Genomic DNA, 72,089 nt, shown 5'->3' with positions numbered 1-72,089 from the left:
TTGACTTTTGAAGAAGTTTCAAATATTTGGAAAGAGAAAGCCTATGGAAAAGATAAAAACATAGAGAGCATGGTTGAGACAGCAAGTACATGATCAACAACTTTTTCCAATACATTTAAGACTTGTGAAAGCACGAAAAGTCATAAAGTTAGGGTTTGAACATGAAATGAAGAAGAACAAAAAATAAAAGGAGAAGAAATGAAAGATGCAATATATATGTGCATGCGCATGTGTCTGTGTCCTTATTGATAGCTTTGGCCAAAGAGTTCAAAACACCATCCATGTGGTTGGCTATATAGTTGATCAGGATCATGTCTTCTTCCATGGTCCATGGCCCTTTTCTCACTTCCAAATCTTGAGACATGTTGAGAGAGTGAGAGAGATTTCGGAGGGGGTGTTAAGGGAGAAGACTCTAGTGACGTGTGTGACAAGCAATGTAGAGTTAGTTTGCATTACAGAGTTAGTTAGATGAAGTGATAATTTGTTATAGGATCAGTTGAGTGTTAGTTATTGATGTGTTTCTCTATCTTTCACTCTTAGTGTGTAAATAAGTGAGGAAGCTTCATATGTAAATTAATACATTCTTCCAACATCAATTCAATTTAATATTTAGTTCATTCTCTTAGCTTTCTTTCTAGTTTTCATACTCTCAACTTGGCAACATAGTGTTCATCAACTTGCTTAATGTGCTTCTAGATCCTAGTCCTCAAGTAGTTCTTGATCTCGTTTCTAGTTCCTCCCAGTATATACTTGGCTATTTTCGACCATGTACAGTCATTATGATTTGATTAATTTATTATGGACAAAAAATGTCATTTTATTACATTAGAATGAAGTCAAATCTTATCCAAAAATATTTGATTGATAAATTTTACAAAGATATAAAATAAATAGTTTAATTTTGATGTACTGATATTATATAACATTTAATTTTATATAGTCATATAATCAAATCTGTTAATTTGGATAACTATTCACATCCTCAATGTAAAAAGTAAGTATTTTTACTAACGTCGTATTATGTTACTGTACACATATGTAAAACTACTTTATTAAGAACGAAGGCTATGATAGTTATACAATGTTAACAATATTTAAAAATTGGTGTTAAAATTAAAATAATATTTTTAATATTAATAAATATTTTTAATTTGAAAAAATATTATATTGCAAAAATATAAAAATGTGTTACTTTAAATACTATATATTTATATATACCAACCTTGCTATATATAAAAAATGAAAAATTATATTTTTTTAAATTATCTTCCATATTTTTGTAATCAATCTCTAAATTAAAAATATTAAGTTTATATATTTATGATACTAAAATTGTTTAACACCACTGATATATATATATATATATATATATATGATTAAAAAATATTAAGTTTATATATTTATGATACTAAAATTGTTTATCACCACTGATATATATATTTGTTAAAGACAATTATACCCTTGAAATTTCTAAAAACGCAACAAATCTGCCCAACCGTGAAGTAAGCCCTTCTCCATTAAATGGAGGTTGGTGATGTGGCAGACAGGATTCCAACGTGGCATCCTCATAAGGCCTTCCGTCCCGTTTCAGGTTTACCCTTAATTCATGAAACCCTAATTGTCCATTTCCTAGTAAATGACCAGGCTAACCTTAAATGAAACACTCCATTTAACTATGACCATTTTGGATGCGGGAAACTGAAGAGTTTCTTAGTGTTGGTCTATGTTTCTCTTCATCTCGTGTGTCTCTGCGTCTTGAAATTATTAACATCATTTGCAATCTCACGTTTGGCATTGATACTAGGTGAAGAAATCTCTATTGAACAACGAAGGTTTTGGTAAGCATTCATTGTTTTCGTTCTTCTTGTTATCAGTTCGTTGGGGTTTGCATATTGTTGGTGATGAAGTGAAAATTTTTTCTGATGGATGTCTTGATGTGTTGATTTATCTGATTGTTACTTATTTGATGTTTTTTGTTAGATGGCAACTCATATCACGTTTGTATATCACCATCGGAGTTGGTTAGAGAAGGATGCAGATGGTGTGGTGAGGTGTAACGATGGTTTAGTGAGTGTCATTGACAGGGTGCATGTTGATACATGTAATCTGTTCCTTGTTGAGGGTTTGTTTCTGGATTTAGGTTATACTAGGTATAATGAAGTGTATTGGTTGGAGCTGGGGATGGATTTAGCTAACGGGCTACGGGTGCTGAGAAGGGATGCCGATGTGGTTAAGTTGTGTGATTCCGCACTGAAGAATAAAAACAGGGTCCACTTGTATTTTGAGCATCCTGTTGACGTTGATCCAGAGTTAGTTGGAATGATGTTGTATTCATAGGTTGGGCACAACTCCAGAACCTGTCCTGATAAGAAGTCTCATGTGGCATCTGAGGAAGATGCAAACGCACAGCAAGCACCTCAAGCAGGTCAGCCAGATGGAGGACATGTTCAGCCAGCAACTCAACAAAATTTGCCACATATGGATTTAGAGGACATGTCAGACTCCGAGCAAGAGAGGTTTTGGGAGGAGACCATGGATGCAGTTGAACAAGAGCTCACACAAGGCCATCCACATTCTGAAGCTAATGAAGAGGTAGTACATATATCAATCAATACTGAGGCAGTAACTTGACAAGTGGAACTTAGAGTTTTTTTTTGTAGGCCAATCTCAACATATCCGATTCAACAAGTTAGTCTGCTGGAAGGAGAGCTCCTAGGACCAACCTTGGGAGGAGAGCAACCAGATCTAGCAAAGGTCCTGCATTAACTCCTAAAACTCCCTCCAATACTGCTGCTGCCGCTGTTGCTTCTTCTAGCAGGGAAGGAATCAGGGTAAAGATGCCTATTATGAGGCCCCCATCAGCTCCAAGTCCAGCAGCCACTACAAGGCCCACAACTCCAAGTCCAACAGCCACTCCAAGGCCCAACCCACCATTTAGGCCCCCACAAATACGGCCCGTTGGACCTACTTCAACTGTTGTCCTTGGTTTAGGAGTTGCAAACACCACAAGGATTCTCGTAGTGTCAAATGAAACCATGAATGGAGCTAGTAAAGCAACAACTTATAGGTTCTCTAAGTTCATGCCAAATTTGTCTGGTTGAAGGAGACTTGGATTTGTGATTAGTTCTTCTTTTGGGTTATAAGTTGAAGTTTAGTTGCAATACTGTTTCTACTTTTTGAGTTATAAAAATAATGACACCCAGTGTTCTTCGTCTGCCCAGCACAAAAGCCATTCATCAAGCTCAACTCTCAATAGGGAATGGGGACAGATTCACCAGAAAATTCATACATACCTTCCACATAGGACACCTGAAAAACCATCTCCCTGGGTTTCTTCTCGTCTTCGACTTCAACGCCACCACCTGAAGACGGCAAAAGCATGTCCCGTCATATGGCTTGCTCCCGTGTTCGTCGAGCCCTTCAGAGTTACTATTTTCCACTGACTGTGTCCTTCGATTGTTATTGGATATGCCTCTGCTTCCACCATGCATGATAGTAATTAGGGTTTATGTCTATGATGAATTGGGAAAAACATTCTCTCACATTCCATATAAAGGAGAAACGGGACAGAACGCCTTATTTTTTATATGATGTCATATTGTACAAGGATAGTTGAAATCAATGTTAGAATAAATACATAAATGATCTCTTCTACTAAGACTAATTTTTTAATTACATGACACAAATATAAAAGATGAGATCCACCTCTTCATCTCTCACTTTTTAGACAAATCAGATACAATTATACAAATTCTTTAAGAACCAAATAAATTTTCTACATAAATATGTGTCAAGAGAGTGTCTACTACTAGTGTGTGGGGTTGAGAGAAAACTAGTTAGTTAACACATGTGCAATGATTTCTTGAAAAAGAAGGTATGAATTGAATTTAAAATGTACTAATTTAATCCTACTCTCTGCTTCATGTCATGTTAGAGGACATGGCAACCCGAGTTTAGTTTATGGATGGCTTGCTGTTGCGGGTTTGGCTTTGTATATTATATTCTTTGCACCTGAAATGGGTCTTGTTCCTTGGGTTGTGAACACTGAGATATACCTTGAAGAGTTTCGAGGAATATGTGGTGGCATGTCTACAACAATTGTCATCATGTCTATTAACTTCCTTTCTTTTGTGGATGCGATTGGGCTTGGTGAGTTTTATGATTCTTTTGGCTGTTGCTTGTGTTGCAATAGTTTTTGTGATTTTCTGCATGCCAAAGACAAAAGGGTTGACTTTTGAAGAAGTTTCAAATATTTGGAAGGAGAAAGCTTATGAAAAAAATAACATAGAGAGAATAGTTGAGCAAGCAAGTACATGATCAACAACTTTTTCCAATACGCCTAAAACTTGTGAAAGCACGAAAAGTCATAAAGCTAGGGTTTGAACATGAAATGAAGAAGAATAAAAAATAAAAGGAGAAGAAATGAAAAATGCAATATATATGTACGTGCACATGTGTCAGCGTGCTTACTGGCAGCTTTGGCCAAAGAAAAGGGGGAAACGTTAATGGAGAAGACAGTGATGAGTGGTGACATGTGTGATATGCAATAGAGTTAGTTAGATGAAGTGAGAATATGTTATAGGATCAATTGAGTGTTAGCTATTGATGTGTTATCCTTCATTCTTAGTGTGTAGATAAGTGAGCTAGCTTCAAGTGTAAACTAATTCATTCCACTATCAATTCAATTTCATATTCTAAGTTCATTCTATTAACTTTCTCTTTGGTTTTAATCTCTTTCAATACCTTTACATGATATCAGAGTTGGTCATGATCAATCATGGCCTTAACTCTCATCATCATCATTATCGTTGCTAAGAACACCTTGGTTCCTCTACTGATAAGCAATAGTATTTTTTAACGATAAAATAAAAGGTTATGCCACAATGATGAAATTGAATATTTTCAGCACATGAAGAATGCATGTAAATAGACTTGTATTTAGACGTGTGTTATCAGGGACGGATTGAGGTTCAAAGGAGGAGGACACTTGCCCTCACTAAGTTTAAAAAAAAAAGTAATAGTTTTATACAAATATATATTATTGTCCCCAGTATAATTATATTTTTACCTCCACAAAAAATTATAAAATTTTATTTTGAGATTTATATTAATTTTTTATTAAATTTAACATGTAACAATATTTATTTTGTTAAATTTGATTTAATATCAAAATTAAAATTAATTAAATAAATTAGCTCAATAAAAATTAATGAATAATGATAATATAATTTTTGAAATTAATAAACTAATTAATTATCAAACTAAATATTAGTTTTCTAAATATAAGTAAAACTACTAGTATTTTTTGTCTTCAAAAGTTAGTTGAGATAAAAATAAATATCTATTTTTAATTAATAATTTTATTTTAAAATTATATAATATTTTTTTAATCTTAACTCTGAAATAAGTTTGCTTGTAACAACTATTTTGGGTGAAACAGTGTTTTATGTCATAAATATTGTAACAAATAAATTTTTTAATTGAATGGGTGGTAATTAATATTTTAAAATTGTAATGAATAATAGAACAATTGTTTACAAATATGAAAGTTAATTTTGATATATTAAAATATGTATATTTTTTACATAGTCATTTCATCACATTTTTTCTTTTAGATAAATATTTATATGATGAATGTAAAAGGTAGTTTTTTTACATTATAATACATAATTGAATGGATTCATAAAATCTTTAATTTGACAATATATTAAAATTAAATTAAAAATATATAAAAATATTTAATTATTTTAAAAAGAAAGAGAGAAAATTTATTGTAAATTAAGTTTTTATTATTTTATAGCAACATATCTGAAGGTTGTAGAAGGCTTAGAGAAGGGGAGTTGAATCTATGCCTTTCTTTTTGTTACTGAAATAACCTCTTTTTAAATGAACTTGCAATTTTGATTCTGTTTGAACTCAGCAGCGAAAATTTATGAGACAATTTCGTTTTGTCTCATGAATATCAGAAAACAGAACAGAGCAGAGAAGAGAAAAGCTAACACCACCATGTATCCTGGTTCGGTTGCCTTGTGCTATGCAACCTACGTCTAGTCTCCACCACAACAGTGGTGGAATTTCCACTATAGTTAAAGTATTACATACACCAATTCCACAGGATTGACACAATCCTTTCACACTCAAGTTCTAACCTAACTTGACATTGGCTATGCTAATACCCAGGGGCGGAGCTAGACCAACTATTTAAGGGGGGTGGTGTTTAATAATTTACTAAAAATATTTTATATTACTATTTCTATTGATAAAATAAAAAAAAAATATATAATCTCAATCAAAGTAAGACAATAATATATAAAAGTTACCATTTACAGTTTTGTATCATGAAAATGCTATTCGACGTTTTTTTCTATTTTCAAAATCATCTATAATTAAATTTGTGTCGAAAATAGTTGCTAATTCTTTTTCTATATAGATGACCAAATTGTCTGCAAGAAATTCATCAGCCATCTTGCTTCTGAGTCTTGTCTTAACAATTTTCATTGCTGAAAAAGCTCTTTCTGTTGTTGCTGTAGACATTGGTAAAGTCAAAACAAGACGTATTAATCTATCAAACATGTGATAAGTTCTTGATTTTCCCGTTTCTTGCAACTTCTTGCATAATTCAGAAAGTGTACCAATGCCTTTCAAATGATTTGGTATATCATGCTGATAATGTTGCAACTGAGATTTCAAAATATTAAACTCATTAGAAGAAAAGTCAAGGGGATAAAACTTTTCTGCTAACTTGCTAATTTCTTCAATATTAAATGATTTGAAATTGTCTTTAGGATTCATAGCACAACTCAAAGTCAAAAGCTCTATTGTTTGCTCATTAAATCTACTATTCAACTATTGTATTGGAGTAGTAATAGTAGAAGCATCTTCATTCTCTTGATCTTTTCTTTTAAAAAATGTACCAATGGTTTTGAACTTACTCATAATTCAAATGGCCAAATAAGTTCCTATAATTAAAAATATATTTAGCAAAAAGTGTAAATTACAATCTAGATCTTTATAAAATATAAAAATTATATTTCAATTCAAAATAAGATATTAAAATTCAGAACAATAATACTAATATTGTAGTATAAATAATATAACCTTGTAATTAAATAGTTAACTAATAAAAAACTAAATATACAAACTAACATATAATAACAAAAACTTAATTAACAAATAATAATAAATTAAGTAAATAACTAAATATATTAAAAAATATAAAAAAATTAGATAAGACTAACAAAAAAATAATAATAGAAAAGTCAATAGTTCAATAATTTTTTTAAAATAAAAAAGAATAAAAATAGAACATTTTTTGAGAAACAGTAGTGAAGAATCACTTGTTGAATTAATATCTTTTTTCTTAATCTACAAAAAAAAGAGAGTCAAAGAGGTAACAGATAAGAAGATTAAAGAGATAAAGAAAAAGAAGAATAAGAAAAGTAAAAAATTGTTACCTGCAAAGTGAAAGTAAAAAGTGTAGGAACAAAAAGAGGGATTGGAAAAATATGCGAACAAAGAGGAAGGGGGGCTGGGAGGCTGGCAAATAAAAAAAAGGGGTGGAAATTGGGAATTGGGAAATGGGCTATTAGGAAGGGGGCTAGGTGGCTGGCAAATAAAAAAAAGAGTGGGAATTGGGAAATGGGCTATTGGGCTATTTTTTTATGAATTAAAGGGGGGGGGGGGCTGGGAAAGTAATACGAAAAAAAAGGGAGGCGGACTGGGAAATAAAAACAGGAGGGGGCTAGACTTTTTTTTAAATGAAAATTAAAATTTTGGGGGGGGGGGCATTGCCCCCTTTAATAGTATGTACCTCCGCCCCTGGTAGGCAAGTTGAGTTGAATTGGTGCTTACCTGGTCTATATCTTGCTAACAGAGTTTAGCTCATGATGGTTGGAGGTAACTAAAAATCTTCTAATGCAATCGAATGCAGATGTGAAGACCCAATTCTTCACAATTTCTTCTCTAGTCCGTGTGAAAAGAGAGAAATAGCTAGATTTTTTAGCACTCTAGCATTTAAGAGAGCTACATCAAGAATTGATACGGATGTCTTGCGGTTTTCCATCATGAGTTTTTTGCATCTAATGTTGCTTTTCTCTTTTTGTTATCTCTATTTCTTTCATCTATTGATAAGTCTCTTGGGAGTCCTTCAATTTTTTTTTCAATCCCTCTAATGTGAACATATGTTTCTAAATTTTTTTAAAATAAATATTTTCATTAGGAATATACATTAATTTGAGGGTATTTACAGATTTTCATCAAGTGCCTTATCTCATTTACAGTGTAAACAAGATAAGTTTGCTATATCTCGTTTACACTGTAAACGAGATAAGGCACGAACACATGGTAATGTATCACGTTTACAAACGTGATATGATACGAGCCTTATCTCGTTTACACTGTAAACGAGATAAGTCCAGAGAGCGACTATAAATGGAAGTCGTTCACAGTGTTTCAGACTCTATATTTCTCTCACATTTTCCTCTTTCTTGCACTATTTTCTTGATATTTATTAGTTCCTCGGACATTATGGCATGCCCGGATGCACGGGACTTTGACATCAACTGCCTCAACGCTAGTTAGCACATTGCGGGAGCCATCGACTTTGAGGTTAGTGTTATCTTTATTGTTTAAATTAATAAGTCTATGCGATTTTATTTCGAAAACTTTTATAGAGTTAGTGTTTTAACAAATGAGTAGGCTGGATGATATTGAGGTAACACAGCTTAGGTTAGTTGGCAAGTTAGTAACATGAGTTAGGTGTATAATTTACTCATAGTGAAAGTTAGATAAGTAATTACTTTGATTTGATTAGTTAATTAAATTTTTTCACATACCGTGTTAGGGAGACAACTCTGCAATGCTTGGAGCAATCACGACACCTCATTGTACAACTCCTCCCAATCACCATATATTTAGGCAATTGCCTTTTGTTTTACCATCCAAACCTTCTAGTATGACGGCTTGAAGTGATAGCTCTGTCTCACTATTCTCTATAGAACAGGAATGGTCACTGATGGATTGGACTGTATGAGTGGCAGGTTGATTTTGCATATGAGATTGCCGTCCAACTGTCGGTGATCCTGTGACATGGTGGGGCCAGACACGTGTGTGGTCCGCCGAATTTATGCACCTTCCTAACCATTTTAAAAACAGTCGAATTAAAATCTAAACAAAATAAGAACGATGAAGAACACAATGAATTAAAATATAATAACACTCACCAATATATGAAATTCTGTCGGAGGGCGACATGGAGACTCCAAGGACAACCATCTGTAAATTGCCGGCAATGTATCTGATACTTGAATTGATCCGACTCGACTATTCGATACTCGGCACTTCTTCGGATGCTGTAATTCATCACGCCTTGCAGCACTGCCTCTTGGCTTCTGAATCTATGACCAACCTGAAACTCCACACCACCATCGGTGTTGTAATCGTCGGCCCCCATATTCAAAAACAAAGTTTCCTCGTGCATTGCATCCAAATCTAATGTATGGTAGTAGCTGGGTACAGATGATAACTCTGGAATTGGACGTGGAACAGGCAAAAGGTATTGAACTGATCCATCAACAGGAGTCTCAGGTATGAACTCATTGTCGTCGTCGTCGTCGTCAGAGGAACCACTTTCGTGGCTATCGGCAATGTACTCTTCGTCGGATTCCCCATCCTCAACGTCCATGTCCTGCACTGGACTAGCACAGTGCAACGGTCGTGGTGTGAGCGGAGGGTCATCCAGTACGAAATTTGAGCCGCCAGCACCACCACCACCAGCATCACGAACTTACGCAGAAAGCTCCATCACTTGTTCAACTATAATTCTGCCAAGCACGTCAAACAAGCCGCACATGCTTGCTCATCACCATCGAGCCAGAATAGACGAAACTGAAATACACCATTCCCCATTGGTGCTAGCATCATAAACCCAACTCTACCAACCTCTTTTCTCTCACCACCACCGACGTGCGTTAATATCATACTCTTTAACTCAAACAACGAATTTGCTCTTCGAGTTCAGAACAATGCAGGATTCTCATACTCAAATATAACCCTGCTGTCATTGTTTCTCATCTGACAGTTGGGATACACCATCACAACAAAGAAACCACTGTCACTAGATATTTTTGCTAAATTTTTCGAAGAAAAACAGTAGAAAAAGAAGAATTGAGATATTTTTGAGGAATACTAGCAGTTTCCTAATCCTTTTAGGAGTTATTTTTGTCCTATTCTATCTTGTTTACTGTGTAAACGTTTTTTACTCCCATGTATCTCGTTTACACTATAAAAGAGATAAGTTTTGTCATATCTCGTTTACATGACTAAACAACTATTTCTCACGTATCATGTTTGTAAACGTGATACATTATCACATGTTCATGTTTTATCTCGTTTACAAATAGTTAAACTTATCTCGTCTACAGTATAAACGAGATAAGACACTTTATGAAAATTGGTAAATATCCTCAAATTAACGTATATTCGTAATTTAAATATTTATTTTATTTATTTAAAAAAATCCTATGTTTCTACCTTATTCAATTAATAAAGTATTAATATCTTTTAAAAAAAAATACATTTATGCTATATCTATTTATAGTAAATTAATAATTAATAAAATTATTTTAATTGAGCTTTAGACGCACTTTTTATTTATTGTAGACTATTGACCAATATGTATTTCTGAGTTAATACTAATTTTTTTTTCTTTTTTACGTTAAAAATATTCGCCATATTCATTTGCGTTCTGTATATATTTGGTTCAGTGCTCCTCACTTAGCTTTTCTTTATCTTAGTTTAGCGTATTTTTCCTCTTTATAAATAATCTTTTTATGTTGATATTCTTGTTCAACATAATTTATATATCATTTTAGAGTTTGAATATACTCCTCTATTTCAAAATATATTTTTTTTATACTCAACGGAACTTACACTCATATTTTAAAATATTTGTCACCTTAGAGTAGTTTTGTAAACCTCAAGAAAATAATAAATAGTTAGCGAATAAATTAATTATTAACCAAAGTGATTAGAAAATGGGATTTGATAGTTTAATGTGATAGAGAAAATTAAAACGAGAATTTCGATACTAATTTTAAAGAATTTCGATACTAGTTTTGTAACTCCAGATTTCTATTTTCATTTCTTTAGTCTAAATATTGTTAGTAGGCCTAGTCATAGAATGAAGTTAGGAAATTGTGGTAACTTGAAGGTAAAGAAAGATTTGTTTAAAAGGTAATAAGTGATTAGAGGAGATGGTATTTGATCGATAAAGATGAGAAAAATGGTATAAGAGGTAATTGAGAGAGTAAAGTGACATTAATAATGATGAGATGAGACATGAATCTTAATGATGTTGAATAATTGAGAATGATGAGATGAGACGTGAATCACTATGAGATTGGAAATGATAAATTGTAAGAAACGATTGAATAACTTGAGTTTGGGGCGTTGCCCTCCCCATGTCAGTCGGGATTTTTTCCGTGGTTATTATTGAGCTTGGGGTGTTGTTTCTCCATGTCAGCCTGGGATTCAACCCATGGATAACATTCAGCTTGGGGTATTGTCTTCCCCATATCAACTTGGAGTATTGTTTTCCCCATGTCAGCTTGGGATTCGTCCCATGGATATTATTAAGCTTGTGGGCGTTCTTTTCCCCATGTCAGCTTGGAGATTCTCCCCATGGTCTATTTTTGAGCTTGAGAACATGTCGAGATGGCTACGTAACCGACAGTTGATACCAACGGCCGTAGGATAGGCATGCATCATATGCATTTGTATGTATGGCTTGTTTGTGCATTAATTGAGATTGCCTAATTGATTATAATATGCTAATTGTCATAATTGATATCTGTATTCTACCTGTGCTTGCTTTGTCTGCTTGTCTGTCTTTGTAATTACCGGAGATGGGGGAACAGAGGAAAGGCAGAGAGATTGAGGATTCTATTTAAGTTCCAGCTAGATTTAAGGAGGTGATTTAGTTGAGAAAGCCTTAGAGAACCACCCTGATTTATGGTTTCTGTTTAGTTCTTTAAGTTTTATAATCTGAGTGTCGGCATTGTAGGATTGCCTCTGGCATTCCCAGGACCTTATATATTATGTGCATGGCACCTTTATCATGCTGAGAACCTCTGGTTCTCACCCCATACTGTGTTGTGTTTTTCAGATGCAGGTCGAGAGGCTGCTCGCTAGGCGTCTGGACTTCTGAAGCAGAGTAGTTCCTGGGTTTATTTTAATATATAGCTTATGTATATACATATACTTAACTCTCTCCGATTGACTTGTTATTTTGTTCCTTTTAGAGGCTAATGGAGAGCTAGGATTTTATTTATGTATTTTGGGCTTTGGGATATGTATATATGTATGTAAATATTCTCCGGCCAGCCTTGGCTTCGCAGGCTGAGTTAGGAGCTTGTTATTTTGTATCTTTTTGGCTCTCTACCCCTAGTTTCTATTATATTATGTTCGTTGACTGTCGGTTTCTTCGCACGCAAGTAACCACGTTCCTGAGCGTTGCGCTGTTTATTTTCACAAATTTTGTTTGACCAATCCTTCAAGGCTCCTAGTATACTACATTCTTTCGACTATTATATATATTTATATCCTATCTTAGAGGTCGTAGCACCTCGCCACCTCTGTTTTACATCCTAGGTGTAAAACTCTATGTGGTAGGGTGTTACAAGTTTCGGTTCATTGAAATTTAATATATTTAAATATAAATTATATCCTAATACAATAATGAAGTTTCAATGCATAAAATTTTTAAAGTAAAAGTATCTTCGAATGCAAGTATTATTTAACCGTGTTTTTCAATTTTATGATTTTATTATTTTTATCCTTATTTTAAATATTAATTTTTAATCATTATTTACAATTTTTGAAACAGAATTTTCTGTCAAAATAATATATTTCTTTCCTAGAATTGTAAAATCTAATAATTTTTCATATCCATATTAAATACTAATTTGGGAACTAATTCTTATATACACCATGAAAGAAGAGTGATTTTTTCTCTAATTAGTTATCACAAATATTTAAGAAAAGAGAGAAAAAATATAATAAAAAAGGATAAAAAAAATTGGTGAATGGTTATAAACTATAACATGGGGCTTAAAATTTTTTATTCGAAGAGGAAAATATCTCTAGTTTCGGAAGGATAGAATTAAATATCTCATGTTTATCATTAATTTAAACTAATTAATATAGAACACAACATGATTAATATATGTGCATGTCGTAATTTATTGACTAATGATATATAAATAATAAATATACCACAATTTCAATGGTTAATGATAGCATTTTCGTTGACCGTCAAATAAAAAGATGACAAATAACTCTAAAATCATACACTTGCATTAAAAAAAATTATTCTCTTGTTGAGCGAGAGAGAGAGAAAGCGAGAATGAGAGCGAGCGAGAGAGAGCGAACGAGAGCGAGTGTGTGGGCGGGAAACATAGGGAGGGGTAGATCTAAGGAACTTGATAAGGATCCTAGGGTTTGGAATCGAGAAGAGTATCAGCGGTTAGAGAATGAATCCTTCTCCATTTTCGTGAGTAACCTCCCAGAAGACATATCAAAGAGGGAGTTATTCTGCCTATTCAACTGGATGGGACGTATAAATGATATATATCTATTCCGGAAACAGAAAAATGGATTCATGCATATGTTTGCTTTTATTCGGTACACAACAAAAGGAGGAACTTTGAAAGTAATAGTGGAAATGAATCGGTTGTGGCTGAGAGGTAAAGTTGTATCTGTGGGAGAAGCTAAATATAGAAGAATGTTGGGAACATGGAACATAACCAATGGGAATAGAGGTGATGTCACAATTTCGATGGTAGTGGAGCATGATCCTTTGATATCTGGACGGGACCCAAGGACGAAGGAGGTTGAAAAAGACCCAAATGGAAATGGCTGGACTAAGAAGGTAGAAGTAGAAGCTGTGACAGAAAATTTGGAATGGCTGCAGAGAAGCCTTGTAAGGGGGCACGACGAAGCCTATTGATTTTGATTCTTTGAAGGAAATGATTGCGAAAAACATCCCAAATATAGTCCAAGTTCGGGAAATGGGAGCTTACAAAGCGCTCTTAACCTTTGATAGTGTCTTGCATACTAAGGAGACATACACATTCAACATGAACATGCACCTACAATTGTTTCACAGTGTATGGAAGTGGGAGGAGTCGGAACATAGTGAAACTCGAAGAGTATGGTTGGAATGTTTTGGGATTCCGTTGCATGCATGGTCGTCAACACTTCTAGAACGATAGGAGGTCAATGGGGAGAAGTGGTTGGATGTGACAAAGAGACGGAATTGTGTAACTCGTTCACTGTAGGATGGGTCCAGATTGATACTTGTGTAATGGATGTGATTCAAGAATGGATCCATATAACAATTGGCGCGGGGGGTTTTGATGTTCTAGTGAAGGAGATAGGACATGAGGCGTGTAATTTGCACTGTACGGCGAACATGAGGAATGAAGGGGCAGGTATAGAGTGGAATCATGTTAAAAAAAGCAGGAACTCAGGAATGGTTACAAGGCAGAGACAGGGAACAGAAGCTTTGCATGGAGGAACCCCAGACGAAGAGTTGTCGATGATGGTAAACCGGAGCGAGGAAGAAGATAAGGGCAGAATCGTAATCGTAGACTTAATTTTAAATGAATGGATTAATAGCAGTAATGGCAGTAGAAATCATGATCGTGAGAATAGTGCAACGGTTCAATTTGTAACTGGCAATAATCAACGAAGGTGCGTTAATTTTGGGGGAAGATGCAGTTCAAGTTACGTGGCTGACTCTGATAGAACAATAACATGTAAGTTAAATGGGCTGCGAAGGAAGTCCAATAATAAGCAAAAAAAATTCCTTCTCTAAGTGATTCGTGGGCCAGATGCAATAACATATTAGAGGAGAGAAAAATGGCCTTGGCAGGCCCAAAGTCGTCAAAAGCTGCGAATCCATCAGTTGGGCCAAGGTTGAAGGAGCCAGGTGGGGTAGCCAGAGTGAGGCATGGGTTTGGGTCCTCCTTTCCAGAACGAGCAGCAGAAGGTAGCGGCGCTCAGTTCTTCTTCGAGGGGGAGGGCGATGCGACTGATAGCAAAAGAAATGGCGAGACGCGGTTGGCGGGGGACATCCGAAGCCGGTTGCTCTGCACGGTGGGAGAGGGTGTCCGAACTGATGCAGATGCGGCTGTTGAGGATAATGAGAGTGCGACTACGGGCGGGACAGGGGTACCAGCAACTATGGATGGTCATGCAGGTCATGGCGAGGTGGTGCAACATGGAGTAGATGACGACGAAGGTGGAGGATATAAGGGGGGTGCTGCGGAGGGAGGATTAATATTGGGGAGTGGTTGTGACGGTAGAAGGATGGTTGCTGAACATGAAGATGATGGCCATGGAAGGAATTATCCTGGGAACGAGGATATCACTAATGAAGCAGAGGACAGTGATAGTCAGAGCTCAGAATTGCGGGAACAGTTGCTGGAAAACGGAAGGACTTGGGAGCTGGCCAAAGAGTCAGGTGCTATATTGTATAATGAAGAGGATGACATTATGGCAATCCTTCAGGCACAAAATGAAGAAATAGCTCGCAAAAGGAAAGTGGCAAAGCAGAAGGAAAAGATGAGACTGTGCAGACCCAAAAAAAAAAAAACAAGTGTGTACAAAAAATTTTAAATGAATTTTAGTGCATGGAATGTTAGGGGTTTATGGGATGACGGGAAGTTGAGAATGGTGAAGGACTTAAAGAAAAAATATAGTTTAAATTTGTTAGGCCTGATTGAGACTAAAAGACAGGTTGTGACGAATTTTGATGTTGCCAGAATATGGGGGAGAGATGATTTAGGCTGGGAGTATGTAAGCTCTGATGGTGCATCTGTTGGGCTGCTGTTAATATGGGATGAATCAGTGTTTAAAATGAATAACTACTATAAGGGGGAGAGGTGGCTATATGTCGAAGGAGTAATGTTTAAAGAGTAGTTTCCATTGCGCTTTTGTATTGGTCTATGGTCCTCATAATAGAGATGAGAAGTGTCATGTTTGGGAGGAGCTAAGCTATATAGCTGGGTTATGTCAGGTCCCTTGTTGTTTTATGGGAGATTTTAATGAGATAGTACATGTGGAGGAAAGAAAAGGTGCAACTACTGTACCTCGGTCAGGGGAAGAATTTAGGAACTGGATACAAGATATGCAATTAGTAGATTTGGCACTCACTGATCGCGAGTTTACATGGTTTCGAGGTCGCTCTTGCAGTCATATAGATAGAGCTCTGGTTAATGTGGAGTGGCTAGAAGCGTTTCCAGAAACTTGGTTACGAGGGGGCCAAGGGAATTGTCAGATCATTGCCCTATAATACTGGAGGACAAAAAGCTGAGGGGAGGTCCAAGGCCGTTCCAAAGTCTGGATTCGTGGTTTACACATGATTGATTTCTCAGTATGGTTAAAGAGGAATGGAGAGGTTTGGGGGAGATACAGTTCACAGATAAGTTGAAGGCACTGACAATACCGCTAGGGAGATGTGATGAACGGATTTTTGCTAGTAAAGAATTCACAATAAATTCCCGTTGCAAGTATAGTTTCTAAACCAACAATAATCCTTTCATACAAAAAATTGGTTGTCACTAAAACAAACTCAAAAAAATTAAATCGAAGTATTTAAACCTCGGGTCGTCTCTCAAGGAATTGCAGGGAAGTGTACTTATAATTGGTTATGGAAAAGTATCTTTTTGGATTTTTGAAATAGGAAACAAGAAAAGTAAATTGGAAGAAATTAAATTAATAACTAAGAAAACTCTTGGCAAGGTATGAAAATTAGACGTCCTATCCTAGTTATCCTTATCAATTGTGATGAGAATTGTCCATTGCTACCACTTAGTTAACCTCTAACTATGAAGGAAGGTCAAGTGGATGAATCAATTTGATTCCTCAAGTCCTAGTCAATTCCTAAGGAAAGACTAGCTTTAGAGGGATCTAAATCAACTAGCAACTTTCAATTATCAATCAACAAAGGAGTTTGATAACTTAAGAGTCTCCAATTACTCAACCAAAGCCAAAAGGAGAGAAATCTACTCTAAAGCCCAACCAAGCATTTTATCAAACACTTGGAAGGCATAACATAAAGACATAGAAATTAATAAGAGATAATAAAACCTAAACAACCAATTGAAAGTATCAATAACATAAATTGAAGAAAGCAATCATAAATATAAAATACCTCAAATTGTATTAAATAGAGAATCAAATCTAACATGAGAATCCATAAACTAAAATAGCAACATAAAGATATCAACAAGAAAAATAGATAACTAAAGTGATAGAGCTAATAAGAGTAGAAGAAAACTAAATTAAAGTAAAATAGAAATATGAAATTGAGAAGAATTAAAGCTAAGAATCCTAAAACCTAGAGAGAGGAGAGAGCTTCTCTCTCTAGAAACTACTTCTAAAACCTAAAATTATGTGAATGAAAGTTGTGTGAATGAATGAATGATTCCCCCACTCTGCAGCCGCTAATCTGTGTTTTCTGGGCCGAGAACTGGGTCAAAAACAGCCCAGAAATCGCTGGGGGCGAATTCTGATACGCTGAATTTTTGCAGATGCGCGCATGCGCCACTTATCTGCTGAGCAACCAAGGCAAATTATATATCATTTCGAAGCCCCGGATGTTTGCTTTCCAACGCAATTGGAACCGCCTCATTTGGACCTCTGTAGCTCAAGTTATGATAGATTTAGTACGAAGAGGTTAGGCTGGACAGCTTAGTGATGGATTATTTTGGAAAACGAAATGAATTCCAAAACACCTTAAAACTAACCGGCAAGTATAACAGATCGCATCAAGTAGTAAAACTCACTTAGAGTGAGGTCGATCCCACAGGGATTGATGGATCAAGCAACTTTAGTGGGTGATTAGTTTAGTCAAGCTAACATTGAGTGAATTGTGTGAAATTGTAGCCAACAGAAAGTAAATGACAAGGAATTTAAAATGCAAAAAGTAAATTGGACAGAAACTTAAAGAGCAAGAAATGTAAATTGCAAAAACTTAAATGACAAGAAATGTAAATTGCAGTAAATTGTAAAGGGGGTTGGGGTGCTGGAAATTAAATAGAGCAGTAAAGCAAGCAATTGAAGAGATCTTGAGAACAAGTAACAGGAAATTTAAGGTGCAGGAAAAGTAAATTCAAATCACAGCATCTCAAATGTAAAGTGTAGATGAACAAAAGTGCAGGAAAAGTAAATTCAAATCACAGCATCTCAAATGTAAAAATTGCAGAAAAGGAAATTGTAGCAGAAAAGTAAACCAGCAAGAAAACTCAATTCAATTATGAAATCTAAAAAGACAAGTGAAGATCTCAGGGGATCAATGAGACTAGAAAACAAGTCTAGATCTCAACCCCTTCCTTGATCCAGCAGAAGACAATATTGCAGAAGAAAGAAAGAGGAAGCAGCAAATGAAATTTGAATTATCTAGAAGAAGAACAAAGAGATTTCAGAGTGAGAATTGAAACAGAATTCCTTCAATTCTCCAATTTAAGTTAAGATGTAAAAGTGAGCTCTCTACTACTACTCTCTCTTGGAGCCCCCCTCAATGAAATGGAATTGATGCCTTTATATAGGCTTTACAAAGTGAAAATAAAAATGAAATTAAAATTCTAAACAAATTACCATTAAAATAAATTCCTAAGCTAACTAATCCTTGTGCCTTTGAGTGATGATAATGGGCTTAGCTTGCTTTGGATTTGAGGAGAAATGGGTTTGGTTGGCCTTGATTCAATTTGGTGAGAAATTGAATTTAAATGGAATTTTGGTTGAATTTTGGCCCATGAGTGTTTGCTCCCAATAGAGTGCTCTGCTCTTGTGGGGAGCGAAGCATCATGGTTTGCTTGTGTTGCCTTGTGTGCACCAAGCCCCTTGACCGTGCCAAATTGTGCGTGACATGCTTCCCTGGGCCGTGTCAAACTCGTGCAAGGAATAAGGAGAGTAGCGTTCTGCTCTTGGCAAGAGCGTAGCACTCCTTTTGCTTAGGTGAGGTCCCAAGTTCAAATCCTTGTGGCTTCACTAGCAAACATTTTCCTTTGAATTTTTCTTGGAGAGAGCACGACAATGCTCTCCAAGAGAGCGGAGCACAATAATTATGTAGAGCGCTACTTTGCTTTGGAGTGAGGTTCCAGCTTCGAACCTTGGTGGTTGCACTTTGGTATATTTTTGTTTGTTTTCGGTCCTTAAAGATGTCTTTCACTCGTACCTCAATTTTGTGCCAAATATGGATTGCCATATATTGTTGGAAAGCTCTAAATGTCAGCTTTCCAACGCAACTAAAAGTACATTAATCGGACATCTGTAGCTCAAGTTATAGCTCTTGGAAGGAGGCATGGTCATGCTGTGGGCGCCCAGATTTTAACTTAGCGAAAATTTTGCTTCCAAGCTCATTTTGAACTCTTATAGCGCTCTGCTCTTGGCAAGAGCGGAGCTTTGTGTGCTGATTGTAAATATCCTTTAATTTGGTCATGGGTCATGCTTTTAAAAGCGTGGTCTAAGGCTCCAAAGTGTTCTCCAACTTCAAAGTGTGTCCCAAAGCTCTTTTTTCTCCTTTTTAGCTTATTTTGTGCTTTTTGCTTCTTTTTCTTCTTATTTCCTACAAAATTTATAAAATCAAAAGATCAAGGAAATATACCATTTAAGTACCAAAGCATTCATTATTCAAGCACAAATTATCAATTTCTTGTATGAATAAGCATAGAAAAATATGACATGGTGACATGTCATCACTTAGCAATTCCTTCAATTTCTTGTATTCCTTCCACTTTTGCATGCTTCCTTTCTGTTCTCTAAGGCATTCCTGCCCTATAAACCCTGAAAACACTTAACACACATATCACGATATCGAATGATAATAAGAGAGGATTAATAATTAGCAATTTTAAGGCCAAAGAAGCATGTTTTTAATCAAAGCACATAATTAGGAAGGAAAATGTAAAACATGCAAATTATATGAATAAGTGAGTAAAGAATTGATAAAAACCACTCAAATTAGCACAAGATAAACCATAAAATAGTGGTTTATCAAGATGACACAAGGCTAATTTTGGGGAGATGGACAGTAAGATCACAAAGTTTGAGGAAGAAATCAAGAGAGTTGATGATATGGTTAGCAATGGAGTATATGATACCACGATGGAGGCTAGAAGAAAGGTGCTGGTTACTTGTTGTGAGAGATGGTATGTAAGGAAGGAAATGCATTGGAAACAGATGTCTCGGTCTCGGCACGCGAAGAAGATGGACAAAAATACAAGATACTTTCACAATATGGCTTCAGCAAGAAGATGGAACAATAAGATTGATACACTAGTGATAAACGGTAGAACGGTCAGAAATCAAGCGAGAATCAAGATAGCCATCAGAGAGTTTTACAAGGAATTATATCATCAGGAAGCTACTCCAATGATGGGGTTTAGAGATGGTCTGATGGGAAAGATAGATGAGGATGATGCTGTGACCTTAGAGAGGATGCCGTCGGCTGAGGAGATCAGAGAGGCTGTGTGGGAGTGCAAGTCCTCTAAGGTGCCTGATGACAAGTCATCTTAGCCTAGTTTCACTAGCCTTTTTCTTTTGTTTTCAATTGATTTATGCACTTTCTTGAGCCATAAGCAAGCCAATTGGGTAGATTTTCATGCTTCCTTTGATTTAATCAACCATAGATGAATTAATGCAATTTCATGAGGTTTTATGCTATAATTGTCACATATTATGAAAGAATGAATATCTCATGATTTTGAGCATAGCTTTGATGTGTTTGGTTGATTAATGATAGGTGAAGAAAGTTTGGAGAAAGGTTGAAGCAAGAAGGAATGGCTAGGAGGAAGAGAGGACAAAAAGTTTAAGAAAAAGTTTGCCTCAAACTTTAGCTCAAACTTTTGGAATAAGTGAAAACGAACCAGGGAGCAAAAAGCTTGACCAAAAGTTTGCCTCAAACTTTTGCACAAACTTTTGGGCAAAAAGCTTGAGCAAAAGTTTGCCTCAAACTTTTTGGCAAACTTTTGGGAGAAAAGCTTGAGCCAACGTTTGCCTCAAAATTTTTGGCAAACGTTGGCATCACAAATCAACACCCTAGAGAGCAAAAGTTTGCGCCAACGTTTGCCTCAAACTTTTTGGCAAACGTTGGCGCCATGAACAACACACCCTGGAGAGCAAAAGTTTGCGCCAACGTTTGCCTCAAACTTTTTGGCAAACGTTGGCGCCATGAGTGTGCAAGGGGGAGCCAACGTTTGAGCAAAAGTTTGACCCCAAACTTTAGCTCAAACGTTGGTAGCAGCAAGGATGGGGTGGCTGATATGAAAAGTTTGAGTAAAAGTTTGCCTCAAACTTTTACTCAAACTTTTACTCAAGCTTACATGATTCCAAACCCGGTTCACTTTGGTTCTTCTCCAAACTCCAAGAGCAATCAACCAAGGCCTCTATCAACCCAATTCCATCAAGAGCAAAGGCCCAATTGAAGGCTTGAAGACCATTTGAAGAAAGTGTATAAATAGCATAGGATTTAAGTTTTTCGGGAGCTTTTCTTTTCGGTTTTGATTTGGTAGTTTGTAGAGAGCTCACTTTTACATTTTGGCATTGTTGTTCTAGAATTCAAGAGAATTGGGGAGGAGAATTGATCTCTCTTCTTCCTTGTTCTTGCTTGAGCACTCTTTACTTTTCTTGCTTCGGATCTTGGGTGGAGAATTGAAGGAATTCTGTTTCAATCTCATCCTGAGATCTCTCTGTTTAATTTTACTGCATAATTGAATTTCCATTTCTGTTACTTGCTTCTTCATCTACTTTCTCTGTAATTTACATTTCCTTTGCAATTGCTCTTGTTGGATCTAGAAAGGCATTGAGATCTAGACTTGGTTATCTAGTCTCTTGGGTCCTGAGATCTGAATTATCATTTTACTTTCTCTGTTTAACGCTTTTCATGTTCATTTACATTTCCGTTTTAGATCCGGTTCAATCCAAGCCATCTTCTACTCTTCTGTGTGTTGAATTTTACTTTTCCTTGTTTAATTTCTGCAAATCCAATTCCCAATTCCCTTTACAATTCAAGCCATTTACATTTCTTGCACTCTAAGATTCTGCAATTTACATTTCTTGCGTTCTAAGCTTCTGCTCTTTAATTTCTTCCTCTTTAAGATTCAGCACTTTAAATTTCAGTTCTCTTTAATTTCATGCAATTTGAATTCTGCAAATCACAAATCTCTCAACCAAATCTTGATTTGCTTAACTAAATCAACCACTAAACTAAAATTGCTCAATCCTTTAATCCCTGTGGGATCGACCTCACTCCCGTGAGTTATTATTACTTGATGCGACCCGGTGCACTTGCCGGTGAGTTTTGTGTCGGATCGTTTTCCGCACATCAAGTTTTTGGCGCCGTTGCCGGGGATTGATTAGATTGACAATGATTAAGTGAGGTGGTGATTTAGATCTAGCATTTTTATTTTCTGTTTCTCTAATTTTTGACTAACACGCTAACTGTTTGAAATTTTGCTTAAACTAAACTTCATTCTAGCAATAGACTGAAGAGTTACTGGTGGTGTTTCTTGTGTTTTTTTTGTATGTCAGGTACAGGGAGATCCATTCCTGTTTTATCTGAAACTGACCAGAGAACTCTTAGAAGGTTGAGAAGAGCTGAAAGAGGGAAAAATATTGTTGGAGAGGAAGAATCTGAGGAAGAATATCACGAGATGGAAGGAGATCCATCTAATCCAGGAAGAGGGGCTTTCCAAAGGTGACAAAGTGCAATTGATATATCAACAACTGGGAGCAATCCAACAGACTGATGACTATTACACTGTCAGCAACATACTCTCGTTGGAACATGCTGAAATTGAACACCAGAGAACAAAGAGGAGGATCACAGTCAGGGGAGACAAGTTGAGGCACTACAATCCTCAACCACCATAAAAGAAAGCTCCAAGGTCAAGCTAGTGACAATAAAGAAGCGCTTGTTGGGAGGCAACCCAACCTGAGGTAGTTTTCTTTTCATAGCCTTTTCAATAAAAATGTTGAATAATTGGTATGCATTGCAAGGAGCTAAGTTTGGTGTTGCACACCAAAACAATTTAAGGGAGAATGAAGGATTCTAAGTTTGGTGTTCCACCAAAACCTCATTTGAAAAGCATATTCTCACCTCCTGCACAATACTAGCTCTAAGCAATCAAACAGGTTATTCACTTACTTAACTGATTTCTAGTTTTAATTTCATAATCTTTAGTAAGGAAACAAGATTTTACATATAGTCAACCTGTTGCATCAGAGGAAGTGGCAAGGAATTAAGTTTGGTGTTCCCACACCAAATCAAACCCAAAAGCCACACTCAATTCATGCATACTAACCAGTCACCTAAGGGCTTGAGAAGCAAGCAACTTTTGAGAATGCAGGGAACTCACTACAATTTGAAGACACTATGCATCATAACTCAAAAGGGCACAACAGAAGGAAGAACAAAGGAACTGCAAACCAATAGGTGGTATCTACACTTAACTCTTACTGTTGAAAAATGCTTTGACTTGTGTCTTGCTAAAGTGTTCATCTAGTACAAGTAGAATCACTCTTAAAATAAGTAAGCTAGCCTATGTGTGTGCTTGTGTGTTTACTTTCACTGAACAAAAAGCATGCTTTGTCCCCTGCATCTTTAATTTAATAAAAGAAATGTTTGAATGTGAAGTGAGATAGTTCTCTGTTAGATAGAAGTACAATAAAAGTAAGTGGTGGTATAAATGTGTGATTGCATAATAGCTCACTTTTAATGAATAAGAGAACTAGGATGTCTCCTCTTAAGTAGAAAGTGGCCTACTGTCTATGAATCTCAATCAAATAAAAATCCTTGGTTAAAAAGAAAAACAAAAAAAAAGAGAGAAAAGAAAAAGCCAAAAATGGCAACAGAACAAAAGAAAAACAAAAAAGAAACAAAGCTAGACACCAATAGCTTGAACCTTAGAATATATGCCTGTGGTGTCTTTGTACTAGGATCTGCTTGGATTATTAAGCTCTTTGGAGTGCATCAACACTTGGTGATTTGGGTTAACTAACCCGGGATCATCAGCTGAAAGTCCACTATCAAGAGCAACCTAACTACAAGGCATTTAGTAACCCAAAGAGGTGCTGGGCATCAATGTTTTAAGAAGGAATGTGAGCCAAGTGTCTATAGTGAATAATGTGTCAAGTATAAAGAAATCAATGAACTTGTTACACATGACACTCAAATAAAGCTTATGAACAAAATAATAGCCAAGGATAAAGGAATAATGAGAGGTCATAGCAGTGTGTTGCTTGATGCTTGAAGAAGACTTTCTAGGCCTAAGAGTCAATAAGAAGTGAGTGTTTACATATCCACATAAAACCCCATGAACTACCAATAGTACTCTGCTAGCATGAACATCATCTTCCATTTCATTCTTTCTTCTCAATAAATCTTTTCTTGCTTGAGGACAAGCAAGCTTTAAGTTTGGTGTTGTGATGACAAGTCATCTTAGCCTAGTTTCACTAGCCTTTTTCTTTTGTTTTCAATTGATTTATGCACTTTCTTGAGCCATAAGCAAGCCAATTGGGTAGATTTTCATGCTTCCTTTGATTTAATCAACCATAGATGAATTAATGCAATTTCATGAGGTTTTATGCTATAATTGTCACATATTATGAAAGAATGAATATCTCATGATTTTGAGCATAGCTTTGATGTGTTTGGTTGATTAATGATAGGTGAAGAAAGTTTGGAGAAAGGTTGAAGCAAGAAGGAATGGCTAGGAGGAAGAGAGGACAAAAAGTTTAAGAAAAAGTTTGCCTCAAACTTTAGCTCAAACTTTTGGAATAAGTGAAAACGAACCAGGGAGCAAAAAGCTTGACCAAAAGTTTGCCTCAAACTTTTGCACAAACTTTTGGGCAAAAAGCTTGAGCAAAAGTTTGCCTCAAACTTTTTGGCAAAATTTTGGGAGAAAAGCTTGAGCCAACGTTTGCCTCAAAATTTTTGGCAAACGTTGGCATCACAAATCAACACCCTAGAGAGCAAAAGTTTGCGCCAACGTTTGCCTCAAACTTTTGGCAAACGTTGGCGCCATGAACAACACACCCTGGAGAGCAAAAGTTTGCGCCAACGTTTGCCTCAAACTTTTTGGCAAACGTTGGCGCCATGAGTGTGCAAGGGGGAGCCAACGTTTGAGCAAAAGTTTGACCCCAAACTTTGGCTCAAACGTTGGTAGCAGCAAGGATGGGGTGGCTGATATGAAAAGTTTGAGTAAAAGTTTGCCTCAAACTTTTACTCAAACTTTTACTCAAGCTTACATGATTCCAAACCCGGTTCACTTCGGTTCTTCTCCAAACTCCAAGAGCAATCAACCAAGGCCTCTATCAACCCAATTCCATCAAGAGCAAAGGCCCAATTGAAGGCTTGAAGACCATTTGAAGAAAGTGTATAAATAGCATAGGATTTAAGTTTTTTGGGAGCTTGTAATTGTGACCATATAGTTATATGAAACGCAATATGTTCTGGTAGGAGAATTGGTAGGTGGTACGCAATACATCACATTTAAAATTTTTAATGGGAAAAGTATATATATAGCATTCGACAACAAAGATAAATTGTGAATTCACGTAACTATGACTATGACATAGTAGGACTAGAGTAGAGTGCCATTTTGTAGCAATTATATGTTCTCATTTTGTTATGTTTGCAGGAACTAATAGTTGCCATGGCCTTAATTGGTGCAATTTTCGGTGCTGCCATTGGTGGTTACATTAATGATTCTTTAGGGCGTAAGGCTGCCACTATTGTGGCAGATATTTGTTTCGCAGTAGGATCACTCTTGATCGCCGTTGCACCAAATCCCACTCTTATCATAGTTGGCCGGTTTTTTGTTGGCCTAGGTGTAGGTTTCGCCTTTGTTACTGCTCCTATGTATATTGCAGAAGTATCACCGTCTGAAATAAGAGGTGGATTAGTTAGTGTCAATTGTCTTATGATCACAACTGGCCAATTTCTTTCCTTTGTCATCAATTATGGTTTGACTAGAGTAAGCATACCCAACTCTTTAGCTAACAATACCAATAGTAATAATTTTGTCTTCATCCATCTTGATTTTCTAAGAGCAAAATTATGTGTGCAGGTTCCTGGAACATGACGTTGGATGCTTGGAATTGCAGGTACACCAGCTGTTATTCAGTTGGTTCTTATGGTCTTTCTTCCTGAGTCCCCCAGATGGCTATATTTGAAGGTAAATGATGATATAAGATCAATGATCATTCATGTGAAGTTCTCTTTATGCAAAAATTATAGGTAATAACTATTAGATAATTTGATATGTTGAACTAAAGTTAATGCTGGAAACCAATTTTTTTTAAACTAACATCAGCCAATTTTGTTATTTTGTTTATCTTAAATTCTAGATCCTAAAACTTAAATTATAAATATAAAATCTAAAGTTGACTAATGTTAGCTAACTAAAAATTAGTTTCCTGTACTTTTTTTCTTAAATAAATTATCATCTAATGATTATCAACTATTATTTTCATATGAAGACAACTATATGTCATTAGTCACCTATAAAATTTGGGAAAATAAATCCTTATATTGATTTTTTTTGGTAGAATAATTAAAAGCTTAGTTACTTTTAACTTGCAGAATAGGAAGGAGGAGGCCACCAATGTTCTTTCTAGGATATACCCATCTCCTCGGTTGGAGGACGAAATAGATATTCTTGAAGCTCACATGGAGCAAGAACAAAAGGATAAGGTCAAAGTTAAATACAGTGATGTATTTAAGTTGAAAGAAATCAGAGTTGCGTTCATATGTGGCGCTAGACTTCAAGCATTCCAACAACTTACCGGTATTAGTGTTATAATGTACTATAGCCCAACAATCATTCAATTGGCTGGCTTCAAATCAAACGAATCGGCTTTGTTCTTATCCCTCATTGTTTCTGCAATTAATGCCGGTGGCACAATTATTGGCATTTACCTTATTGACATTGTAGGGCGAAAGAAGCTTACACTTAGTAGCTTAATAGGTGTGGTTGGATCGTTAATCCTACTCTCTGCTTCATGTTATGTTAGAGGGCATGGCAACCCGAGTTTAGTTTATGGATGGCTTGCTATTGCGGGTTTGGCTTTGTATATTATATTCTTTGCACCTGGAATGGGTCCTATTCCGTGGGCTGTAAACACAGAGATATACCCTGAAGAGTTTAGAGGAATATGTGGTGGCATGTCTGCAACAATTAATTGGGTTGGTAGTGTCATCATGTCTATTAGCTTCCTTTCTTTTGTGGATGCTATTGGGCTTGGTGAGAGTTTTATGATTCTTTTGGATGTTGCTTGTGTTGCAATAGTTTTTGTGATTTTTTATATGCCAGAGACAAAAGGATTGACTTTTGAAGAAGTTTCAAATATTTGGAAGGAGAAAGCCTATGGAAAAGATAAAAACATAGAGAGCATGGTTGAGCAAGCAAGTACATGATCAGCAACTTTTTCCAATACATTTAAGACTTGTGAAAGCACGAAAAGTCATAAAGTTAGGGTTTGAACATGAAATGAAGAAGAACAAAAAATAAAAGGAGAAGAAATGAAAGATGCAATATATATGTGCATGCGCATGTGTCTACGTCCTTATTGGTAGCTTTGGCCAAAGAGTTCAAAAGACAATCCATGTGGTTGGCTATATAGTTGATCAGGATCATGTCTTCTTCCATGGTCCATGGCCCTTTTCTCACTTCCAAATCTTGAGACAGGTTGAGAGAGTGAGAGAGATTTCGGAGGGGGTGTTAAGGGAGAAGACTCTAGTGACGTATGTGACAAGCAATGTAGAGTTAGTTTGCATTACAGAGTTAGTTAGATGAAGTGAGAATCTGTTATAGGATCAGTTGAGTGTTAGTTATTGATGTGTTTCTCTATCTTTCACTCTTAGTGTGTAAATAAGTGAGGAAGCTTCATATGTAAATTAATACATTCTTCCAACATCAATTCAATTTAATATTTAGTTCATTCTCTTAGCTTTCTTTCTAGTTTTCATACTCTCAACTTGGCAACACAGTGTTCATCAACTTGCTTAATGTGCTTCTAGATCCTAGTCCTCAAGTAGTTCTTGATCTCGTTTCTAGTTCCTCCCAGTATATACTTGGCTATTTTCGACCATGTACAGTCATTATGATTTGATTAATTTATTATGGACAAAAATGTCATTTTATTACATTAGAATGAACTCAAATCTTATCCAAAAATATTTGATTGATAAATTTTACAAAGATATAAAATAAATAGTTTAATTTTGATGTACTGATATTATATAACATTTAATTTTATATAGTCATATAATCAAATCTGTTAATTTGGATAACTATTCACACCCTCAATATAAAAAGTAAGTATTTTTACTAACGTCGTATTATGTTACTATACACATATGTAAAACTACTTTATTAAGAACGAAGGCTACGATAGTTATACAATGTTAACAATATTTAAAAGGTGGTGTTAAAATTAAAATAATATTTTTAATATTAATAAATATTTTTAATTTGAAAAAAATATTATATTGCAAAAATATAACAATGTGTTACTTTAAATACTATATATTTATATATATCAACCTTGCTATATATAAAAAATGAAAAATTATATTCTTATAAATTATTTTCCATATTTTTGTAATCAATCTCTAAATTAAAAATATTAAGTTTATATATTTATGATACTAAAATTGTTTAACACCACTGAGATATATATATATATATATATATATATATATATATATATATATATATATATATATATATATATATGATGTCATATTGTACAAGGATAGTTGAAAATCAATGTTAGAATAAATACATAAATGATCTCTTCTACTATGACTAATTTTTTAATTACATGACACAAATATAAAAGATGAGATCCACCTCTTCATCTCTCACTTTTTAGATAAATCAGATACAATTATTCAAATTCTTTAAGAACCAAATAAATTTTCTACATAAATATGTGTCAAGAGAGTGTCTACTACTAGTGTGTGGGGTTGAGAGAAAACTAGTTAGTTAAAACATGTGCAATGATTTCTTGGAAAAGAAGGTATGAATTGAATTTAAAATGTACTAATTTAATCCTACTCTCTGCTTCATGTCATGTTAGAGGACATGGCAACCCGAGTTTAGTTTATGGATGGCTTGCTGTTGCGGGTTTGGCTTTGTATATTATATTCTTTGCACCTGGAATGGGTCTTGTTCCTTGGGCTGCGAACACTGAGATATACCTTGAAGAGTTTAGAGGAATATGTGGTGGCATGTCTGCAACAATTGTCATCATGTCTATTAACTTCCTTTCTTTTGTGGATGCGATTGGGCTTGGTGAGTTTTATGATTCTTTTGGCTGTTGCTTGTGTTGCAATAGTTTTTGTGATTTTCTGCATGCCAAAGACAAAAGGGTTGACTTTTGAAGAAGTTTCAAATATTTGGAAGGAGAAAGCTTATGAAAAAAATAATAACATAGAGAGAATAGTTGAGCAAGAAAGTACATGATCAACAACTTTTTCCAATACGCCTAAAACTTGTGAAAGCGCGAAAAGTCATAAAGCTAGGGTTTGAACATGAAATGAAGAAGAATAAAAAATAAAAGGAGAAGAATTGAAAAATGCAATATATATGTACGTGCACATGTGTCAGCGTGCTTACTGGCAGCTTTGGCCAAAGAAAAGGGGAAAACGTTAATGGAGAAGACAGTGATGAGTGGTGACATGTGTGATATGCAATAGAGTTAGTTAGATGAAGTGAGAATCTGTTATAGGATCAATTGAGTGTTAGCTATTGATGTGTTATCCTTCATTCTTAGTGTGTAGATAAGTGAGGTAGCTTCATGTGTAAACTAATTCATTCCACTATCAATTCAATTTCATATTCTAAGTTCATTCTATTAACTTTCTCTTTGGTTTTAATCTCTTTCAATACTTTTACATGATATCAGAGTTGGTCATGATCAATCTTGGCCTTAACTCTCATCATCATCATTATTATCGTTGCTAAGAAAACCTTGGTTCCTCTACTGATAAGCAATAGTATTTTTTAACGATAAAACAAAAGGTTATGCCACAACGATGAAATTGAATATTTTCAGCACATGAAGAATGTATGTAAATAAACTTGTATTTAGACGTGTGTTATCAGAGACGGATTGAGGTTCAAAGGAGGAGGACACTTGCCCTCACTAAGTTTAAAAAAAAGTAATATTTTTATACAAATATATATTATTGTCCCCAGTATAATTATATTTTTACCTCCACAAAAAACTATAAAATTTTATTTTGAGATTTATATTAATTTCTTTTATTAAATTTAACATGTAACAATTTTTATTTTGTTAAATTTGATTTAATATCAAAATTAAAATTAATTAAATAAATTAACTCAATAAAAATTAATGAATAGTGATAATATAATTTTTGAAATTAATAAATTAATCAATTATCAAACTAAATATTAGTTTTCTAAATATAAGTAAAACTACTAGTATTTTTTGTCTTCAAAAATTAGTTGAGATAAAAAAATAATATCTAGTTTTAATTAATAATTTTATTTTAAAATTATATAATATTTTTTTAATCTTAACTCTGAAATAAGTTTGCTTGTAACAACTATTTTGGGTGAAACAGTGTTTTATGTCATAAATATTGTAACAAATAAATTTTTTAATTGAATGGGTGGTAATTAATATTTTAAAATTGTAATAAATAGTAGAACAATTGTTTACAAATATGAAAGTTAATTTTTATATATTAAAATATGTATATTTTTACATAGTCATTTCATCACATTTATTCTTTTAGATAAATATTTATATGATGAATGTAAAATGTATTTTTTTTACATTATAATACATAATTGAATGGATTCATAAAATCTTTAATTTGACAATATATTAAAATTAAATTAAAAAATATATAAAAATATTTAATTATTTTAAAAAGAAAGAGAGAAAATTTATTGCAAATTAAGTTTTTATTATTTTATAGCAACATATCTGAAGGTTGTAGAAGGCTTAGAGAAGGGGTGTTGAATCTATGCCTTTCTTTTTGTTACTGAAATAACCTGTTTTTAAATGAACTTGCAATTCTGATTCTGTTTGAACTCAGCAGCGAAAATTTATGAGACAATTTCGTTTTGTCTCATGAATATCAGAAAATAGAACAGAGCAGAGAAGAGAAAAGCTAACACCACCATGTATCCTGGTTCGGTTGCCTTGTGCTATGCAACCTACGTCCAGTCTCCACCACAATAGTGGTGGAATTTCCACTATAGTTAAAGTATTACATACACCAATTCCACAGGATTAACACAATCATTTCACACTCAAGTTCTAACCTAACTTGACATTGGCGATGCTAATACCCAGGGGCTGAGCTAAACTAACTATTTAGGAGGGGAGGTGTTTAATAATTTTGCTAAAAATATTTTATATTACTATTTCTATTGATAAAATAAAAAAAATAAATATATAATCTCAATCAAAGTAAGACAATAATATATTAAAGTTACCACTTACAATTTTGTATCATGAAAATGCTATTCAACGTTTTTTTCTATTTTCAAAATCATCTATAATTGAATTTGTGTCGAAAATAGCTGCTAATTCTTTTTCTATATAGATGACCAAATTGTCTACAAGAAATTCATCAGCCATTTTGCTTCTGAGGCTTGTCTTAATAATTTTCATTGTTGAAAAGGCTCTTTCTGTTGTTGCTATAGACACTGGTAGAGTCAAAACAAGACGTATTAATCTATCAACCATGTGATAAGTTCTTGATTTTCCCGTTTCTTGCAACTTCTTGCATAATTCAGAAAGTGTACCAATGCCTTTCAAATGATTTGGTATATCATGCTGATAATGTTGCAACTGAGATTTCAAAATATTAACTCATTAGAAGGAAAGTCAAGGGGATAAAACTTCTCTGCTAACTTGCTAATTTCTTCAATATTAAATGATTTGACATTGTCTTTAGGATCCAAAGCACAACTCAAAGTCAAAAGCTCTATTGTTTGCTCATTAAATCTACTATTCAACTCTTGAATTGGAGTAGTAATAGTAGAAGCATCTTCATTCTCTTGATCTTTTCTTTTAAAAAATGTATCAATGGTTTTGAACTTACTCATAATTCAAATGGCCAAATAAGTTCCTATAATTAAAAATATATTTAGCAAAAAGTGTAAATTACAATCTAGATCTTTATAAAATATAAAAATTATATTTCAATTCAAAATAAGATATTAAAATTCAGAACAATAATACTAATATTGTAGTATAAATAATATAACCTTGTAATTAAATAGTTAACTAATAAAAAAACTAAATATACAAACTAACATATAATAACAAAAACTTAATTAACAAATAATAATAAATTAAGTAAATAACTAAATATATTAAAAAATATAAAAAAATTAGATAAGACTAACAGAAAAATAATAATAGAAAAGTCAATAGTTCAATAATTTTCTTAAAATAAAAAAGAATAAAAATAGAACCTTTTTTGAGAAACAGTAGTGAAGAATCACTTGTTGAATTACTATCTTTTTTCTTAATCTGCAAAAAAAAAAAAAAACAAGAGTCAAAGAGGTAACAGATAAGAAGATTAAAGAGATAAAGAAAAAGAAGAATAAGAAAAGTAAAAAATTATTACCTGCAAAGTGAAAGTAAAAAGTGTAGGAACAAAAAGAGGGATTGGAAAAATATGCGAACAAAGAGGAAGGGGGGCTGGGCGGCTGGCAAATAAAAAAAAGGGGTGGAAATTGGGAATTGGGAAATGGGCTATTAGGAAGGGGGGCTGGGCGGCTGGCAAATAAAAAAAAGGGTGGAAATTGGGAAATGGGCTATTGGGCTATTTTTTTATGAATTAAGGTAATACGAAAAAAAAGGGAGGGGGCTGGGAAATAAAAACAGGAGGGAGCTAGACTTTTTTTTAAATGAAAATTAAAATTTTGGGGGGGGGGGAGGGGGGAGGGGAGGGCATTGCCCCCCTTTAATAGTATGTACCTCCGCCCCTGGTAGGCAAGTTGAGTTGAATTGGTGCTTACCTGGTCTAGATCAAGCTAACAGAGTTTAGCTCATGATGGTTGGAGGTAACTAAAAATCTTCTAACGCGATCGAATGCAGATGTGAAGACCCAATTCTTCACAATTTCTTCTCTAGTCCGTGTGAAAGGAGAGAAATAGCTAGATTTTTAGCACTCTAGTATTTAAGAGAGCTACATCAAGAATTGATACGGATGTCTTGCCGTTTTCCATCATGAGTTTTTTGCATCTAATGTTGCTTTTCTCTTTTTGTTATCTCTATTTCTTTTATCTATTGATAGGTCTCTTGGGAGTCCCTCAATTTTTTTTCAATCCCTCTAATGTGAACATATGTTTCTAAATTTTTTTAAAATAAATATTTTCATTAGGAATATACATTAATTTGAGGGTATTTACAGATTTTCATCAAGTGCCTTATCTCATTTACAGTGTAAACAAGATAAGTTTGCTATATCTCATTTACACTGTAAACGAGATAAGGCACGAACACATGGTAATGTATCACATTTACAAACGTGATATGATACGAGCCTTATCTCGTTTACACTGTAAACGAGATAAGTCCAGAGAGCGACTATAAATGGAAGTCGTTCACAGTGTTTCAGACTCCATATTTCTCTCACATTTCTCTCATTTCTCTCTTTCTTACACTGTTTTCTTGATATTTATTAGTTCCTCGGACATTATGGCATGCCCGGATGCACGGGACCTTGACATTAACTGCCTCGACGCTAGTTAGCACATTGCGGGAGCCATCGACTTTGAGGTTAGTGTTATCTTTATTGTTTAAATTAATAAGTCTATGCGATTTTATTTCGAGAACTTTTATAGAGTTAGTGTTTTAACAAATGAGTAGGCTTGATGATATTGAGGTAACACAGTTTAGGTTAGTTGGCAAGTTAGTAACATGAGTTAGGTGTATAATTTACTCATAGTGAAAGTTAGATAAGTAATTACTTTGATTTGATTAGTTAATTAAATTTTTTCACATACCATGTTAGGGAGACAACTCTGCAACGCTTGGAGCAATCACGGCACCTCATTGTACAACTCCTCCCAATCACCATATATCTAGGCAATTGCCTTTTGTTTTACCATCCAAACCTTCTAGTATGACGGCTTGAAGTTATAGCTCTGTCTCACTATTCTCTGTAGAACAGGAATGGTCACTGATGGATTGGACTGTATGAGTGGCATGATGATTTTGCATATGAGATTGCCGTCCAGCTGTCGGTGATCCTGTGACATGGTGGGGCCAGACACGTGTGTGGTCCGCCAAATTTACGCACCTTCCTAACCATTTTAAATACAGTCGAATTAAAATCTAAACAAAATAAGAACGATGAAGAAGACAATGAATTAAAATATAATAACACTCACCAATATATGAAATTCTGTCGGAGGGCGACACGGAGACTCCAAGGACAACCATTTGTAAATTGCCGACAATGTATGTGATACTTGAATTAATCCGACTCGACTATTCGATACTCGGCACTTCTCCGGATGCTGTAATTCATCACGCCTTGCAGCACTGCCTCTTTGCTTCTAAATCTATGACCAACTTGAAACTCCACACCACCATCGGTGTTGTAATCGTCGGCCCCCATATTCAAAAATGAAGTTTCCTCGTGCATTGCATCCAAATCTAATGTATGGTAGTAGCTGAGTACAGATGATAACTTTGGAATTGGACGCGAAACAGGCAAAAGGTATTGAACTGATCCATCAACAGGAGTCTCAGGTATGAACTCATTGTCGTTGTCGTCGTCGTCAGAGGAACCACTTTCGTGGCTATCGGCAATGTACTCTTCGTCGGATTCCCCATCCTCAACGTCTATGTCCTGCACTGGACTAGCACAGTGCAACGGTCGTGGTGTGAGCGGAGGGTCATCCGGTACAAAATTTGAGCCGCCAGCACCACCACCACCACCATCACGAACTTACGCAGAAAGCTCCATCACTTGTTCAACTATAATTCTGCCGTGCACGACAAACAAGGTGCACATGCTTGCTCATTGCCATCGAGCCAGAATAGACGAAACCGAAATACACCATTCCATATCGATGCTAGCATCATAAACCCAACTCTACCAACCTCTTTTCTCTCACCACCACCGACGTGCGTTAATATCATACTCTTTAACTCGAACAACGAATTTGCTCTTCGAGTTCAGAACAATGCAGGATTCTCATACTCAAATATAACCCTGCTGTCATTGTTTCTCATCTGACAGTTGGGATACACCATCACAACAAAGAAACCACTGTCACTAGATATTTTTGCTAAATTTTTTGAAGAAAAACAGTAGAAAAAGAAGAATTGAGATATTTTTGAGGAATACCAGCGGTTTCCTAATCCTTTTATAAGTAGTTATTTTTGTCCTATTCTATCTTGTTTACTGTGTAAACGTTTTTTACTCCCATGTATCTCGTTTACACTATAAAAGAGTTAAGTTTTGTCATATCTCGTTTACATGACTAAACAACTATTTCTCACGTATCACGTTTGTAAACGTGATACATTATCACATGTTCATGTTTTATCTCATTTACAAATAGTTAAACTTATCTCGTCTACAGTATAAACGAGATAAGACACTTTATGAAAATTGGTAAATATCCTCAAATTAACGTATATTCGTAATTTAAATATTTATTTTATTTATTTAAAAAAATCCTATGTTTCTACCTTATTCAATTAATAAAGTATTAATATCTTTTAAAAAAAATACATTTATGCTATATCTATTTATAATAAATTAATAATTAATAAAATTATTTTAATTGAGCTTTAGACGCACTTTTTATTTATTGTAGACTATTGGCCAATATGTATTTCTGAGTTAATACTAATTTTTTTTCTTTTTTATGTTAAAAATATTAGCCATATTCATTTGCGTTCTGTATATATTTGGTTCAGTGCTCCTCACTTAGCTTTTCTTTATCTTAGTTTAGCGTGATTTTCCTATTTATAAATAATCTTTTTATGTTGATATTCTTGTTCAACATAATTTATATATCATTTTAGAGTTTGAATATACTCCTCTATTTCAAAATATATTTTTTTTATACTCAACGGAACTTACACTCATATTTTAAAATATTTGTCACCTTTGTAAGACCCAGAACTTTGAAAAGTCTTAGTATGATCAAGTCTCAAATCATATTGTTATTTATAGCCTTAATTTCGGAAATCATTTTATTAAAGATAATTAAGGCAAGTTTTGATTTATTGAATTTGAGATAAGTTATGATTATTATCTAATTTTATAATTATCGGATTATTTTCTATATTTAGATTATAAAGTTGGCAGTTATGAAATAATAAGGAATTTATATGATTTGGATTAAATATTAATATTTTGAATATTACTACTACTGTTTTGTGAAAATAGAGAAAATAATTATATTATTCCTAATTTTTGGATTCAAGCATTTATTGAAAATAATTTATGAAATTGATGAGCAAATAGTATTTTTATACATTATTATTAATGGATTAGAATTTATTTCTAATTACTATAATATCCCTATTTTTATTCGAAATTACTAAAATTTCCCTAACCCTAATTTTTGAAAGAAAAACCCTAACCCTGAAAACCTGACCCGGTACCCGTTTCCCCTCCCTAAACCAGCAGCAGCAGCTGCTGCCCTCTAACCAAAACACACACACACAGCCGTAGCCTTCCCCCAATCCAACCAGCAGCAATAGCTGCGGAAATGGAAGAAAGAAAGAAATAGAGAGGGAAGGGAGAAACGAATCGGTGGAGGAGAAGAAGGAGAGGAGGGGAGGAAAGGGACCGCGCCGGCGTGCTGAACCTCACCGCCGCCGTCGCGCCATCGCCGAACCATGGAGGGAAAGGGAGTGTCGCGAGTCACCGTCCCTAAGCTGCAGCACCATGGAGCCATCCTGGTCGTGCCGCCTCTACTGTTCGTGCTACCATCGTCGACCAAGCTCGTCGTCGGTAGTCGCGTCGTTGCCGTCTCTGCCCAGCGCCGCCGCAGATGATGGGTCACCGAGAAATGCCACCGCTGCTGCTGTCGTCTTCGCAGCTTGAGTTGTTGCGATCGCTCCTCGCCGTGAAGCCCATCCACGAGCACCACTGTCAGCCTCGTGCTTTCGGGTGCCGTCGGTGGAGTCATGTCGGCCGGATCTGCTGCAAGAGATCGGGAAGGGAAGCGTTCCTCAGATGTCAAATGGAGCTCGGTAGGGGCTGTGCGCCGTCACTGAACTCGCACGCAGAGGGAGATGAGACGCGAGAGGGAGCCGTCGCGGGGTTGCTGTCGCACCGCGTGGCTGGGCTCGCCGTGGTGGGAGGTTGTCGCCACGAGTGTCGCTACCAGAGGAGGAAACTACGCCGCCATGATTGGCCACCGGAAAACCCCGCTGCCGTCGCCGGAAAACTCTGCCAGTAAGGGTTTTTGAATTCGGTCTTCATTCGTTTAAGATTTTGGAAGCTTTAACGTCTCTGTATGTGGGTTCCAGGCGCCATTGTCGGAGTCTGGTCGCCGCTGCTACTTGAGGTGGCTGCCGGGCTGCTGCCGAACCGGTTCAGAGATCGCCGTTGTTTTGGTTCAGCTGCTCCTTCATCGTTCGGTAAGCGTTTTTGAATTGAAAGTCCTTTTCTGTTATCATACGCTGAGGTTGTGGCACTAATTTCTATACGATTGAGTTTTGGTTGTCGTATGTTGCGATTAGAGTTGTTGAGACTGTTGCGAAAGTGGCTTGGAACCGAGGTTTTGGCTGCCGGGATTTTGATTGTTGATCTCAGGTCGAGGCGGAAGGGATTATGTGACGCGTTTGGGCTATGGAATTGTGTTTTGAGGTAGGGGCGCTTTCCAAAAACTATAGTTTATTATTGGAATTATTACATATGGGTACTGATGTGAGATGTTGTGTACTTGGTGATTGTATCTGTCTTATGTATCAATTGATTGACTCGAATGACTATGGTTGTTAGTTTGGCTGAATTGTTGTGTGGCTTGTGAAATGTAATGTTTGAAGTTGATTCTTTAAATATTTGAAATGAATTTAATCCGTTGAGGATTGGTTTGAATTGAGTCAATTATTTTGATGATGTGAAAGATAGAATGCTCTTGAAATTTAGCCTGGGTTGCTTTAATTGCTCTGGCTTTGATAAATGATTTATTGCTGAACCGATTCTTTAAAGCTTTATAAATGAGTTAAACCGGTTGATATTGAGTTGATTTTTGAAATGGTTTCCTTGAGGTATGCCATTGAGGCGACTGTTGGATTTAGCTTGCTTTTGAATTGATTTCTGGTTTGAGCTGTTGAAAAGGAATGAGAAACGGTTTAGTTGGGACCCGAAGCGGGTGGCAAAAGTCCAAGTTTTAGGGGAGGTGCTGCCGAAATTTCTATAAAATCCGAGTCTTTATTGAAATGTTGTCTGGAAAATGATGAGTTAAAGGCTTCTACTATTTTATTTGAATTATCGAGAAAAGGATGATTCAAGCTTTCGAAATGAATTAATAAAGAAGAAATTGTGATTTAGTCTTGCTTCTTACGAAAGGCATTGTATCTCTTTCAGGAGAAGGTTATTTAGATGAAACTTGTGTTTTAAAGCTGTTTGGATGTGAAAAGGGTTTATGCCTTTGAATTTGACTTGGGAGTTTCAATTAAAGAAGTTTCAATGACTTTGAAAGAACCTGAATGTCTATTGACAAGTTTCATTTTGAAATGTTTTGAGAAAGATTTTAAGTACTCTTTGAATTCTGAATTCTTGCAAGACTAAAACAATTTTGAACAGTTGAAACGTTCTAGAATTATCATGGGGGTTGAAGTTAGTTTTGCCTAAGTAAAGGAAACGGCTTTGAAAGAAGTGAATGATTACATGACTTGGTTTGGTTTAGATCCTATTTTCTTACTCAAATCAGAAAGCTAATGTTTTAATGATTTTAAATGAATTTGGCGAAATGAGTTATGTTATTCTCTCCTAAAGACTTGGGACTCTGCCGAGAAATTTTGTTATAAAATCCCATTGTGAAATGGGTGATTTTGATTGTTCCCAAATTAAATCTTTAACTTTCCATGGTTTTGGAAGTCTTGGAAAGAGGATGCCGAGAGCGGCTTTGTTTTAAAAAGGGAACTTACTTTGAGTAAATTTGGCTTATGAGCCTGAGATGATTTGAGAAATGAGATCTTTAAAGCCAAGGCTGAAAAGAGTTGAAATTTGATTTCAAAGTGTAATGGCTTGAGAAAAGTGATTTGAGGCTTAAATGCCGGTTTTATGAATTCGATGATGTTGAATGGTGAAAATGCTGTTTTGTTATGGGCCGGAATGGCTGTGTATGATTATGAGTAATGGCTGGTTCTGGATTGAACCGTGAGCCGGAATGGCTGTGTAAGATATTGATTTATGGCTGATTGCTGAATGAGTTATGGGCCGTATGGCTGACTATGAATTATGAACTTAAGCCGGATGGCTGAGATGGATGTTGATCCATGACTGGGACTGAATGAATATATGCTTGAGATACCTGGGTAGTAGCAAGGGTTGTGGTTCGTCCCACTTGCTCCAGGTCAGAGACTGTGACGCCTGGGTAGTAGCGGTAGTAATGGTGATTCCACTCGCTCCAGGTTGAGCTGTTAAACACCCGCCTGGGTAGTAGCCACAGTAGTGGTTATTCCACTGGCTCTGGGTTGAGCGGATAGTAGCAATGGGGTTGTAGCTCAAACCTACTTGCTCCGTGATGGGTGTTTCTGTCTATGGTTAGCTACCAGGACGTGTCGGATTGGCTATATAACCGACAGATGATATCATCAGCCACTAGGGACAGGCATGCATCATATGCATCTATGTGACATTGTTTGGGTGTGCATATTATACTTGGTGTGCCTATGTGATTAATTGCTAATTGTTCTGCTTGCAATAACTGTTTGTTTGTGCTTGCATCTTCCTATTTGTGTTTGCTACTGGGACTCTGTTGGACTGTGGTGATTGGTTGATGGTTGGATTGTTTGGGCCTAGGGCCGTGGTTGGAATGAGATGAACCGATGGTTGATTTCGGTTTTGTGTTTCTGGTTTGGAATAAAATATGAAAGGCTATTTTGTTTCAGCATAGATAAATCGTGTTGAAAGGCTTTTGAGTTTTTGAGAATTGAATGGTTCCTCTTTCAGAAAAGATTTCCGACTTTACTTTTATTGTAAACCGTTGTTTTTGAAAAGGAGGCATAAGACGGTTATTAATCACTGGTACGGTTTATACTCACGTATCCTATTACAGTAATTCCCAAAAACCCTCTACTGAGAACCCTTTCGAGGATGATGTTCTCACCCCCCTACATTTTTTCCCTTTCAGGATATGGGAGCAGAAGTTACGAAGAGCTTATTTAATTGTTGTTGTGATGCTCTGTATTGTTTTAGCTATGGTTTATTGTACCCTCGCCTTTATCTTGATATAATTTGTAAGAGGGATAGGAATTGTATTGGATTATGGTTGTAATATTACTTATATATATGTATGTATATATATATGGATGTACTCTTTATGAGTTTTGTAAGTTGTATGGTATTTATGGATGTATGATATCGGATGAAAGTATTTTTGGATCGGTATTGCGACTTAAAGTTTTAAACAGGCTCATATTTTAGTATTAAATAATATAAAAGTCGTCGTAATGTCCGAACTATCAGAGTCGCGCAGCCGGAAGTGTGAGCTTTGGTAGTTAGGGTGTTACATTATGGTATCAGAGCAGTTCTTCCTGTAGAGCCTAAGGAATGGACTAACTATGCTTCAGTTGCATACTCTGAGTGTTTGTCATGTATTAGGCCTTGTCGAATGACGAGAATTAGAGGTTTATGCACATGACGGTCTATCGATTAACGCTATTAGTCTTGCATTGCATACTTCCTGATATTAAGTTTGGCCGGCTTAATACTAGTGAATTATGTATATGAAAGAACTGATGGGTTATCATAGATGATATACGAGTTTCGAGTAAAGCGAATCGCGGGTTTTGGGAACGTTAGAAACTATTTCTCGAGGCTATTCAGTTGTGTATCTTGAATTCTGCTCGAGTCGACCTGTTCTTTCATGTCCTAACTTGAAGTTCTTGCTTGCTAATCCTTTTGAAAAGTAGTTTGATTCTTCAATTCTATTCCTCTATTCCTATGCATTCTTGTTTGATCTTAATTGCATATGCTTGTTTGCAATCCTTGTTACATCTATCTTTCTCTATTTGAGTTCTTCTTGATTCAGGTATTCTTTGAAATAGCTTTGAACTTGTCTTAATGCACTGTGCCTTTTAACTCCGGGTTCTGAGTCCATTCTTAGAGAAATTGTTGATTCAATGTTCCTCTTATTTGACAGTGAATTACAGACAATTTTGAGATTTTAATAAAGTTGCTGTTGGATAGATGTATACTTACCTATATATGAAACTTGAGATTTCTTATACAGTTTAACAACTATTTATTTCTAATGCCTCGTCTGTACTTTTACTGGTTTACGGAATTGCACTTACTTTAAATACAATTTGACTTTCTAGTAATTTTACTATAGTTCTAATGCACGTCTTCATTTGATTATGTATTTGGGGTATTTTTCAAAATTCTGGAAAGAAAGGGGATTTCTCGCTTTTATCCCGGTTGAGTTTCATTTGATAAACTTTACTTAATTCATTTTGATTTGAGTCTGATTTAGCATACTACATGGTTTATGCCATTGTTGTTCTTTTGAAAATGTTAGACTCATGGCTTTCTTCTTATAAACGAACTCATTCTCTCTTAAGCTTTCCATCTCCACGAATGTCATGCTTGACCTTGTTTTTAACTGATCTCTTACATCTTGTGAGCATTACTATTGATCTTGGTTTTTCCAACCTTGTGAATCTCATTCTTATGTGAGTTAGTTTGATTCGTTTCAAAATAGTGCATCGTTTATTCTCATTGTCTTTACAAGAGTTTTTAGTCAAAGATTTATCATTGAGAAATTACAAATGATTGAGTTGTCCTTTTCTATGACTTTTGTATTCTTTTGGATCAATTGAAAGCTTATTTGATGTCTCATGCCTAGTGGATCTTGTTTGAACTATTTTGGTTTAAGATCCTTTCTTGCAAGGCTTGACTCATTTTTAGTACATCTTGAACTTCTTGAATGTTCTTCTGAGAGGGTGATCTCAAGAACGCTTTTTGGAGTCTTGTTTTGAACCTTTTAAAGGAATTTTGAATTCTCTTTGAAGAAATATTAAACGGAATTTATTTTCTGTTGCTTGATTGGGATTGAAACCATTGTCCAATTTCGACAAAATTAATTTAAAGTTGGCATGCACTATTTTAAATGAGGTTTTGAAAAGTTTCCTTGTTTAATGGAAACATGTTCGTTTGTAACGCACCACTTGTCTCCTTACCAAATTGTAAGCAAAAAATTTTTACCTCGGAGTTTCTTTTCTAAAAAGATTTTAACTTCCTCTTTCGTCCTTGCTATGAATGTTATACACGCTTGTTTGAATATGAACTTTGAGAATTTTTGAACAAGCATTTGATTTCTTTTCTGAGTTTTATGATTGCCTTTGTTTAAGTTGTGCACCTAATTATCTTTCTAAAATATTTGAGAAAATATTTTAGCTTTTAGCCAAACTTGTGTGCACCTTGTTTTTAAAATTCTACATGATCTGTTTCAACATAAAATTGTATTACAGCAAGGCCACGTTATTGCTTTTGTTATTCTCTGGGAGGATGTTTGTTACTTAACTTTTCTTCTAAATTGCGAAGTGGTTTTTCCGCAAGTTTTGGTTCCTTTATGAACAATGTATTCGGAAGTACCTTTAATCGTGCTCTTGAGTTCTGTGAGCTTTGTCTTGGGTCTGAAATGTTCTCTTCTGTAAACCTCGTGCTTCCTCGACTCAGCTTGAGTTTGTTTCAAACTGATGCGCTGGTTTTCTTCTTATTGATCCTATTGAACTTCTTTGATCTAAGGGTTATCTTTGAAGTTGTCAATTGAATTGTGTCTAGCAAACTTCATTGCTTGAGCATCCTTGTTTATCTGGAATTGGATATATTCTTTCAAATCTATGAGTATTGTCTTTGGCATTTGTCTCTCCTTTCTAAGATCTCGTATTCTTCTGAGTAGACTCGAGAATTGTTTTGATATCACGTGCGATCTATAGATATAGTAACGTGATGCGTTAGTTCTTTAAGACGTGATGTGTGCATACGAAAGTTGAAGCGGTAGGTGTGCAACGTTAAGAGTTGTGGGTGTTTTGTTCCTTGCGAACGGGTTTGCGGTCATTAGGCTTATGATCGGATATGGGGATTGTTAAGTGCCTGATGAGGTTGGAATGTTGAATCCCTGAGGCTGATATGAGATTAGTGTGCGGATGTTAAGCACGTTGTTTTAACCCCATCCTGTTTTATAGCCTTTGATGCTTTGCCCTACTATCACATGATTGACCCATGTTATCTTTTACATCGAGCCTACCTTGTAATGTTTGCTTTGCAATCACACTCCTACCTTTGCACCATTATGCATATGACGATCAAAGTATTTGAAAATCGTATATATATGATTATATTTTGAGATATTTTTGCTTCTTCCTTAAATGTGTTCAAGGGTGAACTATTATGGAATTTCTTTCATTTTGTATCAATTTTCGAGGGCGAAATTTTTATAAGGTGGGTAGAATGTAAGACCCAGAACCTTGAAAAGTCTTATTATGATCAAGTCTCAAATCATATTGTTATTTATAGCCTTAATTTCGGAAATCATTTTATTAAAGATAATTAAGGCAAGTTTTGATTTATTGAATTTGAGATAAGTTATGATTATTATCCAATTTTATAATTATCGGATTATTTTCTATATTTAGATTATAAAGTTGGCAGTTATGAAATAATAAGGAATTTATATGATTTGGATTAAATATTAATATTTTGAATATTACTACTACTGTTTTGTGAAAATAGAGAAAATAATTATATTATTCCTAATTTTTGGATTCAAGCATTTATTGAAAATAATTTATGAAATTGATGAGCAAATAGTATTTTTATACATTATTATTAATGGATTAGAATTTATTTCTAATTACTATAATATCCCTATTTTTATTCAAAATTACTAAAATGTCCCTAACCCTAATTTTTGAAAGAAAAACCCTAACCCTGAAAACCTGACCCGGTACCCGTTTCCCCTCCCTAAACCAGCAGCAGCAGCTGCTGCCCTCTAACCAAAACACACACACACAGCCGCAGCCTTCCCCCAATCCAACCAGCAGCAATAGCTGCGGAAATAGAAGAAAGAAAGAAATAGAGAGGGAAGGGAGAAACAGATCGGTGGAGGAGAAGAAGGAGAGGAGGGGAGGAAAGGGACCGCACCGGCGTGCTGAACCTCACCGCCGCCATCGCGCCATCGCCGAACCATGGAGGGAAAGGGAGTGTCGCGAGTCACCGTCCCTAAGCTGCAGCACCATGGAGCCATCCTGGTCGTGCCGCCTCTGCTGTTCATGCTACCATCGTCGACCAAGCTCGTCACCGGTAGTCGCGTCGTTGCCATCTCTGCCCAGCGCCGCCGCAGATGATGGGTCATCGAGAAATGCCACCGCTGCCGTCGCTGGAAAACTCTGCCGGTAAGGGTTTTTGAATTCGGTCTTCATTCGTTTAAGATTTTGGAAGCTTTAACGTCTCTGTATGTGGGTTCCAGGCGCCATTGTCGGAGTCCGGTCGCCGCTGCTACTTGAGGTGGCTGCCGGGCTGCTGCCGAACCGGTTCAGAGATCGCCGCTGTTTCGGTTCAGCTGCTCCTTCTTCGTTCGGTAAGCGTTTTTGATTTGAAAGTCCTTTTCTGTTATCATACGCTGAGGTTGTGGAACTAATTGCTATACGATTGAGTTTTGGTTGTCGTATGTTGCGATTAGAGTTGTTGAGACTGTTGCGAAAGTGGCTTGGAACCGAGGTTTTGGCTGCCGGGATTTTGATTGTTGATCTCGGGTCGAGGCGGAAGGGATTATGTGACGCGTTTGGGCTATGGAATTGCGTTTTGAGGTAGGGGCGTTTGGGCTATGGAATTACATATGGGTACTGATGTGAGATATTGTGTACTTGGTGATTGTATCTTCCTTATGTATCAATTGATTGACTCGAATGACTATGGATGTTGGTTTGGCTGAATTGTTGTGTGGCTTGTGAAATGTAATGTTTGAAGTTGATTCTTTAAATATTTGAAATGAGTTTAATCCGTTGAGGATTAGTTTGAATTGAGTCAATTATTTTGATGATGTGAAAGATAGAATGCTCTTGAAATTCAGCCTGGGTTGCTTTAATTGCTCTGGCTTTGATAAATGATTTATTGTTGAACCGATTCTTTAAAGCTTTATAAATGAGTTAAACCGGTTGATATTGAGTTGATTTTTGAAATGGTTTCCTTGAGGTATGCCATTGAGGCGACTGTTGGATTTAGCTTGATTTTGAATTGATTTCTGGTTTGAGCTGTTGAAAAGGAATGAGAAACGGTTTAGTTGGGACCCGAACCGGGTGGCAAAAGTCCAAGTTTTAGGGGAGGTGCTGCCGAAATTTCTATAAAATCCGAGTCTTTATTGAAATGTTGTCTGGAAAATGATGAGTTAAAGACTTCTACTATTTTATTTGAATTATCGAGAAAAGGATGATTCAAGCTTTCGAAATGAATTAATAAAGAGGAAATTGTGATTTAGTCTTGCTTCTTAAGAAAGGCATTGTATCTCTTTCAGGAGAAGGTTATTTAGTTGAAACTTGTGTTTTAAAGCTGTTTGGATGTGAAAAGGGTTTATGCCTTTGAATTTGACTTGGGGGTTTCAATTAAAGAAGTTTCAATGACTTTGAAAGAACCTGAATGTCTATTGACAAGTTTCATTTTAAAATGTTTTGAGAAAGGTTTTAAGTACTATTTGAATTCTGAATTCTTGCAAGACTAAAACAATTTTGAACAGTTGAAACGTTCTAGAATTATCATGGGGGTTGAAGTTGGTTTTGCCTAAGTAAAGGAAACGGCTTTGAAAGAAGTGAATGATTACATGACTCGGTTTGGTTTAGATCCTATTTTCTTACTCAAATCAGAAAGCCAATGTTTTAATGATTTTAAATGAATTTGGCGAAATGAGTTATGTTATTCTCCCCTAAAGACTTGGGACTCTGCCGAGAAATTTTGTTATAAAATCCCATTGTGAAATGGGTGATTTTGATTGTTCCCAAATTAAATCTTTAACTTTCCATGGTTTTGGAAGTCTTGGAAAGAGGATGCCGAGAGCGGCTTTGTTTTAAAAAGGGAACTTACTTTGAGTAAATTTGGCTTATGAGCCTGAGATGATTTGAGAAATGAGATCTTTAAAGCCAAGGCTGAAAAGAGTTGAAATTTGATTTCAAAGTGAAATGGCTTGAGAAAAGTGATTTGAGGCTTAAATGCCGGTTTTATGAATTCGATGATGTTGAATGGTGAAAGTGCTGTTTTGTTATGGGCCGGAATGGCTGTGTATGATTATGAATAATGGCTGGTTCTGGATTGAACCGTGAGCCGGAATGGCTGTGTAAGATATTGATTTATGGCTGATTGCTGAATGAGTTATGGGCCGTATAACTGACTATGAATTATGAACTTAAGCCGGATGGCTGAGATGGATGTTGATCCATGACTGGGACTGAATGAATATATGCTTGAGATACCTGGGTAGTAGCAAGGGTTGTGGTTCATCCCACTTGCTCCAGGTCAGAGACTGTGACGCCTGGGTAGTAGCGGTAGTAGTGGTGATTCCACTCGCTCCAGGTTGAGCTGTTAAACACCCGCCTGGGTAGTAGCCACAGTAGTGGTTATTCCACTGGCTCTGGGTTGAGCCGGTAGTAGCAATAGGGTTGTAGCTCAAACCTACTTGCTCCGTGATGGGTGTTTCTGTCTATGGTTAGCTACCAGGACGTGTCGGGTTGGCTATATAACCGACAGATGATATCATCAGCCACTAGGGACAGGCATGCATCATATGCATCTATGTGACATTGTTTGGGTGTGCATATTATACTTGGTATGCCTATGTGATTAATTGCTAATTGTTCTACTTGCAATAACTGTTTGTTTGTGCTTGCATCTTCCTATTTGTGTTTGCTACTGGGACTCTGTTGGACTGTGGTGATTGGTTGATGGTTGGATTGTTTGGGCCTAGGGCCGTGGTTGGAATGAGATGAACCGATGGTTGATTTCGATTTTGTGTTTCTGGTTTGGAATAAAATATGAAAGGCTATTTTGTTTCAGCATAGATAAATCGTGTTGAAAGGCTTTTGAGTTTCTGAGAATTGAATGGTTCCTCTTTCAGAAAAGATTTCCGACTTTACTTTTATTGTAAACCGTTGTTTTTGAAAAGGAGGCATAAGACAGTTATTAATCACTGGTACGGTTTATACTCACGTATCCTATTACAGTAATTCCCAAAAACCCTCTACTGAGAACCCTTTCGAGGATGATGTTCTCACCCCCCTACATTTTTTCCCTTTCAGGATATGGGCGCAGAAGTTACGAAGAGCTTATTTAATTGTTGTTGTGATGTTCTGTATTGTTTTAGCTATGGTTTATTGTACCCTCGCCTTTATCTTGATATAATTTGTAAGAGGGATAGGAATTGTATTGGATTATGGTTGTAATATTACTTATATATATGTATGTATATATATATGGATGTACTCTTTATGAGTTTTGTAAGTTGTATGGTATTTATGGATGTATGATATCGGATGAAAGTATTTTTGGATCGGTATTGCGACTTAAAGTTTTAAACAGGCTCATATTTTAGTATTAAATAATATAAAAGTCGTCGTAATGTCCGAACTATCAGAGTCGCGCAGCCGGAAGTGTGAGCTTTGGTAGTTAGGGTGTTACAACCTTAGAGTATTTTTGTAAACCCTGAGAAAATAATAAATAGTTAGTGAATAAATTAATTATTAACCAAAGTGATTAGAAAATGGGATTTGATAGTTTAATGTGATAGAGAAAATTAAAACGAGAATTTCGATACTAATTTTAAAGAATTTCAATACTAGTTTTGTAACTCCAGATTTCTATTTTCATTTCTTTAGTATAAATATTGTTAGTAGGCCTAGTCATAGAATGAAGTTAGGAAATTGTGATAACTTGATGGTGAAGAAAGATTTGTTTAAAAGGTAATAAGTGATTAGAGGAGATGGTATTTGATTGATAAAGATGAGAAAAATGGTATAAGAGGTAATTGAGAGAGTAAAGTGACATTAATAATGATGAGATGAGACATGAATCTTAATGATGTTGAATAATTGAGAATGATGAGATGAGACGTGAATCACTGTGAGATCGGAAATGATAAATTGTAAGAAACGATTGAATAACTTGAGTTTGGGGCGTTGCCCTCCCCATGTCAGTCAGGATTTTTTCCGTGGTTATTATTGAGCTGGGGTGTTGTTTTCCCATGTCAACCTGGGATTCGTCCCATGGATAACATTCAGCTTGGGATATTGTCTTCCCCATATTAACTTGGGGTATTGTTTTCCCCATGTCAGCTTGGGATTCGTCCCATGGATATTATTAAGCTTGTGGGCATTCTTTTTCCCATGTCAGCTTGGGGATTCTCCCCATGGTCTATTTTTGAGCTTGAGAACATGTCGGGATGGCTACGTAACCGACAGTTGATACCAACGACCATAGGATAGGCATGCATCATATGCATTTGTATGTATAGCTTGTTTGTGCATTAATTGAGATTGCCTAATTGATTATAATATGCTAATTGTCATAATTGATATCTGTATTCTACCTGTGCTTGCTTTGTCTGCTTGTCTGTCTTTGTAATTACCGGAGATGGGGGAACGGAGGAAAGGCGGAGAGATTGAGGATTCTATTTAAGTTCCAGCTAGATTTAAGGAGGTGATTTAGTTGAGAAAGCCTTAGAGAACCACCCTGATTTATGGTGTCTGTTTAGTTCTTTAAGTTTTATAATATGAGTGTCGGCATTGTAGGATTGCCTCTGGCATTCCCAGGACCTTATATATTATGTGCATGTCACCTTTATCATGCTGAGAACCTCTGGTTCTCACCCCATACTGTGTTGTGTTTTTCAGATGCAGGTCGAGAGACTGCTCGTTAGGCATCTGGACTTCTGAAGCAGAGTAGTTCCTGGGTTTATTTTGACATATAGCTTATGTATATACATATACTTTAACTCTCTCCGATTGACTTGTTATTTTGTTCCTCTTAGAGGCTAATGGAGAGCTAGGATTTTATTTATGTATTTTGGGCTTTGGGATATGTATATATGTATGTAAATATTCTCCGGCCAGCCTTGGCTTCGCAGGCTGAGTTAGGAGCTTGTTATTTTGTATCTTCTTGGCTCTCTACCCCTAGTTTCTGTTATATTATGTTCGTTGACTGTCGGTTTCTTCGCACGCAAGTAACCACGTTCCTGAGCGTTGCGTTATTTATTTTCACAAATTTTGTTTGACCAATCCTTCAAGGCTCCTAGTATACTACATTCTTTCGACTATTATATATATTTATATCCTATCTTAGAGGTCGTAGCACCTCGCCACCTCTGTTTTACATCCTAAGTGTAAAACTCTATGTGGTAGGGTGTTACAAGTTTCGGTTCATTGAAAATTTAATATATTTAAATATAAATTATATCCTAATACAATAATGAAGTTTCAATGCATAAAATTTTTAAAGTAAAAGTATCTTCGAATGCAAGTATTATTTAACCGTGTTTTTCAATTTTATGATTTTATTATTTTTATCCTTATTTTAAATATTAATTTTTAATCATTATTTACAATTTTTGAAACAGAATTTTCTGTCAAAATAATATATTTCTTTCCTAGAATTGTAAAATCTAATAATTTTTCATATGCATATTAAATACTAATTCAGGGACTAATTCTTATATACACCGTGAAAGAAGAGTGATTTTTTCTCTAATTAGTTATCACAAATATTTAAGAAAAGAGAGAAAAAATATAATAAAAAAGGATAAAAAAATTGATGAATGGTTATAAACTATAACATGGGGCTTAAAATTTTTTATTCGAAGTGGAAAATATCCCTAGTTTCGGAAGGATAGAATTAAATATCTCATGTTTATCATTAATTTAAACTAATTAATATAGAACACAACATGATTAATATATGTGCATGTCGTAATTTATTGACTAACGATATATTTTTAAATAATAAATATACCACAATTTCAATGGTTAATGATAGCATTTTCGTTGACCGTCAAATAAAAAGATGACAAATAACTCTAAAATCATACACTTGCATTAAAAAAAATTATTCTCTTGTTGAGCGAGAGAGAAAGAGAGAGCGAGAATGAGAGTGAGCGAGAGAGAGCGAGCGAGAGCGAGTGTGTAGGCAGGAAACATAGGGAGGGGTAGATCTAAGGAACTTGATAAGGATCCCAGGGTTTAGAATCGAGAAGAGTATCGGCGGTTAGAGAATGAATCCTTCTCCATTTTTGTGAGTAACCTCCCAGAAGACATATCAAAGAGGGACTTATTCTGCCTATTCAACTGGATGGGATGTATCAATGATATATATCTATCCCGAAAATAGAAAAATGGATTCATGTATATGTTTGCTTTTATTTGGTACACAACAAAAGGAGGAACTTTGAAAGCAATAGCGGAAATGAATCAATTGTGGCTGAGAGGTAAAGTTGTATCTGTGGGAGAAGCTAAATATAGAAGAATGTTGGGAACATGGAACATAACCAACGGGAATAGAGGTGATGTCACAATTTCGATGGTAGTGGAGCATGATCCTTTGATATCTGGACGGGACCCAAGGACGAAGGAGGTTGAAAAAGAACCAAATGGAAATGGCTGGACTAAGAAGGTAGAAGTAGAAGCTGTGACAGAAAATTTGGAATGGCTGCAGAGAAGCCTTGTAGGGGGGCACGACGAAGCCTAATGATTTTGATTCTTTGAAGGAAATGATTGCGAAAAACATCCCAAATGTAGTCCAAGTTCGGGAAATGGGAGCTTACAAAGCGCTCTTAACCTTTGATAGTATCTTGCATACTAAGGAGACATACACATTCAACATGAACAGGCTCCTACAATTGTTTCACAGTGTATGGAAGTGGGAGGAGTCGGAACATAGTGAAACTCGAAGAGTATGGTTGGAATGTTTTGGGGTTCCGTTGCATGCATGGTCAGTCAACACTTCTAGAACGATAGGAGGTCAATGGGGAGAAGTGGTTGGATGTGACAAAGAGACGGAATTGTGTAACTCATTCACTGTAGGACAGGTCCAGATTGATACTTGTGTAATGGATGTGATTCAAGAATGGATCCATATAACAATTGGCGCGGGGGTTTTGATGTTCTAGTGAAGGAGATAGGACATGAGGCGTGTAATTTGCATTGTACGGCGAACAGGAGGAATGAAGCGGCAGGTATAGAGTGGAATCATGTTAAAAAAAGCAGGAACTCAGGAATGGTTACAAGGCAGAGACAGGGAACAGAAGCTTTGCATGGAGGAACCCCAGACGAAGAGTTGTCGATGATGGTAAACCGGAGCGAGGAAGAAGATAAGGGCAAAATCGTAATCACAGACTTAATTTTAAATGAATGGATTAATGGCAGTAATGGCTGTAGAAATCATGATCGCGAGAATAGTGCAATGGTTCAATCTGTAACTGGCAATAATCAAGGAAGGTGCGTTAATTTTGGGGGGAGATGCAGTTCAAGTTACGTGGCTGATTCTGATAGAACAATAACATGTGAGTTAAATGGGCTGCGAAGGAAGTCCAATAATAAGCAAAAAAATTCCTTCTCCAAGTGAGTCGTGGGCCAGATGCAATAACATATTGGAGGAGTGGAAAATGGCCTTGGCAGGCCCAAAGTCGTCAACAGCTGCGAATCCATCAGTTGGGCCAAGGTTGAAGGAGCGAGGTGGGGTAGCCAGAGTGAGGCATGGGTTTGGGTCCTCCTTTCCAGAATGAGCAGCAGAAGGTAGCGGCGCTCAGTTCCTCTTCGAGGGGGAGAGCGACGCGACTGATAGCAAAAGAAACGGCGAGACGCGGCTGGCGGGGGACATTTGAAGCCGATTGCTCTGCCGAACTGATGCAGATGTGGCTGTTGAGGATGATGAGAGTGCGACTACAGGCGGGACAGGGGTACCAGCAACTATGGATGGTCATGCAGATCATGGCGAAGTGGTGCAACAGGGAGTGGATGACGACGGAGGTGGAGGATATAAGGGGGGTGCTGCAGAGGGAGGATCAATATTGGGGAGTGGTTGTGACGGTAGAAGGATGGCAGCTGAACATGAAGATGGTGGCTATGGAAGGAATCATCCTGGGAACGAGGATGTCACTAATGAAGTAGAGGACAGTGATAGTCAGAGCTCAGAATTGCGGGAACAGTTGCTGGAAAACGGAAGGACTTGGGAGCTGGCCAAAGAGTCAGGTGCTATATTGTATAATGAAGAGGATGCCATTATGGCAATCTTTTAGGCACAAAATGAAGAAATAGCTCACAAAAGAAAAGTGGCAAAGCAGAAGGAAAAGATGAGACGGTGCAGACCCAAAAAAAAACAAGTGTGTACAAAAAATTTAAATGAATTTTAGTGCATGGAATGTTAGGGGTTTATGGGGTGACGGGAAGTTGAGAATGGTGAAGGACTTAAAGAAAAAATATAGTTTAAATATGTTAGGCCTGATTGAGACTAAAAGACAGGTTGTGACGAATTTTGATGTTGCCAGAATATGGGGGAGAGATGATTTAGGCTGGGAGTATGTAAGCTCTGATGGTGCATCTGGTGGGCTGCTGTTAATATGGGATGAATCAGTGTTTAAAATGAGTAACTGCTATAAGGGGGAGAGGTGGCTGTGTATCGAAGGAGTAATGTTTAAAGAGTAGTTTCCATTGCGCTTTTGTATTGGTCTATGGTCCTCATAATATAGATGAGAAGTGTCATGTTTGGGAGGAGCTAAGCTATATAGCTGGGTTATGTCAGGTCCCTTGTTGTTTTATGGGAGATTTTAATGAGATAGTACATGTGGAGGAAAGAAAAGGTGCAACTACTGTACCTCGATCAGGGAAAGAATTCAGGAATTGGATACAAGATATGCAATTAGTAGATTTGGCACTCACTGATTGCGATTTTACATGGTTTCGAGGTCGCTCTTGCAGTCATATAGATAGAGCTCTGGTTAATGTGGAGTGGCTAGAAGTGTTTCCAGAAACTTGGTTACGAGGGGGCCAAGGGAATTGTCAGATCATTGCCCCATAATACTGGAGGACAAAAAGCTGAGGGGAGGTCCAAGGCCGTTCCAAAGTCTAGATTCGTGGTTTACACATGATGGATTTCTCAGTATGGTTAAAGAGGAATGGAGAGGTTTGGGGGAGATACAGTTCACAGATAAGTTGAAGGCACTGACAATACCGCTAGGGAGATGTGATGAACGGATTTTTGCTAGTAAAGAATTCACAATAAATTCCCGTTGCAAGTATAGTTTCTAAACCAACAATAATCCTTTCATACAAAAATTTGGTTGTCACTAAAACAAACCCAAAAAAATTAAACCAAAGTATTTAAACCTCGGGTCGTCTCTCAAGGAATTGCAGGGAAGTGTACTTATAATTGGTTATGGAAAAGTATCTTTTTGGATTTTTGAAATAAGGAACAAGAAAAATAAATTGCAAGAAATTAAATTAATAACTAAGAAAACTCTTGGCAAGGTATGAAAATTAGACGTCCTATCCTAGTTATCCTAATCAATTGTGATGAGAATTGTCCATTGCTACCACTTAGTTAACCTCTAACTATGAAGGAAGGTCAAGTGGATGAATCAATTTGATTCCTCAAGTCCTAGTCAACTCCTAAGGAAAGACTAAATTTAGAGGGATCCAAATCAACTAGTAACTTTCAATTATCAATCAACAAAGGAGTTTGATAACTCAAGAGTCTCCAATTACTCAACCAAAGCCAAAAGGAGAGAAATCTACTCTAAAGCCCAACCAAGAATTTTATCAAACACTTGGAAGGCATAATATAAAGACATAGAAATTAATAAGAGATAATAAAACCTAAACAACTAATTGAAAGTATCAATAACATAAATTGAAGAAAGCAATCATAAATATAAAATACCTCAAATTGCATTAAATAGAGAATCAAATCTAACATGAGAATCCATAAACTAAAATAGCAACATAAAGAGATCAACAAAAAAAATAGATAACTAAAGTGCTAGAGCTAATAAGAGTAGAAGAAAACTAAATTAAAGTAAAATAGAAATATGAAATTGAGAAGAATTAAAGCTAAGAATCCTAAAACCTAGAGAGAGGCTAAAAATTATGTGAATGAAAGTTGTGTGAATGAATGAATGATTCCCCCCACTCTGCAGCCTCTAATCTGTATTTTCTAGGCCGAGAACTGGGTCAAAAACAGCCCAGAAATCGCTGGGGGTGAATTTTGATACGCTGAATTTTCGTAGATGCACGCGTGCGTGCCGCTTATCTGCTGAGTAACCATGGCAAATTATATATCATTTCGAAGCCCCGGATGTTTGCTTTCCAACGCAACTGGAACCGTCTCATTTGGACCTCTATGGCTCAAGTTATGATAGATTTAGTACGAAGAGGTCAGGCTGGACAGCTTAGCAATTCCTTCAATTTCTTGTATTCTTTCCAATTTTGCATGCTTCCTTTCTGTTCTCTAAGGAATTCCTGCCCTATAAACCCTGAAAACACTTAACACACATATCACGACATCGAATGGTAATAAGAGAGGATTAATAATTAGCAATTTTAAGGCCAAAGAAGCATGTTTTTAATCAAAGCCCAGAATTAGGAAGGAAAATGTAAAACTTGCAAATTATATGAATAAGTGAGTAAAGAATTGATAAAAACCACTCAAATTAGCACAAGATAAACCATAAAATAGTAGTTTATCAAGATGACACAAGGCTAATTTTGGGGAGATGGACAGTAAGATCACAAAGTTTGAGGAAGAAATCAAGAGAGTTGATGATATAGTTAGCAATGGAGTATATGATACCACGATGGAGGCTAGAAGAAAGGTGCTGGTTACTTGTTGTGAGAGATGGTATGTAAGGAAGGAAATGCATTGGAAACAGATGTCTCGGTCTCGGCACGCGAAGGAGATGGACTAAAATACAAGATACTTTCACAATATGGCTTCAGCAAGAAGATGGAACAATAAGATTGATACACTAGTGATAAACGGTAGAACGGTCAGAAATCAAGCGAGAATCAAGATAGCCATCAGAGAGTTTTACAAGGAATTATATCATCAGGAAGCTACTCCAATGATGGGCTTTAGAGATGGTCTGGTGGGAAAGATAGATGAGGATGATGCTATGACCTTAGAGAGGATGCCGTCGGCTGAGAAGATCAGAGAGGCTGTGTGGGACTGCGAGTCCTCTAAGGTGCCAGGCTGTGATGGTACAACATGAAGTTCATTAAGAGATGCTGGGATGAGATTGGACCTAAATTTATGACAGCAGCGATGGGGTTCTTTAATTCTTTCAGGTTACCGACTGATAGCAATATTGCTTGGGTGGCATTGGCTCCAAAGTTCATTGGTGCAAAGGAGATCAAAGACTTGAGACCTATTAGTATGGTGGGGTGCATCTACAAGGTCATCTCAAAGGTGCTAGTCAAGAGGATGAGATCAGTGATGCCAGGGTTAATAGGGGAGACTCAGAGTGCGTTCGTCAAGGGAAGGAAAATACACAATGGGGCACTTATTGCATGTGAAACAGTAAACTGGCTTAAACAGAGAAAAAAGGAAGCAGCAATAATCAAGATAGATTTCTAGAAAGCATATGACAGAGTCAAATGGAGCTTTGTGGACTTGGTATTACAAAAGATGGGCTTCGGGCATAAATGGAGAGCTTGGGTTATGGAGTGTGTGGCCACTGCATCTATGTCAGTATTGATAAATGGGTCACCATCTAAGCCTTTCAAAATGGAAAGAGGTTTGAGACAAGGTGACCCGCTTTCTCCCTTCTTATTTATACTGGTTATGGATGTGCTACATTGAATGGTTGGAGAGGCGATCAGGAATGGACGTATATTACCGTTGTTGGTGGGTAGGGATAGCATAGAATTGTCGCACCTTCAGTTTGCTGATGATACTATTCTGTTCTGCCCACCAGAAGAGGAGACTATTAAGAATTATAAGCGACTTCTGTGATGTTTTGAGTTGATGTCAGGCCTCTGTATTAATTTTGATAAGTCAAGTTTGATTCTGATTAATTGTGAAGAGCAGTGGATACAGCGTATGTGTAACCTTTTGGGTTTTAAGGGGGACACTCTCCCAGTTAAATACCTTGGGATATCCTTAGGAGCAAACCTGAGGTTGGTGAAGACTTGGAAGCCTATTCTGGACAAAGTGGAGGAGAAACTAAGCTTGTGGAAAGCTAAGGTGCTAACAAAGCTGGGAAGTTGGTGCTCATCAAATCAGTATTGAACAGTTTGCCAATGTACTATTTGAGTCTATTTAAGATGCCGAAAGCTGTTGCTGAGAAGTTAATTTCACTACAGAGAAGATTCATGTGGAGTAAGGAAGATGATAGGAATGGTATGGCATTAGTTAGATGGGAAATGGTACAGGCTCCAAAGAAACTAGGTAGCTTGGGAGTTGGTGATGCAATGATTCAGAAATCAACATTGTTGTTTAAGTGGTGGTGGTGGTTTGCAAAGGAAGAGTGCCCGTTGTGGAAGAAAATTGTATGTTCATGTAATAATCTGAATTCCAATGAGCTACTGTCAACTCAACCACTACCTACAAGAGGAGGCCCATGGAAGGATATATGCCAGTTGCACATCATGAATGAACGTATAAGGGATAAGATGGTTACAAGTTTGTCCATGGAGATTGGTGATGGGCAACGGACTAAGTTTTGGGAGGGTGTATGGCTACTATGTGGATCTCTGAAAGACCGGTTCCCGAGGCTTTTCTCTGTTTCAAACCAATGTGGATCCGTTATTGGGGATTGTGGGTTTTGGGATGGGATAGAGTGGATTTGGAATTTCCAACGGAGGCACGAGCCTTTTTAGTGGGAATTGGAGCTTCTAAGTCAATTACATGAGGCTTTGAGACCGATGAAATTAGTAAATAACAGAGAGGATCGAGTGGTTTGGAAATATGATAGGAAAGGTGTTTTTTCAACTAACTCATTTGTGCAGGTGATGCAGGTTGAAGCACTCCCAGAGGTGGTAACCAGCTACAGCTTCACAAGGACCATTTGGAAAGGTTTGGTTCACCAAGAGTGGAGCTTTTTGCTTGGTTTGTTTTAATAGGCAGGGTGAACACTAAGGAAAGGCTGAGCTGGTTTGGAATTATCAGACAGGAAGATACTATATGTATGCTATGTAATAATGAATTGGAACATGTATATCACTTGTTTCTAGGATGTGCATTTACGTGGTAGGTGTGGAGTGCTTGGATATCAGGATTTGGTTGTCAATGGTCTTATCTGGGTTCGATGAAAGAGCACTTTCTCAGTTGGAGAGAGGAATCGAGGAGTAAGGAGGATCGTAAGCAGCGGCTGAGGTGCTTGTGTGCGGTCATTTGGAATATATGGATGGAAAGGAATAACAGGCTTTTCCAGAATCAAAGCAGAGGTGTTGAAGAAGTCATTAACATGATCGTGAGAAGCGTTAATGAGTGGAGTGGTGTTGATCCCTTTTGTTGTTGATGGCTATGCCGAAGATGACATGGGGAGTTTATGTGTTTGATTTAGTTATTTAAGTAAGCGTATGCTGCTTGTCTAGCTCTGTTCGCTCTACTGTACTGTGTTGAGCTCTTACTTTCAAAAAAAGAAAGATGACAAATAGAGTTGTTATTAGTTAAGTTAATCTTTATTTAAGTGATTATCCACGGCTTATCTCTTTTACCAGAAGATACTATTTGTTGACCATTGAATAAGAAGGTAATAAGTGCCTATCACATTACATAACAAAATTTTCACCAACTATAAAAAGCCACCAAAGAAATATACTCACAACTCAACTTAGTATAACAAAAAAATAATGTTCCATAACCAATAAAATTTATTATTTTTAATTAATATTAGTAAATATTTTAAAGTTTAAGTACTAAATTTTAAATTTTAAATACTAAAATTAACTCCTAACAATATAAAAATAAAATGTTAGCTAACAGTATTAACTAATATTAATAAAAATTATCTTTAACATTTCTCGTAAGAAAATATATGCAAATAATTTTTATGATTCACATGTATTAATATTTGGATTTAATTTATATAATAAATATCACTGTGAATCAGATTTTTATAGACATCCAACTAACATATCAATACATCAGCAAATAAATTTCACATAACCACCGATTATAGCTTGAAAGGCTCATGAATACTATAAATATATTTTATTAGACAAAAATAGAAAATTATTAAATGGTATCAATACATAAGAATTAAAATAATCTAAATTAAGATAGTTAATATAAGGATCCAAAATGACAGCAATCATGTTAACATATGTAGGTATTTGAGTACAAATTCGTTGTGACAGAGTAATAACGGAAAGTAGGAAAGGAAATAAAAAGAAGGGAGAGTAATCTAGTTGCAAGTTCACATCAACATGAAACTGACCCTTCATAAAAAAAACAAATGTTGTTATCATATATATGCCCATCGACTTTTAAGGGAACAAGAAATCCAACAAAATTTTTAAATTTAACAACTTTATTATCTATAAAACTATGTTAGATCTCACGCATTAACATGCAATTTACAACTAGTTGATAAAAGCAAGCTAGCAACAATGGTGACTGATATGTGCGTGTCGATTAAAGCAGGAAGCTCTGATTATTTGGAGAAACATCCAGAGCGCAGAATATCATTTTCCCAAAATTTTTACATTATTGGAGTTACTTTTGCGGCTGGTATTGGTGGCCTTCTATTTGGTTATGATACTGGTACAGTATACATATATGCGTATTGTCTACCATTTCATTAATTAAGAAAAAAAAAGAAAGAAATGATATAGCATATATTTTGTTTTCATTTGTAGGTGTGATATCTGGCGCTCTCTTGTACATAAAAGATGATTTTGAAGTTGTAAAGAACAGTAGTTTTCTTCAGGTAAAAGAGAGAGTGGATTTTCGTTCATTTTCTTTTAATTCGGTAGCTTGTAATTGTGACCATATAGTTATATGAAACGCAATATGTTCTGGTAGGAGAATTGGTAGGTGGTACGCAATACATCACATTTAAAATTTTTAATGGGAAAAGTATATATATATATAGCATTCGACAACAAAGATAAATTGTGAATTCACGTAACTATGACTATGACACAGTAGGACTAGAGTAGAGTGCCATTTTGCAGCAATTATATGTTCTCATTTTGTTATGTTTGCAGGAACTAATAGTTGCCATGGCCTTAATTGGTGCAATTTTCGGCGCCGCCATTGGTGGTTACATTAATGATTCTTTAGGGCGTAAGGCTGCCACTATTGTGGCAGATATTTGTTTCGCAGTAGGATCACTCTTGATCGCCGTCGCACCAAATCCCACTCTTATCATAGTTGGCCGGTTTTTTGTTGGCCTAGGTGTAGGTTTCGCCTCTGTTACTGCTCCTATGTATATTGCAGAAGTATCACCGTCTGAAATAAGAGGTGGATTAGTTAGTGTCAATTGTCTTATGATCACAACTGGCCAATTTCTTTCCTTTGTCATCAATTATGGTTTGACTAGAGTAAGCATACCCAACTCTTTAGCTAACAATACCAATAGTAATAATTTTGTCTTCATCCATCTTGATTTTCTAAGAGCAAAATTATGTGTGCAGGTTCCTGGAACATGGCGTTGGATGCTTGGAATTGCAGGTACACCAGCTGTTATTCAGTTGGTTCTTATGGTCTTTCTTCCTGAGTCCCCCAGATGGCTATATTTGAAGGTAAATGATAATATAAGATCAATGATCATTCATGTGAAGTTCTCTTTATGCAAAAATTATAGGTAATAACTATTAGATAATTTGATATGTTGAACTAAAGTTAATGCTGGAAACCAATTTTTTTTAAACTAACATCAGCCAATTTTGTTATTTTGTTTATCTTAAATTCTAGATCCTAAAACTTAAATTATAAATATAAAATCTAAAGTTGACTAATGTTAGCTAACTAAAAATTAGTTTCACGTACTTTTTTTCTTAAATAAATTATCATCTAATGATTATCAACTATTATTTTCATATGAAGACAACTTTATGTCATTAGTCACCTATAAAATTTGGGTAAAATAAATCCTTATATTGATTTTTTTTTGGTACAATAATTAAAAGCTTAGTTACTTTTAACTTGCAGAATAGGAAGGAGGAGGCCACCAATGTTCTTTCTAGGATATACCCATCTCCTCGGTTGGAGGACGAAATAGATATTCTTGAAGCTCACATGGAGCAAGAACAAAAGGATAAGGTCAAAGTTAAATACAGTGATGTATTTAAGTTGAAAGAAATCAGAGTTGCGTTCATATGTGGCGCTGGACTTCAAGCATTCCAACAACTTACCGGTATTAGTGTTATAATGTACTATAGCCCAACAATCATTCAATTGGCTGGCTTCAAATCAAACGAATCGGCTTTGTTCTTATCCCTCATTGTTTCTGTAATTAATGCCGGTGGCACAATTATTGGCATTTACCTTATTGACATTGTAGGGCGAAAGAAGCTTACACTTAGTAGCTTAATAGGTGTGGTTGGATCGTTAATCCTACTCTCTGCTTCATGTTATGTTAGAGGGCATGGCAACCCGAGTTTAGTTTATGGATGGCTTGCTGTTGCGGGTTTGGCTTTGTATATTATATTCTTTGCACCTGGAATGGGTCCTGTTCCTTGGGCTGTAAACACAGAGATATACCCTGAAGAGTTTAGAGGAATATGTGGTGGCATGTCTGCAACAATTAATTGGGTTGGTAGTGTCATCATGTCTATTAGCTTCCTTTCTTTTGTGGATGCTATTGGGCTCGGCGAGAGTTTTATGATTCTTTTGGCTGTTGCTTGTGTTGCAATAGTTTTTGTGATTTTCTATATGCCAGAGACAAAAGGATTGACTTTTGAAGAAGTTTCAAATATTTGGAAGGAGAAAGCCTATGGAAAAGATAAAAACATAGAGAGCATGGTTGAGCAAGCAAGTACATGATCAGCAACTTTTTCCAATACGTTTAAGACTTGTGAAAGCACGAAAAGTCATAAAGTTAGCGTTTGAACATGAAATGAAGAAGAAAAAAAATAAAAGGAGAAGAAATGAAAGATGCAATATATATGTGCATGCGCATGTGTCTGTGTCCTTACTGGTAGCTTTGGCCAAAGAGTTCAAAACACCATCCATGTGGTTGGCTATATAGTTGATCAGGATCATGTCTTTTTCCATGGTCCATGGCCCTTTTCTCACTTCCAAATCTTGAGACAGGTTGAGAGAGTGAGAGAGATTTCGGAGGGGGGTGTTAAGGGAGAAGACTCTAGTGACGTGTGTGACAAGCAATGTAGAGTTAGTTTGCATTACAGAGTTAGTTAGATGAAGTGAGAATCTGTTATAGGATCAGTTGAGTGTTAGTTATTGATGTGTTTCTCTATCTTTCACTCTTAGTGTGTAAATAATGAGGAAGCTTCATATGTAAATTAATACATTCTTCCAACATCAATTCAATTTAATATTTAGTTCATTCTCTTAGCTTTCTTTCTAGTTTTCATACTCTCAACTTGGCAACACAGTGTTCATCAACTTGCTTAATGTGCTTCTAGATCCTAGTCCTCAAGTAGTTCTTGATCTCGTTTCTAGTTCCTCCCAGTATATACTTGGCTATTTTCGACCATGTACAGTCATTATGATTTGATTAATTTATTATGGACAAAAAATGTCATTTTATTACATTAGAATGAACTCAAATCTTATCCAAAAATATTTGATTGATAAATTTTACAAAGATATAAAATAAATAGTTTAATTTTGATGTACTGATATTATATAACATTTAATTTTATATAGTCATATAATCAAATCTGTTAATTTGGATAACTATTCATTCCCTCAATGTAAAAAGTAAGTATTTTTACTAACGTCGTATTATGTTACTGTACACATATTTAAAACTATTTATTAAGAACGAAGGCTACGATAGTTATACAATGTTAACAACATTTAAAAGGTGGTGTTAAAATTAAAATAATATTTTTAATATTAATAAATATTTTTAATTTGAAAAAAATAATATATTGCAAAAATATAAAAATGTGTTACTTTAAATACTATATATTTATATATATCAACCTTGCTATATATAAAAAATGAAAATTTATATTTTTATAAATTATCTTCCATATTTTTGTAATCAATCTCTAAATTAAAAATATTAAGTTTATATATTTATGATACTAAAATTGTTTAACACCACTGATTGATATATATATATATATATATAATAAATATATATATATATATATAGCTCGCTCTAAGGCTCGTTTAGTGGACTATAAGGCTCCTATTCACAGCCTTTGAATTCCGTCCTCTTACGTGAACATGCTGAGGTTATTCTCTGTGCTGGTGCCATTGGAAACCCTCAGCTCCTGCTGCTTAGCGGCATTGGCCACATGCCTTATCTCTCTTCATGGGGAATTCAAGTGGCCCATCAAATGTTATATATATGATGTCATATTGTACAAGGATAGTTGAAAATCAATGTTAGAATAAATACATAAATGATCTCTTCTACTATGACTAATTTTTTAATTACATGACACAAATATAAAATATGAGATCCATTCTTCATCTCTCACTTTTTAGACAAATCAGATACAATTATTCAAATTCTTAAGAACCAAATAAATTTTCTACATAAATATTGTCAAAAGTGTCTACTTCTAGTGTGTGGGGTTGAGAGAAAACTAGTTAGTTAAAACATGTGCAATGATTTCTTGAAAAAGAAGGTATGAATTGAATTTAAAATTTACTAATTTAATCCTACTCTCTGCTTCATGTCATGTTAGAGGACATGGCAACCCGAGTTTAGTTTATGGATGCTTGCTGTTGCGGGTTTGGCTTTGTATATTATATTCTTTGCACCTGGAATGGGTCTTGTTCCTTGGGCTGTGAACACTGAGATATACCTTGAAGAGTTTAGAGAATATGTGGTGGCATGTCTGCAACAATTGTCATCATGTCTATTAACTTCCTTTCTTTTGTGGATGCGATTGGGTTGGTGAGTTTTATGATTCTTTTGGCTGTTGCTTGTGTTGCAATAGTTTTTGTGATTTTCTGCATGCCAAAGACAAAAGGGTTGACTTTTGAAGAAGTTTCAAATATTTAGAAGGAGAAAGCTTATGAAAAAAAAAAAGTTGTGATCAACAACTTTTCCAATACGCCTAAAATTGTGAAAGCACGAAAAGTCATAAAGCTAGGGTTTGAACATGAAATGAAGAAGAATAAAAAATAAAAGGAGAAGAATAAAAAATGCAATATATATGTACGTGCACATGTGTCAGCGTGCTTACTGGCAGCTTTGGCCAAAGAAAAGGGGAAAACGTTAATGGAAAGACAGTGATGAGTGGTGACATGTGTGATATCAATAGAGTTAGTTAGATGAAGTGAGAATCTGTTATAGGATCAATTGAGTGTTAGCTATTGATGTGTTATCCTTCATTCTTAGTGTGTAGATAAGTGAGGTAGCTTCAGTGTAAACTAATTCATTCCACTATCAATTCAATTTCATATTCTAAGTTCATTCTATTAACTTTCTCTTTGGTTTTAATCTCTTTCAATACTTTTACATGATATCAGAGTTGGTCATGATCAATCTTGGCCTTAACTCTCATCATCATCATTATTATCGTTGCTAAGAACACCTTGTTCCTCTACTGATAAGCAATATTATTTTTTAACGATAAAACAAAAGGTTATGCCACAATGATGAAATTGAATATTTTCAGCACATGAAGAATGTATGTAAATAGACTTGTATTTAGACGTGTGTTATCAGGGACGGATTGAGGTTCAAAGGAGGAGGACACTTGCCCTCACTAAGTTTAAAAAAAAGTAATAGTTTTATACAAATATATATTATTGTCCCCAGTATAATTATATTTTTACCTCCACAAAAAACTATAAAATTTTATTTGAGATTTATATTAATTTTTTATTAAATTTAACATGTAACAATATTTATTTTGTTAAATTTGATTTAATATCAAAATTAAAATTAATTAAATAAATTAACTCAATAAAAATTAATGAATAGTGATAATATAATTTTTGAAATTAATAAATTAATTAATTATCAAACTAAATATTAGTTTTCTAAATATAAGTAAAATTACTAGTATTTTTTGTCTTCAAAAATTAGTTGAGATAAAAAAAATAATATCTATTTTTAATTAATAATTTTATTTTAAAATTATTTAATATTTTTTTAATCTTAACTCTGAAATAAGTTTGCTTGTAACAACTATTTTGGGTGAAACAGTGTTTTATGTCATAAATATTGTAACAAATAAATTTTTTAATTGAATGGGTGGTAATTAATATTTTAAAATTGTAATGAATAGTAGAACAATTGTTTACAAATATGAAAGTTAATTTTGATATATTAAAATATGTATATTTTTTACATAGTCATTTCATCACATTTATTCTTTTAGATAAATATTTACATGATGAATGTAAAAGGTATTTTTTTTACATTATAATACATAATTGTATGGATTCATAAAATCTTTAATTTGACAATATATTAAAATTAAATTAAAAAATATATAAAAATATTTACTTATTTTAAAAAGAAAGAGAGAAAATTTATTGTAAATTAAGTTTTTATTATTTTATAGCAACATATCTGAAGGTTGTAGAAGGTTTAGAGAAGGGGAGTTGAATCTATGCCTTTCTTTTTGTTACTGATTCTTTTTGTTATTCTGATTCTGTTTGAACTCAGCAGCGGAAATTTATGAGACAATTTGTTTTGTCTCATGAATATCAGAAAACAGAACAGAGCAGAGAAGAGAAAAGCTACACCACCATGTATCCTGGTTCGGTTGCCTTGTGCTATGCAACCTACGTCCAGTCTCTTCCACAACAGTGGTGGAATTTCTACTATAGTTAAAGTATTACATACACCAATTCCACAGGATTAACACAATCATTTCACACTCAAGTTCTAACCTAACTTGACATTGGCTATGCTAATACCCAGGGGCAGAGCTAGACTAACTATTTAGGGGGGGCGGTGTTTAATAATTTACTAAAAATATTTTATATTACTATTTCTATTGATAAAATAAAAAAATAAATATATAATCTCAATTAAAGTATGATAATAATATATTAAAGTTACCACTTACAGTTTTGTATCATAAAAATGTTATTCGACGTTTTTTTCTATTTTCAAAATCATCTATAATTGAATTTGTATTGGAGTAGTAATAGTAGAAGCATCTTCATTCTCTTGATCTTTTCTTTTAAAAAATGTATCAATGATTTTGAACTTACTCATAATTCAAATGGCCAAATAAGTTCCTATAATTAAAAATATATTTAGCAAAAAGTGTAAATTACAATCTAGATCTTTTATAAAATATAAAAATTATATTTCAATTCAAAATAAGATATTAAAATTCAGAACAATAATAATAATATTGTAGTATAAATAATATAACCTTGTAATTAAATAGTTAACTAATAAAAAAACTAAATATACAAACTAACATATAATAACAAAAACTTAATTAACAAATAATAATAAATTAAGTAAATAACTAAATATATTAAAAATATAAAAAAATTAGATAAGACTAACAGAAAAATAATAATAGAAAAGTCAATAGTTCAATAATTTTCTTAAAATAAAAAAGAATAAAAATAGAACCTTTTTTGAGAAACAGTAGTGAAGAATCACTTGTTGAATTACTATCTTTTTTCTTAATTTGAAAAAAAAAACAAGAGTCAAAGAGGTAACAGATAAGAAGATTAAAGAGATAAAGAAAAAGAAGAATAAGAAAAGTAAAAAATTGTTACCTGCAAAGTGAAAGTAAAAAGTGTAGGAACAAAAAGAGGATTGGAAAAATATGCGAACAAAAGGAAGGGGGGCTGGGCGGCTGGCAAATAAAAAAAGGGGTGGGAATTGGGAATTGGGAAATGGGCTATTAGGAAGGGGGCTGGGCGGCTGGCAAATAAAAAAAAGGGTGGAATGGGAAATGGGTTATTGGGCTATTTTTTTATGAATTAAGGGGGCTGGGAAGTAATACAAAAAAAAGGGAGGGGGCTGGGAAATAAAAACAGGAGGGAGCTAGACTTTTTTTTAAATGAAAATTAAAATTTTGGGGGGCCATTGCCCCCCTTTAATAGTATGTACCTCCGCCCCTGGTAGGCAAGTTGAGTTGAATTGGTGCTTACCTGGTCTAGATCTAGCTAACAGAGGAGGTAACTAAAAATCTTCTAACGCGATCGAATGCAGATGTAAAGACCCAATTCTTCACAATTTCTTCTCTAGTCCGTGTGAAAGGAGAGAAATACTAGATTTTTTAGCACTCTAGCATTTAAGAGAGCTACATCAAGAATTGATACGGATGTCTTGCCGTTTTCCATCATGAGTTTTTTGCATCTAATGTTGCTTTTCTCTTTTTGTTATCTCTATTTCTTTCATCTATTGATAAGTCTCTTGGAGTCCCTCAATTTTTTTTCAATCCCTCTAATGTGAACATATGTTTCTAAATTTTTTTAAAATAAATATTTTCATTAGGAATATACATTAATTTGAGGGTATTTACAGATTTTCATCAAGTGCCTTATCTCATTTACAGTGTAAACAATATAAGTTTGCTATATCTCGTTTACACTGTAAACGAATAAGGCACGAACACATGGTAATGTATCACGTTTACAAACGTGATATGATACGAGCCTTATCTCGTTTACACTGTAAACGAGATAAGTCCAGAGAGCGACTATAATGGAAGTCGTTCACAGTGTTTCAGACTCCATATTTCTCTCACATTTCTCTCATTTCTCTCTTTCTTGCACTGTTTTCTTGATATTTATTAGTTCCTCGGACATTATGGCATGCCCGGATGCACGGGACCTTGACATCAACTGCCTCAACGCTAGTTAGACATTGCGGGAGCCATCGACTTTGAGGTTAGTGTTATCTTTATTGTTTAAATTAATAAGTCTATGCGATTTTATTTCGAGAACTTTTATAGAGTTAGTGTTTTAACAAATGAGTAGGCTGGATGATATTGAGGTAACACAATTTAGGTTAGTTGGCAAGTTAGTAACATGAGTTAGGTGTATAATTTACTCATAGTGAAAGTTAGATAAGTAATTACTTTGATTTGATTAGTTAATTAAATTTTTTCACATACCGTGTTAGGGAGACAACTCTGCAACGCTTGGAGCAATCACGGCACCTCATTGTACAACTCCTCCCAATCACCATATATCTAGGCAATTGCCTTTTGTTTTACCATCCAAACCTTCTAGTATGACGGCTTGAAGTTATAGCTCTCTCTCACTATTCTCTGTAGAGCAGGAATGGTCACTGATGGATTGGACTGTATGAGTGGCAGGATAATTTTGCATATGAGATTGCGTCCAACTGTCGGTGATCCTGTGACATGGTGGGGCCAGACACGTGTGTGGTTCGCCGAATTTACGCACCTTCCTAACCATTTTAAATACAGTCGAATTAAAATCTAAACAAAATAAGAACGATGAAGAAGATAATGAATTAAAATATAATAACACTCACCAATATATGAAATTCTGTCGGAGGGCGACACGGAGACTCCAAGGACAACCATCTGTAAATTGCCGGCAATGTATGTGATACTTGAATTGATCCGACTCGACTATTCGATACTCGGCACTTCTCCGGATGCTGTAATTCATCACGCCTTGCAGCACTGCCTCTTTGCTTCTGAATCTATAACCAACCTAAACTCCACACCACCATCAGTGTTGTAATCGTCGGCCCCCATATTCAAAAACGAAGTTTCCTCGTGCATTGCATCCAAATCTAATGTATGGTAGTAGCTGGGTACAGATGATAACTCTGGAATTGGACGCGGAACAGGCAAAAGGTATTGAACTGATCCATCAACAGGAGTCTCAGGTATGAACTCATTGTCTTCGTCGTTGTCAGAGGAACCACTTTTGTGGCTATCGGCAATGTACTCTTCGTCGGATTCCCCATCCTCAACGTCTATTTCCTGCACTGGACTAGCACAGTGCAACGGTCGTGGTGTGAGCGGAGGGTCATCCGGTACAAAATTTGAGCCGCCAGCACCACCACCACCACCATCACGAACTTACGCAGAAAGCTCCATCACTTGTTCAACTATAATTCTGCCGTGCACGTCAAACAAGGCGCACATGCTTGCTCATCGCCATCGAGCCAGAATAGACGAAACCAAAATACACCATTCCCCATCGGTGCTAGCATCATAAACCCAACTCTACCAACCTCTTTTCTCTCACCACCACCGACGTGCGTTAATATCATACTCTTTAACTCGAACAACGAATTTGCTCTTTGAGTTCAGAACAATGCAGGATTCTCATACTCAAATATAACCCTGCTGTCATTGTTTCTCATCTGACAGTTGGGATACACCATCACAACAAAGAAACCACTGTCACTAGATATTTTTGCTAAATTTTTTGAAGAAAAACAGTAGAAAAAGAAGAATTGAGATATTTTTGAGGAATACCAGTGGTTTCCTAATCCTTTTATAAGGAGTTATTTTTGTCCTATTCTATCTTGTTTCTGTGTAAACGTTTTTTACTCCTATGTATCTCGTTTACACTATAAAGAGATAAGTTTTGTCATATCTCGTTTACATGACTAAACAACTATTTCTCACGTATCCCGTTTGTAAACGTGATACATTATCACATGTTCATGTTTTATCTCGTTTACAAATAGTTAAACTTATCTCGTCTACAGTATAAACGAGATAAGACACTTTATGAAAATTGGTAAATATCCTCAAATTAACGTATATTCGTAATTTAAATATTTATTTTATTTATTTAAAAAATCCTATGTTTCTACCTTATTCAATTAATAAAGTATTAATATCTTTTAAAAAAAATACATTTATGCTATATCTATTTATAATAAATTAATAATTAAAAAATTATTTTAATTGAGCTTTAGACGCACTTTTTATTTATTGTAGACTATTGACCAATATGTATTTCTGAGTTAATACTATTTTTTTTCTTTTTTACGTTAAAAATATTAGCCATATTCATTTGCGTTCTGTATATATTTGGTTCAGTGCTCCTCACTTAGCTTTTCTTTATCTTAGTTTAGCGTGTTTTTCCTATTTATAAATAATCTTTTTATGTTGATATTCTTGTTCAACATAATTTATATATCATTTTAGAGTTTGAATATACTCCTCTATTTCAAAATATATTTTTTTTATACTCAACGGAACTTACACTCATATTTTAAAATATTTGTCACCTTAGAGTAGTTTTGTAAACCCCGAGAAAATAATAAATAGTTAGCGAATAAATTAATTATTAACCAAAGTGATTAGAAAATGGGATTTGATAGTTTAATGTGATAGAGAAAATTAAAACGAGAATTTCGATACTAATTTTAAAGAATTTTGATACTAGTTTTGTAACTCCAGATTTCTATTTTCATTTCTTTAGTCTAAATATTGTTAGTAGGCCTAGTCATAGAATGAAGTTAGGAAATTGTGGTAACTTGAAGGTGAAGAAATATTTGTTTAAAAGGTAATAAGTGATTAGAGGAGATGGTATTTGATCGATAAAGATGAGAAAAATGGTATAAGAGGTAACTGAGAGAGTAAAGTGACATTAATAATGATGAGATGAGACATGAATCTTAATGATGTTCAATAATTGAGAATGATGAGATGAGATGTGAATCACTGTGAGATTGGAAATGATAAATTGTAAGAAACGATTGAATAACTTGAGTTTGGGGCGTTGCCCTCCCCATGTCACGGGATTTTTTCTGTGGTTATTATTGAGCTTGGGGTGTTGTTTCCCCATGTCAGCCTGGGATTCGTCCCGTGGATAACATTCAGCTTGGGGTATTGTCTTCCCCATATCAACTTGGAGTATTGTTTTCCCCATGTAAGCTTGGGATTCGTCCCATGGATATTATTAAGCTTGTGGGCGTTCTTTTCCCCATGTCAGCTTGGGGATTCTCCCCATGGTCTATTTTTGAGCTTGAGAACATGTCGGGATGGCTACGTAACCGACAGTTGATACCAACGGCCATAGGATAGGCATGCATCATATGCATTTGTATGTATGGCTTGTTTGTGCATTAATTGAGATTGCCTAATTGATTATAATATGCTAATTGTCATAATTGATATCTGTATTCTACCTGTGCTTGCTTTGTCTGCTTGTCTGTCTTTGCAATTACCGGAGATGGGGGAACGGAGGAAAGGCGGAGAGATTGAGGATTCTATTTAAGTTCCAGCTAGATTTAAGGAGGTGATTTAGTTGAGAAAGCCTTAGAGAACCACCCTGATTTATGGTTTCTGTTTAGTTCTTTAAGTTTTATAATCTGAGTGTCGGCATTGTAGGATTGCCTCTGGCATTCCAGGACCTTATATATTATGTGCATGGCACCTTTATCATGCTAAGAACCTCTGGTTCTCACCCCATACTGTGTTGTGTTTTTCAGATGCAGGTCGAGAGACTGCTCGCTAGGCGTCTGGACTTCTGAAGCAGAGTAGTTCCTGGGTTTATTTTGATATATAGCTTATGTATATACATATACTTTAACTCTCTCCGATTGACTTGTTATTTTGTTCCTCTTAGAGGCTAATGGAGAGCTAGGATTTTATTTATGTATTTTGGGCTTTGGGATATGTATATATGTATGTAAATATTCTTCGGCCAGCCTTGGCTTCGCAGGCTGAGTTAGGAGCTTGTTATTTTGTATCTTTTTGGCTCTCTACCCCTAGTTTCTGTTATATTATGTTCGTTGACTGTCGGTTACTTCGCACGCAAGTAACCACGTTCCTGAGCGTTGCGCTGTTTATTTTCACAAATTTTGTTTGACCAATCCTTCAAGGCTCCTAGTATACTACATTCTTTCGACTATTATATATATTTATATCCTATCTTAGAGGTCGTAGCACTCGCCACCTCTGTTTTACATCCTAGGTGTAAAACTCTATGTGGTAGGGTGTTACAAGTTTCGGTTCATTGAAAATTTAATATATTTAAATATAAATTATATCCTAATACAATAATGAAGTTTCAATGCATAAAATTTTTAAAGTAAAAGTATCTTCGAATGCAAGTATTATTTAACCGTGTTTTTCAATTTTATGATTTTATTATTTTTATCCTTATTTTAAATATTAATTTTTAATCATTATTTACAATTTTTGAAACAGAATTTTCTGTCAAAATAATATATTTCTTTCCTAGAATTGTAAAATCTAATAATTTTTCATATCCATATTAAATACTAATTTGGGAACTAATTCTTATATACACCATGAAAGAAGAGTGATTTTTTCTCTAATTAGTTATCACAAATATTTAAGAAAAGAGAGAAAAAATATAATAAAAAAGGATAAAAAATTGATGAATGGTTATAAACTATAACATGGGGCTTAAAATTTTTTATTCGAAGAGGAAAATATCTCTAGTTTCGAAAGGATAGAATTAAATATCTCATGTTTATCGTTAATTTAAACTAATTAATATAGAACACAACATGATTAATATATGTGCATGTCGTAATTTATTGACTAACGATATATTTTTAAATAATAAATATACCACAATTTCAATGGTTAATGATAGCATTTTCGTTGACCGTCAAATAAAAAGATGACAAATAACTCTAAAATCATACACTTGCATTAAAAAAATTATTCTCTTGTTGAGCGAGAGAGAGAGAGAGAGAGAGAGAGCGAGAATGAGAGAGAGCGAGCGAGAGCAAGTGTGTGGGCGGGAAACATAGGGAGGGGTAGATCTAAGGAACTTGATAAGTATCCTAGGG

The 72,089-nt window shown here is 35.4% G+C and overlaps 4 protein-coding genes and 1 pseudogene across 4 annotated transcripts in view; all 5 read left to right on the top strand.

Moving 5' to 3' along the window:
- LOC112757664 (inositol transporter 1-like) overlaps positions 1–2,631 on the top strand; it is a 4,923-nt gene extending 2,292 nt beyond the window's left edge. Inside the window, exons 5-8 of the mRNA XM_025806219.1 lie at positions 1–85; positions 1,875–1,894; positions 1,981–2,229; positions 2,338–2,631. The exon at positions 1–85 is cut by the window's left edge and continues 741 nt beyond it. Coding sequence (XP_025662004.1) covers positions 1–85; positions 1,875–1,894; positions 1,981–2,229; positions 2,338–2,631 — 648 coding nt within the window. The remainder of the gene's footprint in view (positions 86–1,874; positions 1,895–1,980; positions 2,230–2,337) is intronic.
- A 17,457-nt stretch (positions 2,632–20,088) lies between these two features.
- LOC112757663 (inositol transporter 1-like) lies at positions 20,089–34,201 on the top strand (annotated as a pseudogene).
- An 18,443-nt stretch (positions 34,202–52,644) lies between these two features.
- LOC140180275 (uncharacterized) lies at positions 52,645–53,320 on the top strand. Its single transcript, XM_072220731.1, has 2 exons — positions 52,645–52,888; positions 52,992–53,320. The coding sequence occupies exons 1-2, from the start codon at positions 52,645–52,647 to the stop codon at positions 53,318–53,320; spliced, it is 573 nt and encodes a 190-aa protein (XP_072076832.1).
- A 3,242-nt stretch (positions 53,321–56,562) lies between these two features.
- On the top strand, positions 56,563–57,589 carry LOC140180274 (uncharacterized). The gene is made up of 2 exons (XM_072220730.1): positions 56,563–57,055; positions 57,492–57,589. Exons 1-2 carry the CDS (start codon positions 56,563–56,565, stop codon positions 57,587–57,589), a joined length of 591 nt encoding a protein of 196 aa, XP_072076831.1.
- A 1,262-nt stretch (positions 57,590–58,851) lies between these two features.
- Positions 58,852–61,231, top strand: LOC112757662 (inositol transporter 1-like). The gene is made up of 5 exons (XM_025806217.2): positions 58,852–59,005; positions 59,101–59,171; positions 59,452–59,787; positions 59,881–59,988; positions 60,398–61,231. The coding sequence occupies exons 1-5, from the start codon at positions 58,852–58,854 to the stop codon at positions 61,229–61,231; spliced, it is 1,503 nt and encodes a 500-aa protein (XP_025662002.2).
- Positions 61,232–72,089: the final 10,858 nt, after the last annotated feature.

This window comes from Arachis hypogaea, chromosome 16 (genome assembly GCF_003086295.3).
Source record: "Arachis hypogaea cultivar Tifrunner chromosome 16, arahy.Tifrunner.gnm2.J5K5, whole genome shotgun sequence".
Classification (NCBI taxonomy): Eukaryota; Viridiplantae; Streptophyta; class Magnoliopsida; order Fabales; family Fabaceae; genus Arachis; species Arachis hypogaea.
The sequence above is the reverse complement of the archived record's forward strand: the minus strand, read 5'-3'. Positions and strand labels throughout refer to the sequence as shown.

Bases quoted from the DNA above. Each gene is read 5' to 3' on its own strand.
- LOC140180275 (XM_072220731.1), top strand. From the start codon at position 52,645: ATGAATTTTAGTGCATGGAATGTTAGGGGTTTATGGGGTGACGGGAAG. The intron at 52,889-52,991 runs GTAACTGCTATA...CTCATAATATAG, and splicing joins TGAATCAGTGTTTAAAATGA to ATGAGAAGTGTCATGTTTGG.
- LOC140180274 (XM_072220730.1), top strand. From the start codon at position 56,563: ATGCCGAAAGCTGTTGCTGAGAAGTTAATTTCACTACAGAGAAGATTC. The intron at 57,056-57,491 runs GTGGGTTTTGGG...TTTACGTGGTAG, and splicing joins TGGATCCGTTATTGGGGATT to GTGTGGAGTGCTTGGATATC.
- LOC112757662 (XM_025806217.2), top strand. From the start codon at position 58,852: ATGGTGACTGATATGTGCGTGTCGATTAAAGCAGGAAGCTCTGATTAT. The intron at 59,006-59,100 runs GTACAGTATACA...TTTCATTTGTAG, and splicing joins TCTATTTGGTTATGATACTG to GTGTGATATCTGGCGCTCTC. The intron at 59,788-59,880 runs GTAAGCATACCC...TTATGTGTGCAG, and splicing joins TCAATTATGGTTTGACTAGA to GTTCCTGGAACATGGCGTTG.